At 59.6% G+C, this 60,948-nt stretch overlaps 1 protein-coding gene and 2 long non-coding RNA genes across 5 annotated transcripts; 1 reads left to right on the top strand and 2 right to left on the bottom strand.

The window, feature by feature from the left end:
• Positions 1-21,571: 21,571 nt before the first annotated feature.
• Positions 21,572-34,365, bottom strand: LOC105488414 (uncharacterized). The gene is made up of 4 exons (XR_011606654.1): positions 34,232-34,365; positions 26,554-26,658; positions 22,826-22,970; positions 21,572-22,092 (listed from the first exon to the last, which is right to left on the bottom strand). It is a non-coding gene; the product is annotated as an uncharacterized lncRNA (long non-coding RNA).
• Positions 34,366-34,562: 197 nt separating this feature from the next.
• On the top strand, positions 34,563-42,625 carry LOC105488413 (uncharacterized). Of its 3 annotated transcripts, none has more exons than XR_011606653.1 (4): positions 34,563-35,784; positions 36,735-37,258; positions 38,194-38,333; positions 38,425-41,948. It is a non-coding gene; the product is annotated as an uncharacterized lncRNA (long non-coding RNA). The 3 variants fall into 3 exon arrangements; XR_011606652.1 differs by lacking the exon at positions 34,563-35,784 and adding an exon at positions 42,486-42,625 and having other exon boundaries at positions 35,956-37,258; positions 38,425-38,503; XR_003019562.2 differs by lacking the exon at positions 34,563-35,784 and having other exon boundaries at positions 35,965-37,258; positions 38,425-41,956.
• Positions 42,626-46,091: 3,466 nt separating this feature from the next.
• On the bottom strand, positions 46,092-49,559 carry LOC105488415 (activity regulated cytoskeleton associated protein). The gene is made up of 3 exons (XM_011752425.3): positions 47,524-49,559; positions 47,152-47,296; positions 46,092-46,902 (listed from the first exon to the last, which is right to left on the bottom strand). Exon 1 carries the CDS (start codon positions 49,318-49,320, stop codon positions 48,130-48,132), a length of 1,191 nt encoding a protein of 396 aa, XP_011750727.3. The 5' UTR covers positions 49,321-49,559; the 3' UTR covers positions 46,092-46,902; positions 47,152-47,296; positions 47,524-48,129.
• Positions 49,560-60,948: the final 11,389 nt, after the last annotated feature.

The raw sequence follows: 60,948 nt of genomic DNA, 5'->3' as shown, positions 1-60,948 counted from the left end.
TCCCTCGAAGAGCCCAGGGGCCTCCACAGCCCTGCTGTCCCCGGCTGCACAGTCTGCCAGTGCCCTGGAGGGGCTGGCCTGCCAGAGGAAGGGAGGCCCCGCAGCACTGTGTCCACCCCAGTCCCCTGGGTTTCCTGAGGTAATTCACACCGAGCTCCCAGGGAGGCCAGTGGTCACCCTGGCTGCCCAGGCCTCCTTCTGGACCTGAGGGCCTCTCTCGAGGGCCAGAGGGATGAGGGACAAGGGTGCAAGGGAGGGCCAGAGGGCACCAGCACCACAGCTGCTGGCCCAGGCTCAGGCCTCCCTTAGAAGAGCCCCTGCTGTAGGCTGAGCTGTGGCCGCCAGATCCATGTGCTGAGTCTCTGAACCCTGGTACTGAGCTATCAGGGGCGGCTGTGACTGGGGACAGGATCTTTAAAGAGCTGATTAGGGGCCAGGTGCAGTGACTCACGCCTGCAATCCCAGCACTCTGGGAGGCTGAGGTGGGCGGATCACTCAAGGTCAGGAGTTTGAGACCAGCCTGGCCAACACGGTGAAAATCCGTCTCTACTAAAAACACAAAAAAATTAGCCGGGGGTGGTGGCATGTGCAAATAGTCCCAGCTACTCGGGAGACTGAGGCAGGAGAATCACTTGAACCCAGGAGGCGGAGGTTGCAGTGAGCTGAGATTGCGTCACTGCACTCCAGCCTGGGCGACAGAGCGAGACCCTTTCTCGAAAACAAAAACAAACAAACAAAACAAAAGGAGGTGACTAAGGTAAAATGAGGTCATTAAAGTGGGCCACAATCCAGGATTCCTGGTGTCCTTCTGAGAGGAGGAGAGTAGGATACAGGCACACAGAGGGACAGCCTCGTGAGGACACGGGGAGAGGGCACCCGTCCGCAAGCCAGGGAGAGAGACCCCAGGAGGAGCCAGCCCTTCGATGCCTTATCGCCGAGCTTCCGAACTCAGAGACAATACATGCCTGCTGCTTTGTCCCCCTCCGCCCGCCCACAGGTGGCCCTGGCCATCCTCGCAGTCCCCATCCCAGGCCTGGCTTCCCCGCCCCTTGCTGAGCTGGGAGGACTTGGCCCATCGGGTTTTCATTCTCCAAAACCCTCAGCCTCCTCCCGAGTCCACTCTGCCAGGGCCCCTGCCTGGTGCTCTGGGGCTCACACATCTGTCCCCATAGCACTGTGCTCCTCATGGGGAGGGGCTGCCTCCTCTCCATACCCACGAGGAGGCCCCACTCACAGCAGGTGCTTGACAAATCCATGGATATCAACAGAGCAAGGGGGATTTTCTGCTCCCTGCCAGGCCTCAGCCTCGCCGTCCTGCCTTTGCCCATCTGCTCAGAGAATGCAGTGGACATTGGCCTCCGCGCAACTTTTTAACTGAGGTCTGGATAGGGGTCAGCCTCCCCCAGCAGGGTACCCTGGTGACCTCAGCCATCTCTTCCTTCTGAACGTATGGCTGCATCCCTCAGTTTCCCATTTCGTTATATCCTCGTCACTCTGTATCCGACACCCCCAGACAACTCTGCAAAAGGCAGCAGCTTGACTTCCCCACGTGGGATCCAGCTCTGGAAGGCAGCAACCATCTCCCACCTGCGGACCCCACCTGAGGCCACTCCCCGCTCTCAGACCCCACCTGGGGCCACTCCCGGCTCTCAGACCCCACCTGGGGCCACTCCCCGCTCTCAGACCCCACCTGGGGCCACTCCCGGCTCTCAGATCCCACCTAGGGCCCCTCCTGGCTCTTAAACCCCACCTGGGGCCGCTCCCAGATCTCCACCTCCCTAGGGTCTGGTCAGTCCCTGGCAGCTGTGGGCTCACGACCCCCTTATGCGGCTGCCCGACCCTGGCTCAGCCCTCTGCCCTTCACTCCATACCTCCCCTAAGTGATTCAAAGCCCCCATCCATTCTCACCTGGTCGACCCAAGGGTCTTTCTAAACCCCAGCCCACTCGTCCTCCCAGCTGGAGGACCCACCCCTTGGCCCCCAGCGTTCCTCTAGAGTGGGAGTGCATTAGCTCCGCTGGCGGCAGAAACCCCCTTCCTTCCCAAGGTCCCCGCCCAGCAGCTCCACCAGCCCGTGGGCAGCTCTGGCTTCTTCCAGGGGTGGGCTTGGGTGAGGCCATGTAAGCACCCTGCTGGCAGGGGGTCCCCCTCAGCCGGGACAGCCAGGGGTCAAAGGGCCTGAGGTCCCCTGGGGCCCACCCACCACCCCTGCCCAGGACAGGCCTGCTCACGTCCTTGAACAAGGGCAGCAGGTGCTGGGCCATCGTGACACTGGCAGTGCCAAAGCCCTGGGTGCCCAGATGGTGCAGAATGTCACCCAGGATCTCCATCAGGCCTGTGAGGTCCTCGGACTCAGACTTTAGGAAGCTGTCTGGCAGCCCCATCAGCTGGGCCCGGAGCAGGACCACCTATGGGAGACCCGGCCCTGCACGTGGGACCCCTGCTCAGCTGCTCTGTGCAGGAACCCTCCCCAGGCTTCCCCTAGCGGGGCGGCTCCCTGCCTGCTGGCCACAGGGCTCTTCTGATTCCCAGCGGGCTGGGAGCTTCCTGAACGGGGACTGTATCTGCTCTGCCCCAAGCCCAGCCCACAGTGCACTGCCTCAGAGGTGGCTGAGTGGGCAGAGGGCAGACGATTGAGCCCCCGGCAGAGATTGGCTGCCGGCCACTCCGTGCCTCCTTTCACACCGCTTAGCAGAGGGAAGAAAAGCCTGGGAAGCTCAGCCACAGCTGAGCCCCAGCCCCAGCGCGAGGCTGCTGACAGGGGGTTCCTTCCCACCCACAAAGGAGGCCAGAGGCACTGACCTTAGGGCTCCCCTCAGCTCAGAGATTCTGGGCTCCCCAGCCCTGTGCGGTGCTGTAGGGGTTGCTTCCCCACCCATTTCTTCCAATGCGATGCCTGCAGTGGAGACTGTTCCCGCCGCCACCTCCTCCCCGCTTCCTAGGATAGAAGTGCGTGTCCTCCTGGAGCACCCCGTCTCCTCTCACCTTCTTAGGGTGCACTGAGGCACTGCTGAGGCCCCTCAGGCTCCTGACCTGCACCAGCTGGCTGGGATGATTGAGGCCCACGCTCAGGAAGTTGTCACAGTTCTCCGAGGTGCACACTGGGAGACCTCCGGGCCGCTGAGAAACTGAGGGGAGTCAGCACAGTTAGCTCACTAGTCAATGACGGCAGCCAGGGAGAGTCAGCGTGTACGCCACGGGAGACAGAGGGCGATCAGCGTGTACGCCACGGGAGACAGAGGGCGATCAGCGTGTACGCCACGGGAGACAGAGGGCGATCAGCGTGTACGCCACGGGAGACAGAGGGCGATCAGCGTGTACGCCACGGGAGACAGAGGGCGATCAGCGTGTACGCCACGGGAGACAGAGGGCGAGACACGGGAGGCCCTCGAGACAGCCATCAAGTGTTGCACGTGGAAGGCAGAAGTTAGGGTGCCTTTGTAAAAAAGTGTTTTTTCACACAGGGTCTCACTCTCCCCACGGTGGGGTGCAGTGGTGCAATCACAGCTCAGTGCAGCCTCGACCTCCTGGGCTCAAGACATCCTTCTACCTCAGCCTTCCAAACACCTGGGACTATAGGCGTGCACCACCACACCGTTATGTATGTATGTATGTATGTACGTATGTATGTACGTACGTATGTGTGTATGTACATACGTATGTATGTGTGTACGTAGGTATGTGTGTATGTATGTACGTACGTATGTATGTACGTGTGTATGTATGTATGTACATATGTATGTACGTGTGTGTATGTGTGTACGTATGTATGTACGTGTGTATATGTGTACGTATGTATGTACGTACGTACTGCGTATGTATGTATGTACGTACGTGCGTGTGTATGTATGTATGTACGTATGTATGTGTGTATGTATGTACGTATGCATGTGTGTATGTATGTATGTACGTATGTACGTGTGTGTATGTATGTACATACGTGTGTGTGTATGTATGTATGTATGTGCGTACGTATGTATGCACCTGGCCTCCACCTCCCCTCCCTGCCCCTTACCTGCAGGAGGAAGGAAACCTCGTCCATGCTCTTTTTCTCAGAGACGAAGCTCTGAAGCAGCAGGTCCAGGGTGCACGTGGCCTTCTCGTACAGCACCTAACAGAGGAAGATGGCCACAGCGTGTTGCACAGTCGAGGGTCAGCCTGCCAGCTCCACTGCCCTCGCAGAAAGATGTGCTCATCCATCCCTCACAAGGCACCTGCAAAACTGGGAGGAGGGCCAGACCACTCCTCACTGCAAGGCCTCGGGCCGGTCACCTTGTCTACCATGGGCCAGCTCTAGTGTGTGAGGACAGACAGTGCCCGCAGCAGCTGCTCTCTGCAGGTGATAATCGCTGGGGGTGGTGAGAGCTGCCTGCACACCACGGGGGACCTGTGGGGGCCACCGAGCAATGAGCTGAAGCCAGCCCAGGGGAGCACAGTGGGGTGCACTGCCCTGCCCTCGGCTCTCAGACGGCGCCCCTCACTTTCATCCCACTTCCCGCCCCCCCACCTCTGGGGCTGCCCTTTGTCCTCTGCTGTCCCTTTGACGCTGCTCTCCCTTGGGGTGGCCTGTGCTCTTTCCTTTTCACCCTCTTTATTCTCCCTGGGAACAGTTTTTGGCTGATGTCCTCAGATATTCAGAAGTCAATGGGTCCAAAGCCCCCGCAGACCCCTCAGGCTTGTGCCCAGGGCTTGCCAGCCTGGTGGGTGAGAATCCAGTGTGTTGCTCAGCAGTGGGGGGTGCTTGGAGATTGTGGGATGAATAAACAGGGAGTTAATGTCATTTGGTGCTGCGAAAATCCTTGCAAAATATAGGAAACACCACGGCATCCCCTCAAACTCTGACCAAAGGAATGAACCACAGCTGCTCCCGTGTGTCACAGCACCACAGTCTATGCCCTTGGCCACCTAAGACCAAACATCCTGAAGTTCAGTGGAGACAGCACATGCTGTTGACACGCCAGAGCGAGGAGGACAATGGCCTCTGTCAGTGACAGTCCACTAGCCACGAATCACTCTCTCCCTGGATGGATATTTCCTAGCACATACTGTACTCCCCACCTGCAAGGTTGGTGTGTGGTAGGAACCAGACCTGGGTCCTTATCATAAGAATATTCTAGTCCAGTTGGAGAGGCAAAAACAAGTAATGAACACCCGAGAACAAAAGGAAGCATCTAAACAAGTTTGAGACTGTGCGTTGGCCATGTATTCAAGTGACATGGGAAAGGAGAGTCATCAAAGAGATGGTGGAGAGTCACTTTCCCCAGATCCAAGGGTGACCCAGGGCTCCACCCAGGCACTCAGACCCTGCCCTCTCCTCTCTTGCCCTCCCATTGAGCAGAGGCTGTGTTAGTCAGTTCTCACATTGCTTTAAAGAAATATCTGAGACTGGAAATTTATTAAGATAAGGGAGTTGATTGGCTCATGACTCTGCAGGCTGTACAGGAAGCATGGCAGCTTCTGCTTCTGGGGAAGCCTCAGGAAACTTACAATCATGGCAGAAGGCAAAGGGGGACCAGGCACATCTTACAGGTCCACAGCAGGAGGAAGAGGTGGGGGAGGTGCTACACAACCAGATCTCGTGAGAACTCACTCACTAGAACAGCACTAGGGGGGTGGTGCTAAGCCATAAGAAGCTGCCCCCATGATCCAATCACCTCCCACCAGACCGCACCTCCAGCAGTGTGGATTACATTTCAATGGGAGATTTGGGTGGGGACACAGATCCACTTCCAGCAATGCAGGTTACATTTCAACATGAGATTTGGGTGGGGACAGAGATCTACCTCCAGCAATGCGGATTACATTTCAACATGAGATTTGGGTGGAGACACAGATCCAAACCGTACCACAGGCCTGCGCAGCTGGCTTGTCCCCACCAAAACTCATGTTGATGCTTAGTCCCCAGTGTCACAGTGTTGAGAGGTAGTAGGACCTGTAAGAGGCATTTGGGTTATGAGGGACCCACCTTCATGAAGGGATTCATGCCATCTCCCAGGAAGGTGTGACTTCTCACTCTCACTGGGCTGGATTAGCTACTAGTAGAGCAGGCTACTATAGAGCAAGGTAGCCCCTTGTGTTTTGTCTGCTTTTCACACAGCCGTTTACCAGGCTCACACCCGTTCCCACTGTGGGATGTCCTCAGCCATGTTATGATACGTGCAAGGCCTCTGCCAGATGAGGCTGTCCCATCTTGGACTTCCAGCCTCCAGAGCCATGAGCTACATAGACCCTTTTTCTTTATCAGTTACCCAGTCTCGGGTATTTTGTTATAGCAACAGAAAATGGACTGAGACACTATGGTCCTCAAGACAGTGTGATATTGGCATAAAGATAGACAAGTAGACCAGTGGGAAATAATGAAGAGATTCGAAATAGAACCATGGATACATGCCCAGTTGAATTTTGACAAAAGCGCAGAGGCAGTTGAGCCTAGAAAGGATGACCTTTCCATCAAGTGGTTCTGGAACAACTGAGTATCTGTATGTAGTACTCCATATAATACACCATATAAAATGAATTCAGAATAGACCATGGGCTTGTCATAGACTGACTATTTCTCTCCACCCCCAAGCTCCCATGCTGAAGTCTTACCTGCAGTGTGATGGCATCAGGAAGCGAGGTCTGGGAGGTGGTGAGACCATCAGGAAGCGGGGTCTGGGAGGCGGTGAGACCATCAGGAAGCGGGGTCTGGGAGGCGGTGAGACCATCAGGAAGCGGGGTCTGGGAGGCGGTGAGACCATCAGGAAGCGGGGTCTGGGAGGCGGTGAGACCATCAGGAAGCGGGGTCTGGGAGGCGGTGAGGCCATCAGGAAACGGGGTCTGGGAGGCGGTGAGGCCATGAGGGTGGAGCCCTCATTGGTGGGGTTAGTGCCCTAATGAAAGGGGCCCCAAAGAGCTCTATGGCCCTTTTCCTTCCTTGGGGGCTACAAGAAGTTGGCGGTCAGGCGCGGTGGCTCAAGCCTGTAATCCCAGCACTTTGGGAGGCCGAGACGGGCGGATCACGAGGTCAGGAGATCGAGACCATCCTGGCTAACACGGTGAAACCCCATCTCTACTAAAAAATACAAAAAAAAAAACTAGCCGGGCGAGGTGGCGGGCGCCTGTAGTCCCAGCTACTCGGGAGGCTGAGGCAGGAGAATGGCGTAAACCCGGGAGGCGGAGCTTGCAGTGAGCTGAGATCCGGCCACTGCACTCCAGCCTGGGCGACAGAGCGAGACTCCGTCTCAAAAAAAAAAAAAAAAAAAGAAGTTGGCAACCTGCAGCCTGAGAAGGATCCTCACCAAAACCTGATCACGCTGGTTCCCTGACCTCAGACTTTCAGCCTCCTGTGAGAAATACATGTCTGTTGTTTCTAAGCCACCCAGTCTGTGGGACTTTATTATAGTGGCCTAAATTGACTAAGACATGGACCTAGGTATAAAACTGAAAACTGTGAAACTCTAGAAGAAAACTTGGGAGAAAATCTTCGTGACCCTGGGTAAAACAAAGATTTCCTGCATAAAATACTAAAAACACAACCCATACGAGAAAGACAGATGAGTTTCCTTAAAATAAAGAACTTCTGCTCTTCGGAAGGCATTGTTAAGAGAATAAAAAGACATGCTGCAACCCAGAAGGAAGTATTTTCAAATCCTAGAGCTGACAAAGGGCTCACATCCACAATATAACATGAACTCTGAAATCTACATAATAATCAAACAAACAACTCAGTTTTAAAATTAGGCACGAGGTTTGAGCAGACGCCTCACCAGAGAGGTTCTGGGGTTGACAAACAGGTGCTGGGACAACGCCCAGCACGATTAGCCAGGAGGAAAATGGAAACTGACGCCAATGAGCTGGCGCAATGCGCATGTTCGACAGCCAACATTTGGAAGACTGACCAGACCAAGCCTTCACGAGGACGTGGAGCAGCCAGAACTTCCACGTGCTGTTGGTGGGGACGTCAAACAGAACAGCCTCTTTGGAAACGGTTTGGTGATTTGTTAACACACACCTGCCATAGGACCCAGCTATCCCATTCTTAGGTATGGCCCCCTGCAATTTAAAATACATGTCTAAAGAAAACCTGTACACAGAGGTTCACAACAGCTTTATTTATAAAGGCCCAAAGCTGGAAACAGCCCAAATGCCATCATCGAATGAGCTATGAACAAATGGTGGAATGCCCACAAATGACATTCCACTCAGCGATAAAAGGACGCTGCAAGCTACAACACGCATGATCCCAAAGTCATCATGGTGAGGCAGCAGAATCCAGACAAAGATAAGTGTGTCCCATTTGATCCCATCCACAGGGAGCCCTGAACCACACAGACCAGCCCACAGCTATAGACGCCCAAGGTCAGCGTTCACCATTCAATTCCATCCACCCAGAGCTCTGAAACATACAGACCAGCCCACAGCCACAGAAACCCAGCAGTGTTTTCACCCCACAGGTGATTGGTGGGGGTGAGGAGGAAGGATCCTGCAGGCGTGAGGAGGAGCGATACTGCAGGGGTGAGGAGGAGGGATCCTGCAAGGGTGAGGGGTGAGGAGCAGAGCTCCTGTAACAGTGAGAGGCTAAGAAGGAGGGATCCTGTAGGGGAGAAGGGTGAAGAGGAGGGATCCTGTAGGGGAGAAGGGTGAGGAGGAGGGATCCCGTAAAGGAGGGATGAGGAGCAGAGATCCTGTAGGGGTGAGAGGTTAAGGAGGAGGGATCCTATAGGGGAAAGAGGTGAGGAGGAGGGATCCTGCAGGGGTGAGGGGTGAAGAGGAGGCAGCCCCAGGGCACAGGGAAGCTTTGGGGGTGATAGATTTGACTTCATGATGGTTTCATGCTCACACTTTAAAACATACCGAAGGGCGCATGTTGAACACGGGCAGTGTTTTATATCTTGGCTATGCTTCAATAAATCTGTTGAAACCAAGGGACCCCTGCTGAGGGTCATGCCCTCATGGCCCACCTCTGACGCCCTTGGGATGTCTGCCTCTGGCTCCCAGGGCTCAGGTGATAGTGGGTGCAGTGCCCCACTGGGTCCTCCCCAGGCCTGGCACCAGCCCTCCAGCAGCTGCCAGCTCTCGGAGGGGTCAAGAGGGGGTGTGCAACTGCCAGGGACCAGCCAGTACAGCTGCCGGATGGCCCCAGTTGACGCCCCCAGCACCAGAGCCCTTCGTCTGCCCCTTCACCTGCCACAGGAGGCAAAGCCTTGACAAATGGGCCCAGCCCCGGGCCCCACCACCTGGAGAGAACAGGAGGACAGCCACAGGAACAGGGATCACCGTGAGGTCGCGGTCCGGCTCCTGCAGCGAGGGGCGGTTCCTCAGTGCCTCCATCGGGGAAGCACGTACAAGCTCCTCAGGCGGGTCTGCAGGATCCTGGACTTGACCGTGGGTGTGAGATGGGGCTGCAGGTTGCTAGAAGAAACAGAAGGTTCTGAACTTCTTTGAACAGCCCGTGGTCCTGGGCATGAACGGCCTGGCCGAAATGGGCTCCCAACAGGCACAGGCACAGGTGGATGTGACTTCAAGTGCTGGATATGGGTCTGGACTGCACACAGGGTGAGGCTCCGGCTTGTGGGTAAGAGGTGGCACCGCTGGGGACAATGGAGCTTATATGAACTGCAGAGGCCCACAGGGGACAGGGTCTGAACCACTGTGACACATTCAGTCAGTTCTCTCGGCTTCATTGACATGTTTGTGAGAAAACGCAGGGACTATTCTGGGGTCAGGGTTAGGGCTGCGAATGGTATTAGGGGTTAGCTGGTGATGGAGGCCAGGGTCAGGGCTCAAGGGGGCCAAGCCGAGAGCTTCAGGCATGGCAGAGTCAGGGCTCAGCCTAGGACCAGGTTCAGGGGTTCGTGTCTGACCAAGATCAGGGCTCCGTGTGTGACCAGGTCAGGGCTCCGTGTGTGACTGTCACCAGGGCTCAGCCAGTGCCAACGCTAACAACTTATCTTGGATGTAAACCAAAGCCAATCTCACCAGACGGAACGTGGCCCCTGGCCAGAGCCCACCCGGAGCTCAGTTTTAGTCCCTGCCGCCGGTCCCTCACCGCTCACCACCTCCCACGCGACCCCCAGTCCCCGTGCGGAAGCCTGGACTGCGTTCCTTCCGGGGCCCGAGGGGGAGATACCTGAGTCCCACGATGACTAGTATGATCTGCTGCCACGAGAGAGTGACCGGGACGTTGGAATCCTTCTGAAGGATGTGCTGGGATGGCAGAGAAGGAGCCAGCGTGGCAGGGCTGTCCGCCAGACCCACCCTCCCACAACCCTGGTGGCCGTGCGGGCCCCTGCTGGGCAGGACCCCGGGGGACACTCCCCAGGAGGCACTGGATGAGCTCTGGGATCTGAGTGAACTTGTAGCCCTGCGCACCCCGACCCGGCTGAGAGCCTCTGAGAGCATCATGGCCACCAAAAGGAAGCTGGTTTTGAGAACATGGTCCTACCAGGCGCAGGTGGATGTCAGGGCCAAGTCGGGGTGTCGGCAGAGAGTTCCCCAATATCCTGCAGCAGAACTGCACATCCATGTACCCTGAGTGCAAGTAATACACACACAAACACACACAGCACAACATACACGGAGCACACCCACACACGCAGAACATACACACAGCATGCACGGAGCACTCACACACACACAAAACATACACAGAGGACACATGTATTACATACACAGAGCACACGTGTATACTCATAACACGCAACATAGAGCACACATGCATGCCTACAACACACACAACAAACACAGAGCACATACAACACACAATGTAACATACACAGTGTGCACACACAACATACATAGCACACACAACATCCACATAAGATACACAGAGCACAAACATGCACATCACATACATGCAACACAGGACACACATGCACAACACACATCCCCCTCCTACACAGGTACCCTACCACCCACGCCTCACGCTGCGCACGTCGCACCCCTCCCCAGGCGCCCAGGCAGGTGCAGGCTACTATGCTCTTAGTGTTTCCTATGCAGTGTTTGGATGTGGGAGCACTTGATTTGATGCCTTTTAAAGCAAAGGGCATGCCCACCTCCCTAGGCCCAGGGCTGTGCGGGGAGGGGGCCCCACCACCCTCTGCCTTCTGCCCTGGCCTGGTTAGGCCTCACCCCAGCACCCACAGCCAAGGCGGCCGGACCCAGAGCGGCAGGTGATGCTGGGGTGACCTGGAACTCGGGGAGCAGCACCCTGGGTGGGCTCCACCTGCTCACATCCCCCACCCAGGCCCTGCATCCCTTTGTGAGCGCCGCCTCGGAAGTCAGTGCTGGATTGGGTGAGGTGATGGCAAGGGGCCTGTCTCCTAAGCTGCTCCTTGAGTGTGCGGCCCCCTGGCCCCCACTGCCCTTCTCTGCTTTTCGGTCTCTGCTGTGTGGGGGACTCATGTGGGGGCTGCATGAGAAGTAGTACACCATCCTGGAGGCGACGTTGTCCACCCAGGGCAGGATCTTCTTGGCACGCAGGGCCATCTGTCCCTAGTGCAGCAGGGCGGAGCCACTGGCCCATCTCCAGTGCCGGTCAAGGCCTGGCTGGTGTGGGATGGGCAGTGGGAGCTGGGCCTTCGGGTGACTCTGCTCTTGGCTCACCCCTGGCACCAACCCAGCTCTTACCCCCTTCCACAGGGAAGAAAGCATCAAGCCCTGTGCTCAGGGTCAGGACAAATGCCAGCCATGTCCATATCCTGCGTGAGACCATGTTCCTGGGACTCGTGCCAGCCCCCTCCTCCAGGAAGCCCCTCTATTGTTACGCCCTCCGGGAACCTCATGCATGCCCGGGCAGCACCTCCTCCTTCCAGTGTCTCTGATCCTCTCCCAGCGAGGCCCCAGGGCAGGGATGGCCAGGACAATGAAGTCGTTCCACATGTCCTCCCGGCTCAGGTGCACAGGTGAGGACACTGAGGCCCAGCCACACACACCACCTGGGGTCAGGGCAGGTCCCATGGCCCTGGTCCTCAGCCCAAGTGCAGTTCCAGACCCCACTTTGGGATCCCAGGACTCACCTCTGTGGCCAAGGCAAGTACAGAGACGCTTTTGCTATGGTCCAGCCTGGGTCCCCCACACCAGACCCTCAGGGAGGGCTGTGGGGCCAGAAACCCATTGTGTCATCAATGAGCAGACCGAGGCTCAGAGACACAGGTGATGTTCCCCAGGCCCAGGGACCAAGGCCTGGGCCCTCCCTGCCACATCGCCCTGGCATCAGCCCCGTGCTCAGGGCCTCTCTACCTGGCTGTCTGAGGACGTGAGGGCCGACCTCAGGAACCTGGTGTGGCCCAGGTGCTCCAGCAGGGCCCACACCTCCTCCAGATGCGAGGTGGACGTCCAGCCCACAGCAATCACAATGCCCTGCGGACCGGGACCGGGGGACCCTTTGAGACAGTCCTCAAGAGACAGTGAAGACACTCCCAGCCCTCCCTGGGGGCCGCAGCTGGCACTGGGCAGGGGGTCTCATTCCTCCTAGCAGGGACCCCTCTGCCAGGGTGGGTCCAGGACGCACGCAGCCTGGCAGGTCTCAGTGGTTCCTGACAATCGGTGCCTGACAGGACGCTCCAGGGCCTCGAGGATCACACAGGATTGTGAAGTAAGGGACAGGGGCCTGGAATCAGAAGGGGCCCATCGGAGGCAGGGCCAGGGCTGTGCTGACCAGAGGGTCCCCAGGGTGCTAACCCACCTCCCTTTGGTCGGAGGACTGGTGGGGCATCTCCAGGAGGCAGCCCACGTGCTTCCCCACCAGCTCCACGCCAGCACACTCTCGAAGGACCAGCCTGAACAGGTGGAAGAGGAAGGTCTGGGAGGGACACGAAGGGAAAGGGGACACTGCTGCCTGGGGTCCTGGGCCCACCTCTCTGAGCAGCACTCACAGGTCCGTCTGCAGGGCCACCCCAGGCTGGAGGGACGCAGGTGCTGGGCCTCTGCCGCCGCCCCATGGCTGCCTGTTGCTCCCTGGCTGCTCCGTGGGGGCTGCTCCAGCGACTTCAAGCCTGTGACTCCTGCAGGCAGTGCCCACACTGGCGCCTGAGTCTGGAGCTGGGGGAGCTGCTTTAGAACATGGAGCCCAGGACTGGGCCAGCCTTGCTCCTTGTGGGTCCCACGCACACGTCCCAGCCCACTCTGAGTGCTGCCGTCACCCTGCCTGCTGCTTGGGCCATGCTGTGCACAGAGCCCTGGCCACACTGGACTCCCAGCCTGGGGACCTCAGACGCCCTGGGCAGAGCTCTCACTGCGGGGACACTGCCTGCTCCCCTCCCCTTTGCACCCCCCAGAGCCTGCACCGGTGCAGGAGCCACACAGTGGCAGGTCTCGTGTCCATCCACCACCTTCCGGGTACACGGGGTTTGGGGTTCCTGCAGTCACTTTGGGAGGGGAGGGGACCGACAGCCCCTCCACACCCGGGCACCGACCTTCTCTGAAGCCTGCTGGGGGTCCAGGCTCAAGAGCTGCAGAAGCTCCTGGATGCCACTGTCGTCAGTGTCTGATGCCTTCTCCTTCCTGGCCAGCTGTGGCAGAACAAGGTGCCCAGGGCATGGACTTCCTGTCCCTGGCCCTCCCACCAGGGACAAGACAGGGCCTAGAGTGGACAGAACAGAGATGGTCCTACCAGGACCCGTGGGCAGGTGGAGAACACAGCCGACTCTCAAAGGCTGGAAGGAAAGGGTTGGGGTGAAGCCCTACCAGCAGGTGGGGACTCAGGCTCAAGCGTGATTCTGGCCACACCCTCCTCTGCTTAACACCCCACCACACCAAAGACCTTACCCTTAGGACAGAGGCCGAACCCTTAACAGGGCAGCTGGCAAGCCTGACGCCCCGGCTCTGCCCCCACCTCCTCGGAGTGCCCCCACTCTTCTGCGATGCTTCGTGCTGGCCCCAGGGCCTTTGCACAGCCTGTCCCCACCACCTGGGCAGCTTTCTCTCTCACCTCCTGTGCCTTGGTCAGCGGTCAGCCCCAATGCCCCACTGTGTGTCCCCCTGTGTAAGCACTCGGGCCCTTCTGGGGTGCCTCCACCTGCCTGTTTACAGGGCCTTGGCCCCCAAAGAATCTGTCCCTCAGAGCAGAGGAGGCTGACAGCAGCCCTAGGAGGTGAGGGGCATGAGGAGGCTGCACGTGAATCAGGTCGCAGCAGGAATGCAGAGGCAAGGGGCCAGGACAGCCCCTGCCTGCCTGGGGCCCTCAACAACCTCTGGCAGGGGTCCAGGCCCTTAGCAGGTCTAGAGGACGGCCCCGCAAAGAGGGCTGGGGCACACAGAACAAGGGGGTCCTGCTGCCCCCACTCCCAGGCCTGGTATGAGAACAAGCCCAGGAAGCTGAACTGGGTGCCTGAGGACACCTCAGTGCCCTCTCCATCCTGCAGGAGCAGGCAGACCAGGGCTGGGCCCAGAGGTGGCTGCAACCTGGGCCACCCACTTCCCGTTTCCTCGCAGGGAGCGGCAGTGTTGGTCCTGACTTCCTCACCACTTCTGCAACTTCAAGCAGGAAAATCAGGGGCTCTAGGGATGGCCGGGGCCTATAGGAGCCAGAATGACGACAGAATGATGGCAACTGGGCTTGGGAGGCGTGGGCTCCAGGCTTGACAAGGCCACCAGCTGCCCAGTGAGCCCTGCAGAGACCCCCCAGAGCTCCATGGCTCTGTACATGTCAGGGCCACAGAAGGTGCGGAGTGTGGCTAGGGATCCTACCTGGCTGTGTTCCACCAGCTGGTTTAGGATGGTCTCCAGCACCTGGCTCTGCTCCACGACCTCCATGGCCCTGATCCTGCTGGCCAGCTCTTCCTCCTTGGGGAGGCCTCACCCGAGGACACTCCCACGAGCCCTGGGTCTGGGCGATCTTCGGGGACCAGGAGGCAGAGAGGCACCCCTTGCCCTGCTTGCCAGCCTGTGGCCTCCTGCCCCCTCCAACCCTGGGACCCCTGTGGGTGCTGGGAGCTCACGGGAAAGTCTGAGCTGCCCTGGAGGCTCCAGACAGCCCATAACTGCTGTCTCTAAAACGCACATGCAGGAAAAGGGTGTGAAAGTAGCTGAGAAGCTGGAAGCACCGAATGCAGAGGCCCGATCACCCCTGCGGGGCCGGGACACACCGCAGAGGCCCAGCGGCGGCTCAGGGCCTGGACCAGGTGCAGACCCACACCCAGAGCCTGAAACCAACGCCGGAAGCCTCGGCCGAAACCAACGCCGGAAGCCTCGGCCAAAACCAACACCGGAAGCCTCGGCCGATGGACAGCGCCTAAGCAACCACCGAGCATCTGAAACCAAACTTCACCTGCCTCCTGTCCTATTCCCACCAGACTACATTCCAAACAAAAACTGAACACAGAGGAGACGTGGGTTTCATCACCCCAGTCTCAGGGTAGACAGGGGGTCTAAACATGAAACGGAGGCAGTCCTGAGGGAAGCACCTTCACAGTTAGCAACGTAGACCACAATTCACCCAGAAAGCCCCTCACAGACAGCCTGAGGAGACCATCCCACGCCTGGAACGAGAGGTGAGTGCCGGGGGCACAGGCCTTGCACCACAACCCGCACCAGGCTACGGCCATGGATAGTGGCTTCCAGAAGAAGGCTGACTGGTCAAGAATTAAATCAAAAGATGGTCCACCCCACCAGTAATGAAAGAAATGCAGGTTAAGGCAACAAGGAGATGGGATTTCTCCACTGTCAGCAAGACAAAGACAAGGAGTGTGAGGAAGCCATCCTCATGCCCCAGGACCAGCTGCTCCTCCTCTTTGCAAAATCAGTCAGTGACCAACAGGTCTCCGTGTGGAAATTAAAGAGCCTGCTCGAGCTGCACAGATGATATGACGGGATTCCTGTTTCGTGAACAGAACGAGGCCGGAAGCTTGGCTGTGAAGGCAAGTGTGAATTTCAATCTGACAAACCCTTTTGCAAAGATGACCAATGCTTCTGCAATCAGAAAAGAAACGGTAAAGCTGCCCGCCAGGGTCCTGCTGGAAATAGGGATGACGTCAGAGAGCCTCGGACAGCCAGCGTTGGCCACCGCCTTGCACGGCGCCCACGCTTGGAGCCCCAAGCCCCAGGCCAGGCCCTGCCTGCCCGCTCAGCCCTGCTCACCATGCTCTGGCCTGGGTGGCTGGCAGGGAGCCCACAGAGGCGCAGAAGGAGGCCATTGCCAGGCGCTGCCGCCATGAGAAGTCCCAAGTCCTGGGGAGACAGGTCCTGCGCAGGGAGCAGAGGAATGTGTCACTCATGCCTGCCGGGCCCGGAGCTCAACTCTGAGAGACCCTCAGTCACCCCAGTTCTTACCCGGTCCCCTCACCGCAGGAGGTTGCCCCCACCCATACCAGGGCCCTCAACACCGCTGGTCACTGCAGCACAGGAGGGCTCTCTGTGGGACCCGGGAAGGAGGGAAGAGGAGGCTGCCACACTGGGCCTAGCGTTGGAGCCCCAGTCACTGGGACTCCTCAGAGGCTCCTGGGGATCCCCTGGGTCCCATGCCTGTCACCCCAGCCTCCCGCTCAGCTCAGGGTCTCAGTCCGCACAGCAGGGGCGGTGGTGCATTGGTGGGTAGTCCTGCCTCCTCCCCAGTACTGGGAGCTCAGCTGCAGCTCAGGCAGCCTCGGGGAAGCACAGCCAGGCCAGAGCCTCTCGGGCTGGGTGGATGGCCGCACCTCTCAGAAGCCAGCCAGGCTGCACCTGCCTCTGAGGGCCTCTCTACCACCCCCCAATCTGCCCTCTCCCTTGGGGGTCTGCAGGGCTTGGCACCTTCCTCTCCTCAACCCTGAGCCCCTCCCTGGACTGCCACCCTTAGACCTAGCTTGGAAACATTAGGGGGTCATCTGGGGATCTTGTTAAAATGCACCTTGGGGTTCAGCATATCTGATCTGGGCCAGAACCTGTGTTTCATACAAGCTTCCAGGTGGCCCCTGAACCCAGATGGAGGAGGCCTGGTGCTCACCCTGGCCCCCTAGCCCCAAGCTGACGAGCCAAGGGGCTCCACCCCAGAGGGCCCTCTACCCGAGACCCTCCAAGACCCCTATTCCTTGCTGCCCAGCCACACAGTGGCCCAGAGACTCAGCCCCAGCACCTACCCTGCCCCACTACTGTCAAGGGAAAGGTCCCCCAGACCCTACAGCCCTGTTCACTGCCGACTCCCCTTGCCCCGTGGCCAGCCCAGCCCACTCCCACCCCGGCCAGGCCACAAGGCCATCTTCTCAGTTCTTTAAAAGAAGGCATCTGCCCTGCCCTCCTGACCCGAGGGTTAACGGAAGAAGCACCTGCCAAGAAAGGTCTGTTAGCTACATGTAAGGTTTAAGGGTTGCAGGAAGGAAGGATTGCAGCCAGCTCCCAGGCGCAAGTGCAGGACACGTCACACCTGCCCAGGGAGGACTCCCACAGGTGGCCAGGCGCCCTTAGGACCCCCCGACCACGGCACGTAGGGTTTGGCTGTGAATCCCACCTCCAGGGAGTGAGTCTATAGGAAAAACTAGAAATGCCTAAAAAAATTCACTACTTAAGGCTTCTTTCCAGGTTTAAAATAGCCACGCGTGTTCAAAAATAGAGCAAGAATGGGCACGTTTCTGAAGACTATTTAATGACTGGGACCGCTCAGGATCTAAGTGGAATGAAAAAGCCTCATGATTCTCATTTAAAATTGAGTTATCTCTGGGTGCTGGGATTCCGGGTGATTTTTTTTTTTTTTTTTTTTTTTGAATCCTTTTCAAAATTATCCAACGAGTCTGCAATGAGCATGGGATTTACCCTTATCAGAGAAGAAAATGCTTATTTAAAGCCAAAATTGATGTGTTTCTTAAGGCAAGAAAAAGATAAAGCAGCAAACACTCCCTTTGGGTTGGGGAGGGCCAGCCCGAGAGGACGCGAGGGGCAGCCGGCACAGGCTCTGCCCTGCCCTGGGGGTGCGAGGTCCAAGAACCTGGTGGCCTCGAGCCTGAGGAGAAGATGGGAGGGGTCAGGTCTTCCGGGAGAAGGTGGGAGAGGCTGGGGTGCTGCCGGCCAGGGAGGGGCCTCAGGAGTGTGGGGAGAGGCGGCTGCTCTGCTCCGGGCAGGACACCAGGCCCTTTCCCCTCTCCGCCTGGGGCAAACTTGCTGAGTTTTCTGGGAGGAAGTTCCAGAGTGTGGCTGCCCTGACCGAGGGGAATTTAAACCAGGCTGGGCCCAGCCATGGGATGGAGCTGGAGATGCCAAGAGGCTGTCCCCTGAGCTCACCCTCAGCCTGGGGCTCCCGCTTGTCCCAGGAGAAGCTTTACTGGGGAGACTGATCAACTACGGCCGTGAATGGCTGCCCCGTCTGCCCGTCCACCCCCAAACAGCAGTTGCTTGCTGGGCTCCTAGATGTCATCCGACTAAGGAGAAGGGACCAGGCGGCAGGCAGGGGAGAGCCCCGACTGCGTCACTCTCCCTTGAGGGCGGCGGAAAGGGAGGGAGGCATTCTCAGGAGGCGTGTGTACCACTGGGCCCCCAGAGGCCTCTGCTGCAGGGCGGCTGCTGCGGAGGTGCTGGGAAGGGATTCCTGAGGTGAGGTTTGGTTCTCAGCTGCAGGGGACAGACTTCGAGGCACCCTGAGGGAGCTTAGAACTGGACCAGGTTGTCCCGTACCCCCCACAGGTGGGCCCAGCAACTGCCACCGTGCAGGGCTGGAGGTGATACCTTCCCACAGGTACCCACCCCGGACCCAGCGAGCCACTGTCCGCAGGGTCAGCGAGGATTGCTTCCCGAGAAAGCCTGTCCAGCAGCCAAGAGTTTGCGAGGGACCAGTTCTCAACAGTCTGGAGGTCGGGGGGAACTTCGCCCCAAGGATTCTGGCCTCAACTGACTCTGCAGGCAGCTGAGGGAATTCCTGAGCACACGTAGCCCTGAGGCTGAGACGGAGGCAGCTCTGGAAACTGAGGGAGCCGCTGCACACTGACCCAGGCAGGGGCTCTGAGACAGCGGAGCCCCCAGTCTGTAGGAGGAAGGGTCCTCCAGGAGGGGCCACCGACCAGGGCTCTGTGGAGGGGCTTCCCTTCCTAGAAACCCGCGCCCGGCCCTAACCATCCCCGGGAAGAGGCTGGAGGGTGCCCAGAACACCACGGATGGGGCGGCCGCCTTGGCTCATGCCATGGGTTTGAGCTCATGTCGTTTGGGATCGTGCGTGTCCTCCCTCGAGTCCCCGCGCCAGCCCCACTGCCTGAGGCTGCGGCCCGAGATTGACTGGAAGAATGGAACCAGTCCAGAGGCGGGGGAGGCTGCCGCCCTCGGGCTCATGACCGACAGCCCAGGCATCTTCAGACGGGCTTTCTGGGATTACAAGCCCCCAGCAGGGACAGCTAGGGCGTGGCTAAACCCACTGCCATGTCAGGAAACTCAGCAGTAAAGCCTTCTCCTGCTCCCCACAATGGGACACGCTGGTGACAGCAGCCTCAGGCCTGGGCAGGCTGGAGAAGGATGTGGCCCCTCAGTCCTGCTGGCAGCCTCGGGAATGACCCCAGCCTGGAACACAGCCAGCTCCTCTGCGGGGTCATCCTGATTCTTCTTTAGGAGGATCTTAAGAGATAACGCCCCTGAGGAACCTCTGCCCAGTAATAGAGTTTTTTTCCTTTTTTTTTCTAAAGAGCTGTCCTCTGAGAGGCATTTGTCACCACCACCCGCCCTGGGGAGCTGGGAGAGTCCCTAAGAGAATATCCCAGCTTCATAGCTGCTGCAGAGGGGAGCTCCCTGACCATGACCAGAGCCTCTCTCAGGGGCGCATGTGAGGCTGGGGGACAGAAGGGAGTGGGGACATGGCTCCGGGCTCCGGGTGGCCGTGGAGGGGTGTGTGGAGGGCGTGGTCCCCAGGGTTTCTCCCCCCATGCCAACAGCTGCCCCTGGAGAGATAGGCCCGGCGCTTTGAAGAAAACTGGGGGCCTGGGGCCTGGGCCACTGAGCTGGGACCTTGGTCTGGGACCCCGTCTCCGGCCATGGAAAATGGTCCTGGCACAGAGCTGGAGGGCTGGCGGCCCGGCCTAGAGAGAAGGCCCCTGTGTGTAACTACCTCGGTGGCCAGCGGGGATGACCACAGGTGGCCTCCTTCAGGGGCTTGGGCCCCAAGCGCCCTCCCTGCTGGACAGCCTGGCTTTCAGGACTATACGGAGACCCTGGGGCAGGCCTGCTGCCCCTCTGTTCCCTGACAGGACCCCCAGGCTCACTCCTTCTCCAGACCTCCAGAGGGCATTTGGGGTGAGGGTGGGATGAGGCAGAAGTGGGGGAGGGACAGAAACCCTGACCCAGGCCCCCAAGCTCCGGAGGGACACAGGAGTTTCCCAGTCCCCAAAAACCCTGCAGACAGCAGGGGACCCTCTAGAAGAGGGGCTGGAATTGGCCTGGGAGACCCAGGGACAGAGGTGACAGGGCCAGGCTTGGCTGGGCAGCCATTGGTCTAACCAGGCTTTAGAGGGCCATTCTTAGAGAAGTGGAGCTCAGTGGCACACAGCTTCTCAGGGGCCTGCGGTGCAGCCAGCCAGGCACAGGGACCAAGGGGTCAGAGGCGGGGCAGAGCATGGGTGAGAGTCAGGTTCTCCCGGGAAATACTTGGAGAGGGCCGGGGAGGAGGAGCTGGGGGCGCCATGGGTGTGCAGTGGGGGTGGCGCCATTGGCGGGAGCCACGGCCAAGGCCTAGGGGAGGTTTTGTGGAGAACGGGAGCTGGGAGCAGCAAAGTCAGGACCCTGGGGAGGTGGGTGGGAGGAGCTGCCACCTTGGGGACCCCGAGGCCCTGTGGGGTGAGCACCTCAGGAAAAGCAGGCTGGGGGTTGGGGGCAAGCTCTGCTTTGTCCGGACTGAGGTCAAGGCACCTGTGAGTGAGCCAGAGTGAGGGGAGGAGCGGCAGGGCCCTGGAGTGGAGTCCAGGGGATGCTCTGAGCCCAGGGAGAAGCAGCTGTGTCCTGGAGTGAGGACAGGGCAGAGACAGACTGGGGGTTGGGAGGCCATGAGAAGGGCTGGAGCCAGGCACAGGGGTCTGCCCCACTGGTGTCTGAGAAAGGACTCCCACAACGTTCCCAGAACTTGGTCTGAGTTCCTCAGTGTGCACCAGTCACTACTAGCATGGACTGGAAAGCTGGACGTGGAGTACATGGAGATCCAGACTTCACGGGATGAGGCTGAGCACAGCCACACCTCCCCAACAAAGGGGACACGGAGCCCAGAGAGTGGCTGGCTCTGCAGAGGCCCCCCAGCACCTGCGGTGGCTGGGCTGTGCCTTTCATCTGTGGACGGTGCTCCCCGCCATGCCACCTGAAGTCCACAGAGGGGATGGGGGGACTGTGGGCCTGGGGCACGGGGTGGCAGAGGCAGCGTGGAGCTCATGCGTAGGGAGGGGCCCCATCTCGGTGGGACACAGGGTGGGCGTGCACAGGTTCCTCCCCCGTCTCGGCTGAGCCCTGCTGCAGCCCACGGCTCCCTGAGCAGGGCTGTCACCCGCCGACTCACGCATCCTGCATAGAATAATTGAGTGCCCAAAATGTTCTGTCCTGCATTGGCTTGGGAAAGGGAGAAAAAGATGTAACCAAGGTCATCTTCAGCCCTGAGGGCTCAAAGCCCAGGAGGGGAGACAGGCTTGTCAAGGGAGAGCCATCCAAAAAGGCCAGTGGAGAGAATCTGGGCAGGCCTCCCAGAGGAAGGGGCTTTGGGTTGGAGCTGAAGGCACAGACAGGAGTTTGCTAAGTGGTGAGGAAGGAAAAGTTCTTGCAGCAGAGGGAATGGCATTAGAAGGCACGGAGTGGGACAGGTGCAGCCGTTCCCGGGGCCAGAGCACTGGGCGCGATGGCCGGGCCCGGGAGAGCCACGTGGCTTCCGCCGCAGAGCAGCGAGTCGGTGATGGTTGGTAGAGCTCTTTAGAAACGTGGGGCTGGGGAGCTAAGGTTTTATCTTAGGACTGAAGGGAGGCTTCACAGTAGCACAGCGAGGACAGGAGGCTGACGGGCCGAGGGGCTGCGCAGGTGGGAGCCTCCCTTCCTTCTGCTGGACTCCACAGGATGCCCTTCTACTCAGCAGCCATGGTGGCCTCCGTGTGGCCCCCGCCGGAAGACAGCACGAGGGGGTCGAGGAGACCCCATCAAACTCCAGGTCCTTCCCTTGCATTTCTCAGGCTCTGCAAGGGGCACTCAGCAGCATGTCCTAAAAAATCCACCGTGCCTCCTGTCCCTGCCCACCCAGGCCGCAGCTGCTTCCGTGTCTGTCTCCTCTGCCTCCCTGGAGTTCTCCCCCACCCCACCCCACACACCACCTGCTGTCTCCCTCCCGCCTCCTTTCTTCCTAGTTCTGGGTCCCCAGATGCCCCGGGGCTGGGTGGGGTAGGAGCCTCGCTAGCAGAGGCGGGGGACGGGTGGTGAGGATCCGGGAAGCTGAGCTCTCAGGACTGGAGGCCCCTCCTGCAGCCGTCTCCACAGCAGCACCTTCCTGAGCCCGAGGTGGCCAAGCCTTGGGTGTGACTGTGAACCAGTGCCTGCCGCAGGCCCCGCCCTCAAGACCGTCCTCCACTGTGTGCTGTGAGGCCTGGGGAAATGACTGAACGGCTTAGTGCCTCAGTTTCCCCACCTGTAAAACAGTGGCTGCTGCATGTGCTTGTGATGAAGATGGAGCGTTGATTTGAAAAGCGTTTGGACAGGGCGGGTCACAGGAAAGCTGTGCCATAAACTCGATCTGTCCTTTGCTCAACGGTCTCCTTTCCCCACATCCCTCCTGCCTTCCTTTGACAAATAGAAAATAAGCCCCACCACAGCCAGGCATGGGGGGCAGCCAGAGGACAGTGGGTGTGGGGGTTGGGGCCCAGCAGCCTCGAGGGCTCAGGACCTGGCTGCCCTGATGGGCCTGTTCCCCAGTCCCGAGCTCCTGGATTGTGGCCGCTTACCAAGGCTCCAGACACTTGTCAGGTAGCAGAGTCGGCCACAGGGCTCGAGGCTGACATGTGCTTCCCTTCCCTCAGGCTGCTCGGAGGACGCCCACCCCGAGAATGGAATGCAGGGCCAGCCTGCTGTTGCCCGACCAACTGGAACCTTGAAGAAAAAGCGCACATCCCGGCCGAGGGTGAGGAGGAGCAAAGGCGCTGGGGCCCCAGTAGGGAGGAGGAGTCCCCATAACCACAGGCCCAGCTACTGGGTGCAGGAGGTCCTGGCAGGCCAGCCAGCTCCTACCAACCAAAAGCCTCACCGGGAAGGGCCCCGCTGGGGCTCGGGAGCTGGGTGCCAGGTCACCCGGCAGGCCCCAAGCTCACCAGCCCTCTGAACTCAGGTGTCTTGGTCAGGAGGGGACTGTAGTGGCGGAGATGACTGAGTGAGGTGTCCTGTGGGACACCTGTGTGGTTCCACACAGCAGGCGCTGGGCAGGACTTAGCAGCTCCCCCTAGGGCAGGACTGCTCGAGGGGTCAGCCAAGGAGGGGCAGCGTGTAGGAGGCCTCTGAGACCCCTCTCAGCTCTGGACAGCTTCCCTAAGGGGCAGAAAGGAGCCACAGGAAGGGAAGGAAGGGGATGGAATGCCCCTGGGGGAGGAAAGGCTGGCGGGAAGGGTGGGAAGGTCCGGAAAGTCAGGAGTCTGGGAAGAGAAGCAGAAGCTCCCACCCAGCCCTGCCCTTGGGGCTGCTGGGCCTGTACAACCCCGCCAACTGAGCGGCCTCCTCACCTGCGGGAGGGAGTGAGGAGCTGAGGAGTGGGAGGGAGTGGGGGGCTGAGGAGCGGGAGGGAGTGGGAGGCTGAGGTGTGGGAGGGAGTGGGGGGCTGCGGAGCGGGAGGGAGTGGGGGTCTACAGAGCAGGAGGGAATGCGGGGACTGCGGTGCGGGAGGGAGTGGGGGGCTGCAGAGAGGGAGTGGGGGGCTGTGGGGAGGGAGGGAGTGGGGGCCTGTGGGGAGGGAGGGAGTGGAGGGCTGCGGAGTGGGAGGGAGTGGGGGGCTGCGGTGCGGGAGGGAGTGGGGGGCTGCGGAGTGGGAGGAAGTGGGGGGCTGCGGAGTGGGAGGGAGTGGGAGGCTGCGGATTGGAATGGCGTGGGGGGCTGCAGAGCGGGATGGAGTTGGGGGCTGCAGTGTGGGAGGGAGTGGGGTCTGTGGAGTGGGAGAGAGTGGGGTACTATGGAGTGGGAGGGAGTGGGGTTGCAGAGTGGAACTCCTCACTGCCTCGATGGAGAGACTCACTGGGCAGTGCTGGCCAGGCAGTGCTGGCCAGGCAGCGCTGGTGCAGGAGGGCAGACACGCTGCTCCTAGCGGGGAATGGGGAGGGTGGCCTAGTTCGGCTCCCAGAGGCATCTGTAGAGTGGGCGTGTGTGTGTGTGTCAGGCCCTCTGGAGTGTGTGTGTGTGTGTCAGGCCCTCTGGAGTGTGTGTGTGTGTGTCAGGCCCTCTGGAGTGTGTGTGTGTTTCAGGGTCTCTGGAGTGTGTGTGTGTGTCAGGTCTCTGGAGTGTGTGTGTGTGTGTGTCAGGCCCTCTGGAGTGTGTGTGTGTGTGTGTCAGGGTCTCTGGAGTGTGTGTGTGTGTGTGTGTCAGGGTCTCTGGAGTATGTGTGCGTGTGTCAAGGTCTCTGGAGTGTGTGTGTGTGTCAGGTCTCTGGAGTGTGTGTGTGTGTCAGATCTCTGGAGTGTGTGTGTGTGTCAGGCCCTCTGGAGTGTGTGTGCGTGTGTCAGGGTCTCTGGAGTGTGTGTGCGTGTCAGGGTCTCTGGAGTGTGTGTGCGTGTGTCAGGGTCTCTGGAGTGTGTGTGCGTGTGTCAGGGTCTCTGTGTGTGCGTGTGTCAGGGTCTCTGGAGTGTGTGTGTGTGTGTGTCAGGTCTCTGGAGTGTGTGTGTGTGTCAGATCTCTGGAGTGTTTGTGTGTGTCAGGCCCTCTGGAGTGTGTGTGCGTGTGTCAGGGTCTCTGGAGTGTGTGTGCGTGTGTCAGGGTCTCTGTGTGTGCGTGTGTCAGGGTCTCTGGAGTGTGTGTGTGTGTGTCAGGTCTCTGGAGTGTGTGTGTGTGTCAGGGTCTCTGGAGTGTGTGTGCATGTGTCAGGGTCTCTGGAGTGTGTGTGTGTGTCAGGCCCTCTGGAGTGTGTGTGTGTGTTTCAGGGTCTCTGGAGTGTGTGTGTGCGTGTGTGTCAGGGTCTCTGGAGTGTGTGTGTGTGTTTCAGGGTCTCTGGAGTGTGTGTGCGTGTGTGTGTCAGGGTCTCTGGAGTGTGTGTGTGTTTTTCAGGGTCTCTGGAGTGTGTGTGTGCGTGTGTGTCAGGGTCTCTGGAGTGTGTGTGTGTGTCAGGCCCTCTGGAGTGTGTGTGTGTGTGTCAAGGTCTGAGTGTGTGTGTGCATGTGTCAGGGTCTCTGGAGTCTGTGTGTGTGTGTGTCAAGGTCTCTGGAGCGTGTGTGTGTGTCAAGGTCTCTGGAGTGTGTGTGTGTGTGTCAGGCCCTCTGGAGTGTGTGTGCGTGTGTCAGGGTCCCTGGAGTGTGTGTGCGTGTGTCAGGTCTCTGGAGTGTGTGTGTGTCAGGGTCTCTGGAGTGTGTGTGCGTGTGTCAGGGTCTCTGGAGTGTGTGTGTGTGTGTCAGGGTCTCTGGAGTGTGTGTGTGTGTGTTTTTCAGGGTCTCTGGAGTGTGTGTGTGTGTGTCAGGGTCTCTGGAGTGTGTGTGTGTCAGGCCCTCTGGAGTGTGTGTGTGTGTTTCAGGGTCTCTGGAGTGTGTGTGTGCGTGTGTGTCAGGGTCTCTGGAGTGTGTGTGTGTGTGTGTCAGGCCCTCTGGAGTGTGTGTGTGTGTGTCAAGGTCTGAGTGTGTGTGTGCGTGTGTCAGGGTCTCTGGAGTGTGTGTGTGTTTGTGGCGGGTCTATGCCGTGTGTGGCATGTGACTTGCATGGTTTGTGTACATGCTCCAGGTCACTTCTATCCTGAGGGTCACGGCTCCTTCTGGCGATGCCCCTTGGTTGGTGCCCTCTTCAAGGGGATGTCCTGGCTGTGGGTCTGTGTCACCAGGAGGGGAGCAGGACACAGGCCCTCTGAGCCCCTCTGCAGTGGGCCAGTCCTCCGAGGCTGAGCCCATCCAGGGTGGGTCTGTCCTGTCTCCCAAGTCTGAGCCCCTCAGCGGTGGGCCTGTCCTCTGAGTCTGAGCCCCTCCGTTGTGAGTCTGTCCTGTCCTCCGAGTCTTCTTGTTTCCACACTGGGGCCTCCTCCTGGGCTCAGAAATGCATAGCACGCAGGTTGGCTGCGTCAGAAGGGACCACGGGTGGACTTGCCCTGGGAGCTGCTCTCCCAGCAGCCTGACAGCCCTGCTAGGGCAGACCCACCAAGACTGCTCCCCTACCCCTCAGGGAGTCGCTGCCAGCGCCACAGAGCCCAGGCATGTCCGGTGGCTCTGGCAGTCCTGCCAATGTGGCCCGTTTCCCTCCCTATGCCCATTGCCCCAGTTATGCCATGCCGCTCATGGTTCCTGGTTCCGGGCAGGGGTTGGGGGCTAGGCCTGGGTTTCCACCGCCACCCTTCCGGGATGTCTGCTTGGCTGGAAGACGTGGAATCCTTCAGCCGGTTCCCCATCAGTTAAGGGCAAAGAGCCAGACAGGGTCCCTTGTTGAGCTGGTCACTCCTGGGGACAGCTGGGGCCCTCAGAGGGGTGTGTTGCCCTGGAGACAAGGATGCTGATCTATTTACCTACTCACTTCTGCCCCCCATGAGCTGAGGGACCTCCAGGGACACTCATTCCTCTGCATCGCACACTTGCACCTGCTGGTCCGGCCCCATTCTTTGGAGGTGGCCCTGAAGCAAAGAAGAGAGAAGAGGGAGCTTGAGTGGAAAGTCGTGAGCACGCACAGGAGCTGGCGGCCACGGCTGCGGGAGTCAGAGGGGAGCCCAGAGGGTGTAGCAAGGGGTACCAATGGCGTCTGCTCCCATTAGAATTCCAGTCAGCCAAAGTTGACCTCAACCTGACTGTACTGACTTAAATAAGTGGGCATTTTCTCGTGTAACCAGAAAGAATGGGTATTTTAGGACTGTGTTGGAAGCTCCATGAACCACCAAAGACCCTGCCACTTTCAGTCTTAAGAAGATCTTCTTCTTCTTCTTCTCCTTCTTCTTCTTCTTCTTCTTCTTCTTCTTCTTCTTCTTCTTCTTCTTCTTCTTCTTCTTCTTCTTCTTCTTCTTCTTCTTCTTCCTCTTCTTCTTGCCCCCAAGATGGCTGCTTCACCTCCAACCATCACATCTCCACTCCAGGAAGCAGAGGGTGAAGGGTCTTTGTCAGCTGAAACCAACTGCTTTCCTGTAAGCTCTGTCCCATGGCTTCCCCAACATGGCAAGAGCCTGTGAGGTGCTCTGGGAGAGGTGCGCAGTCACCTCAGACAAAATCTGATCTCTGCGATGAGGGAGAAGGGGCGTGGGTGTTGGGAAGGCAGCTCTTTCAGAGGCGGATGCTATTATTTTAATGACTTTCCTTTTTCTTTGACACACGGAGCCAAGGACCGCCTTGGCACAAGCTGCAAGTTGCCAGCCACAGGAAGGAGCATGACGGGAGCCGTGGTGGGGAGGAAGGAGGTATTTCCTCTCATAGTGGCCTCTGCACGCACTTGGCCTCCCTAGAAGTTGACAGTCACATGACAATTCCTTCATTTCTTCCCTTAGGTGCCTCTCTGTGGCTGGGGTTGTACCCACCTATCAGCCAGGCACCTATGAAAGGACCAGCTCACTTAGAGAGATGCTGCCTGGTCTTATCCAAACCTCAGGCCAGTCCCCTATTCCCAGGATAAAAGTGTCTTCCACAGCATCTGTGGCCCAGGGCCATCTGGCCTCTTGGTTACCACCAAGGCTGGGGAGCTCACTACCTCTATAGCATGTGTATAGGCAGGAGAGGGAGGCACGGTGTGGGTAACATAAAACCCCAGATTCCCCCTCAATGGTTGTGATCATGAAAAACCTCTCCACAAAAGCCACAGAGGTTTTCAGGAAACACCTTTCCAAGCCCTTCCTTGAGTGGAGATGGGATAGGCATGGGCAGCCTCCCGGAGTCCCCAGGGCTAAAGTAACCCTTTTGCACAGAGGAGACAGTAGAAAGGAGACAGCAGAAAGTGTGTTTCAGAGAGGGGCAACCATTGCCCAAGTTCACCAGTGGAGGAATTGGAATGCGGGTCTGAGCACATCCAAGGGAAGAAAGGCAGGAACGGCAAACCACAGTCCCACCCAAGTCAGCAACTGCCAGGACCAGGGCCCATCAAGGCGGTGCTGGTGAAGCTTGCTGGGCTCCTGGCCCACCCTGTTCTCCCAGAGAATCCAGTCAGGTGTGAGGACCCCCAGGAGAGGCTGCCTGCACAGTGCAGTGTAGTGGGATTCATGGGGGCCACGGGGGAGGGGAGGGAGAGGTTTGGTCTGCAGTTGTACTTGGGATTCACCTTTTTTCCGCCTTCCTGGGCAGGCAGGACTGGACTGGGCTGTGCAGTATGAGTCATTTCTGGGTTTTCTACACTACTCTATTTCTGTGTCCTCCTTTCCACCAATACCATACAGTCTTCATGGCTGTAGCTATTTAAGAAGTCTTGAAATTGGGTAGACATGTTCCTTCCACTTTATTCCTCTTTTCCAAAATTGTTTTAGCTACTTTAGTTCCCTTGCCTTTCTGTACAGATTTTAAAATCACCTTGTCTGTATCTACAAAAAAAAAAAAGAGGCCGGGCGCGGTGGCTCAAGCCTGTAATCCCAGCACTTTGGGAGGCCGAGACGGGCGGATCACGAGGTCAGGAGATCGAGACCATCCTGGCTAACACGGTGAAACCCCGTCTCTACTAAAAAATACAAAAAACTAGCCGGGTGAGGTGGCGGGCGCCTGTAGTCCCAGCTACTCGGGAGGCTGAGGCAGGAGAATGGCGTGAACCCGGGAGGCGGAGCTTGCAGTGAGCTGAGATCCGGCCACTGCACTCCAGCCTGGGCTGCAGAGCGAGACTCCGTCAAAAAAAAAAAAAAAAAAAAAGAAAGAAAGAAAGAAAGAAAGAAAGACAGAACGAAAGACAGAAAGAAAGAAAGAAAGAAAGAAAATCTTGCTGGAATTTTGATAGGAATGTCTTTAAACCTGAATATCACTTTGGGGAGGATTGACCTCTACAGTATGTTAAGTCCTCCAATCCATGAATATGGTATTTCCCTCCATTCGCCTCATCTTCTGTGATTTCTTTCACAAGGCTTTTGTCATGGCCATGTTTCACTAGGTTTGCACCCAAGCATTTCATTTTTATTTCAGCAGTTGTAACTGGTATTGTATTTTTGTTTCTGTTTTCCCCTTCTAGCATTTAGCAGTACAATTTATTTGTATATGTTGATTTTGTATCCTGCAACCTTGCTGAACCTGCCTGTTAACTGTAGGAGTTTTATGTAGATTCTTTGTGATTTTCTGCACAGATAATTGTGTCATCTGCAGACGCAGACAGTTTTTTGGGTTTTTTGTTTGTTTGTTTGTTTGTTTTTGGGATGAAGTCTCACTCTGTTGCCCAGGCTGGAGTGCTGTGGCGCAATCTCAGCTCACTGCAACCTCCACTCCCAGGTTCAAGCCATTCTCCTGCCTCAGCCTCCCAAGTAGCTGGGACTACAGGCACATGCCACCATGTCTGCTTAATTTTTTTGTATTTTTTGTAGAGACGGGGTTTCACCATGTTGGCCAGGCTGGCCTTGAACTCCTGACCTCAGGTGATGCGCCTGCCTCAGCCTCCCAAAGTGCTGGGATTACAGGAGTGAACCACCACGCCTGGCCGACACAGACAGTTTTAAATCTTCCTTCTCAATCTGTATGCCTATGATTTATTATTCTTGCTTCATTTTAGTGGCTAGAACTTCCATTACTGTGATCAATAAGAGTTTCTGATCTCAGGAGGAGAATATGCAGTCTTTCATCAACAGCATGATGTTTGCTGTAAGCTTTTTTTGTTTGTGTGTTTTTGTTTTGTTTTTTGTTTGTAGATGCCCTTTTGTCAAGTTGAGAATTTCTCCTCTATTTCTATTTTTTTCTAAGAATTTTTATCAAAAAATGTCGGGGCATCAATTGCTTTAATGTTATTATACAGCCTGTTCATATGGTGGGTTTCGTTGCCTGAGTTTCAGATCGCGCCAACCTTGCATCCTGAGTGAGCCCCACTTGGTCACAGTATTTGATTCCTTTTACCTGACATTGCATTCTATCTGCTAGTATTTTGTTAGGGATTTTTGCTCCTATACTCATAAGGGTTATCAGTCTGTAGTTTTCTTTCTTTTCTTTCTTTTTTTTTTTTTTTGTACTGTCTTTGGCTTTGACATTGGGGTGAGATTAGCATCATAACATGAAATAGGGTGAGTTTCCTTCCTTTTCTTTTTTCTGGAACAGATTGTGTAAAATTGGTGCTAATTCTTTAAACATTGGGTAGAATTATCCAGTGAAACCATATGGGCCTACAGATTTTTTTTTTTTTTTTTTTTTTTTGTGACTTTTAAAATTGTGAGCTGGTTTTAATTCCCTACTGGCTACTTCATGAATTAATGGGTTAAAAAATCTCGTTGAGAAGTGTCCACTTCATATTTAAATGGATCAGGATTTTACTTTTAAAAAAAGTTTTTCCTCTCATATCTCTTCCCTGGGCAGTGGGGCAAGAGGCAAGCTGACTTCTCACGTCCTGAAGGGTGGGCAGAAGGCAGGAGGGCAGGGGTGCCCGGCCAGGCTCTGAGGAGGCAAGTGGGCTGGGAGGGGCTAGAGCAGGGCTTCCCACTGGGCTTTGGGCTGGCAAGTGGCTTCAACCCCCATCGCCTGCATCCCACTTCCTCTGGTCCTCAGCTCCCTGGTCAAAGGCTGCAGCCTGCTCATCTTCCCCTGGCCTCCTGCATCCCCACCCCAGGCTCCCTTGGCCAGCCCCTCGGCCCTCCTCTCAACACATTGCAGGGCAGGTGCCCTTGGCTCTGTGCATCCCCAGCCTCCCATAAGAAGGTAGCACCAATACCTGCGGGTGCTAGGCTCGTGCTCGGGCTGTGGACTCGCTTGGCTGGCCCTCAGTTCTCTGTGGAGCCTGCCTGGGAGCTCCAGGACCCTGGCACCCAGGAGCCGCTGACAGGGGCTTCCATGGGGGCTCCTGGCACCAGGACCGGGTTGCACTCACCAGCTGGGACATGAGGGTGACGGTGGCCTTAAGGGTGGGGGCATTCAATGGGTAATCACCCAGGACCCCTCGGCTTATCCTAAGTAAGCACTGTGGGTTTTTCCTGTTATCATTACTGGCCCTGTTCTTCTGGCTGACCCACAAGCTCCCAAGGGCAGGGACCCCTCCCCTGACCCCTCCTGGGGAATGTAGAGGTGGAAGATACGTGAAGTCATGGCCGAAGGCTGTCCTGGGAGGGGAGCAAGTGACTTTAAGGTGCCTGGAAATGGAATTGCAGACTAGAGTACTAGGATGGAGGAGAAATTCCAGAGTGGGGGCTTCAGGAGGTGGACTGTCTAGGACCAGGAATGGGAGCATGCAGGGTGCTGGGGTGATGACCCCGACCCCAGCACTGAAGGGGAGTGAAGGCAGGGCAAGGAGCAGGGTCGTCTCTGGTACCCAAGGCCCCTCCGTGCCCAAAGGAGCGACACCAGGGCGCTATGGAGGGCAGGGCTAACAGGACAGAGGCAGGCGCTGCAGGGTCTGTGAGAGGAGAGGGCGGGTGGGCTGAGGACCCCACCCTGGCAGCCCCTGCCCTAGGGGAGCTCGAGGCAGCAGGAGGGCCATGAGCCTAGGTGGGGAGAAGGCTGCTAGGGTGGAAGGTGAGCAGGCACTCTGGGGTCTCTGGTCCAACAGGTGCGATCACAGGACGATGGGTTTTCTACCAAGGGGGACGAGGAGAGATCTCTGAGTCAATGGAAGACAGGGGCCCTTTGACAGTGGGTGGCCAGGATGCTAATGCCCTCTCTGGTCTGCCCAAGCTCTTTGGCCCTTCAGCTCTGCCTGGCATGGAGACCGGCCTTGGCCACCGGGATGCCTGGGACATGGCAGGCATGGCAGCCCCCGGCGGGGTGCTGTGAACAGTACATCTGGGGACAGAAGCAGGCTTGTGGACTGTGCACTGTCACTGGGCAGGCCCCAAGGCATCTGAAGCAGGAAGTCCCCTACGGACCCCTGGGCACCAGCATCCAACAGAGCCAGTGTCCACTGTCCAGGACCCAGGCACCACTGGACACCATGAACGAGGGTCCACTAATGAGGCCTGGCCCAGAGAGCCCCCGCGTTGCCCTCCCATGCTGAGGTGCAGGGGGACACTCTCTGAGCTAAAGGGTTATCCTCCAGAGCAGGGGGCTGCAAGCAGCTGGGGCCAAGCCCCTCCTGGTCCTTTGGCCTAACCCTGAGAAAGATTGGGGTTCAGTAGAACAAAAAGGGCCCCAGCCACCATGGGGAGAGGACCCCAGGACCATTTTCCCTGACGGCCAGCTCTGGACTGTCCATCAAGGTGTCCAGGTCAACAGAGGCCCAAAGCGTGGGGCTGTGTGGCCTCCTGTGTGGGGAGAGGGTGCCTGAGGCAGAGGGCAGGCCCCCAGGGTCTGGCGAGAGTTGGGCCTAACTGATCAGCTCCAGCTGGCGTTTGGCTGGATAGATAGGGATGCAGATTCTGCCTTCCTCCTGGAAGGATTCAGGCCGAGCAGGCCTCAGCATCTTTAATGCACACTCCAGGGGGCAGGGCAGCCACCTGCCAGGGCTGCTGGGGAGATGGACCCGGGAGAGAGCCATGGCCAGAGCAGGAGGAGCCACCCACAGTAGGTGGCTCAGGCTGCAGGCAGGAGGACTTGGGAAGGGAAGGACAGGTTGTCTCAGGACAGGCCTGCAGCAGGAGCTGGGAGCTGGGGTGCCCACCCTCTCATACCCAGCCTGCTCTGCCTGCCCCTTAACCGCATTCCTAAGCTCCACACCCATGGCCAGGCAGCGGGCAGTGTGGAGGCTGAGGAGAGAGGAGTGCGGCAGCCGTGGAAGCCCAGCCAGGGGCTCTCCTCACCCACACGGCTCATCCTGGCCTTCCCCAGCGAGATCAAGATCACAAAGGCAGCCCCCGCCCTCCTCTGGGGTTCACCTGGACCCGAACCCAGCCCTGCACCCAGGAAGAAAGCTCAGCCCGGCTGGCTGGCGTCCCTGCCCCTCCCTCCTGCGGGCTCAGACAGCACTGCTGCCAGCCTGAGGTGGCCATGATAAAAAATGAAGAGAAAGAGGTGAAACTAATTTGAATCATATATTTAACCCAAGGCCTGGAGGCCACGGGTACGGGGCAGCCGCAGAGGCAGCTCCTCACTCAGCTCCTTGCCAGCCCTGAGGCTCAGTCACTATTTTTGAAAGGATAAGCATGGAGTTGGCCCTGGGCTCCGGAAGCCCGGCTGCTGGAAGAGGGGGTGGCCGACGCTGCCGCTGGCTCCCCCAAGTGACCTAGATGGAAGGGCACCTCCTTTGCCTTTCTGCCACAGGTTGCCTCGGGCCTCACAGGCCTCCCAGCTGTCCTGGGGCCTGGGCGGCCTAGCAGGACCTACTCCAGAGTGCAGGGCCTCCGGGTCACCAGGCCACCTGCTCAAGAGGGGAGGAAGCTGGCCGGGGATGCCCGGGCTCCTCAGCGCACCAGGGACACCCTGTACTTGGCCCTCCCCAGAGAGATCGAGATCACCAAATGCAGCCCCCACCCTCATCTGGGGTTCACCTGGACCCGAACCCAGCCCTGCACCCAGGAAGAAAGCTCAGCCCGGCTGGCTGGTGTCCCTGCCCCTCCCTCCTGTGGGCTCGGACAGCACCGCTGCCAGCTGAGGTGGCCATGATAAAAAATGAAGAGAAAGAGGTGAAACTAATTTGAATCATATATTTTATTTAACCCAATATATCCACCCAATATATCCCAATATTTAATCCAACATTTCCCCACGCAGGAAGCATTCCAGCCTCTGGCTGAGTGCTATCAGGATGCTGTCAGGGCTGGAGTGGGGTCTGAGGGGGAAGAATGTCCTGGAGCCCACCTGGTGGGGTGAGGCCCCTCTTTAGAGCCCCTCTCTGCAGACCACACCTCCGGCCCTCAGAGCCCTCCCACCCGCAGCCTGCCCTGCCTGCCCCTTAACCGCATTCCTAAGCTCCACACCCACAGCCAGGCAGCGGCGGGCAGTGTGGGGGCTAAGGAGGGAGGAGTGCGGCAGCCTCGGAAGCCCAGCCAGAGGCTCTCCTCGCCACCCACACAGCTCATTAGGACTCCAGGCACGGAGCTCCCGGTGGGGGCAGGAGGCCAGTGGCAGGCGGGGGCTGCTGTCAGCGTGAGGATACGCTGCTCCCGGCTGCGGCTGTGGCCTAGCGCCAACTCCACTCGGTCCCTGCCCCCACCCTCTCTCCCCTTTGCTTACCTGCAGGTGGCTTTGGTGACTTGAGAATGGCCCAAGTGCTGCCATTGCAGAGATGGGGAAACTGAGGTGAGAGGAGAGAAAGCCGAGGGCTCTGCAGGGACCTGCACCCAGCATCTGCGGGGAGCCAGTCCCTGGTGTCACCGTATGAATCTGACCACGCCATGGGCGGTAGCTCTGACCACCCCGTTTCACTGTGGGGAGGCGGAGGCCCGGCATGGGGAGGATGTGTGGCCAGCTCTGTCCCGCAGAGGTCAAAGGGGAGGTCAAAGGGGAGACAGCAGGGACAGAGCCCAGGCCATTGTGATGGAGGCAACCTGGCCAAAGATTACAGGGGTTGGGGCCCACAGCAGTGACAGCAGGGGGTGGTAGTGACAGGGCTGTGCCCTGAGTGGGGACACTGGATGCAGGGCAGGGATGGGTGTCTGACAGCTCTCCCTCCTCTGGACCCCGCGATTCCAACCACAAGACTTCAAGGACCCTTCACAAACACCCCCCTCTCCCTGCCAACAAACCTGCTCCCCTGCCCAGGCCTGAGACCCGTCTATCAAGGATGCTGCAAGGACCTCAGCCCGGTTCCCATAGCAACACCCGGATGGTGGGGGAGGGGAGAAGAATGGAAATGCAGAGACACCAAATAAAGAACAACAACCTCACAAAATGAGCAGTCAGGGAAAGGGCCACGGAGGGATGGCCCCGGCCCAGGCTGAGGAGGCCCCAGCAGGCACAGCCCCCATCAGCAGTCATGTAAACAGCACTGGCAGGTGCCAGCCACTGCACAGGGCCTGAGACACAGAAGCCAAGGAGGCAGCCCCCAAGGCTGGTACACAGGGGCCTGGGCAAGGCTGCCAGACTCCAACAGGGAGTCCTCGGTTAGTCCCCTAGGTCTCAGCTCTAGAGCGGGGAGCAGACAGGCAACCCTGCCCACCTAGCACTGACCTGCCCCTCTCCGTGACCGTCCCACGGGAGGGGCTGATCGCGTGAGACCTTATGTGACCCATGTGTCAGCCCTACATCAGCCCCAGGGGGAGGCACCCTCATCTTCCTGTTTCACCAGTGAGGAGGCTGAGGCTCCGAGAGGCCACACAGTCGGGTGAAGGGGAAGGGCCGCAGCCAGGCGGGCCCGGGAATCTGCACCATGCAGGGATGCTGGACAGGCGAGTCTGGCACGGATCAGGCAGCGTGGAGGCTGTGCTGGTCCCCTACTGCCACCGAGCAAGCAACCACAAATGCAGGGGCTCAGACAGCACGCCTTTCTCGCCTCACGGCTCTGGGGGTCAGGAGCCCAGCCCTGGGGCTCACTGGGCTAAAATCGAGACGTCTGCAACCTACGTTCCCCTGGGAGGTTTGAGGGGAGCGTCCTCTTGCAGCCGCAGCAGGTCCAGTCGTGGTCGCCTAGCAGCACCCGGCCTGCTTCATGCCCACACCCTGTCTGACTCGCCTCCCTCCTCACGGATCCTTCGGTCACCCTGGGCCACACAGATGATCCAGGACAACCTCCACATGTCAAGGTCCGCTGAGGAGTAGCTCGAGTTCCCTGCGCCCGGGAGCCTAACGTGAGAATGCTGACATTTTGGGGGAGCGTTCTGACTGCCACAGGGGGATGAGGAGCTTCGCCAGGTGGAGGAGAGCAAAGGGCTGTGCTACAGAGGAGACAGGCACAGCAGGAGACCGAGTCTGTCCTGGGGCGGCTGGGGGTGGGTGTGGGCATGTCAGGGTGGGGCCTCAGCCTCCTCCTGTGCCTGTAGTCTCGGGAAGACTGAGGATCCATGCCCAGCTGTGAAGCAAGTAATGTGTCCAGGGCTGACCTCCTTGGGACTCACCTGGATGGGAGCAAGCATCAGTGGGGCTTCCTGGAGGAGGCAGCTCAGGCTCCACCTGCAGAGGGTGGAGGATTGGGCTGCAGGGGGAGACACTGGTCAGAGGAAGCTGTGCTGAGAAAAGCCACCGGGGAGCCTGTCAGGGTCCCTTCTTGGGGCCTCAGGTGCTGCAGGAAGAATGATTCCAGCTGCCACGGTGCGGGGAGGAGCCGTTAGTGATGGGCTTTAAGGCCAAGCCAAGGGGACCAAAGGAGGCACGGAAGCAGGGGAGTCCCTGGGTACCGGACAGCTCCCCAGGCAGACTTGAGGGGGGCATAGGGCTTGGCAGCCCCAGAATCTCGAGCAGGTCCCAGCCTCTGCTCTGCCAGCTGCTTCTGCTGGGCAACCTCGGGCAGACCCTTCTTCCCACCTCTGGCTGCGAAGCCTGCCTCACGCCAGGGCCACTTCCCACAGGTGCCTCCCTCCCCACCAGAAAGGACCTAGAACCCCCACCCACGCCCCGTCTGTACTTGATAGGGAGGCCCCGGACAGCAACGGATTCGCCTGCAGGCGCGGAAAGGAGCAAAGCCCAGTCGGGCTCCTCGCAGGCTGCAGAGGTTGGGGTGCCCCGGCCTCCTTCTTCCCGTGGAGAGGGCTCCAGGAGACGGAGGGGTCTGAGTGGACCACAAGACTTTTGTTTCATCCAGGAATGAGGAGGCGGCTGGGCCCCATGTCCGGGGAGAACATGTGAATGGAGGAGGCTCCTGGACCAACACCCTCATCCACCACGCCCACTCCCAGGGCGTAGGTCCCATCGTCCCCAGGTCCCCTGAGTGTGGAGAGACATACTGACATTTTCCAGCAGGATTGCACCAGGCACCATGGCAAAACAGACAAGATAATTACGGGGGATAAGAGAAGCTAAAAATAGCCTCCTTCCCAGCCCAGACTCTTGGCAGGGAAGATGCCAGATGAACTTGCAGGAGCCTAGGACCTGGGCCCCCGGGCAGGGGCAGCCTGCAGCAGCACCCCTCACCAGGGAGCGTCCGGCAGCGCCAAGGCAGAAGGGAAGAGTCAGGGATGCCCAAGACACAGCAGCGACACCAGGGGTGGGGTGCAGGGAGGAGAGACAAGGGCACGGCTTCGGAGGATGAGTGGAAGCTCACAGGCACTGACCGTTCCCAGAAGAAGGGGTGGAGCAGCTTCGTGGGTTCCAGGGGGCCATCCAGAGGTAGGCAAAGGTGGTGCCAGAGATCACCTTGAGGGCCTCAGGCCTGGCCCTCCCTCCAAGCTGGAGGAATAGTTGGGAACCGTCTGCAGGGCTCCCCCACCCCTGGTAGGCACCCTGGGCTGAGTAGCTGCTGCCTCTGGGGGCAGCCGTGGAGCATCCTGCAGCACCTGTAACTGGCCCCACGTCAAGGCTGTGTACTGGGTGGTGGCTCAGAGAAAGGACAGCGGCCGGACAGACCCTGCTCTTTCTGGCTGAGCCCCAGCTCCCAATGTGGCTCCTCCCAGCCTGACACTTCCCCTCAGGGTCAGAGCCAGGTGTCAGTGGGACCCAACCATGGACATGGGAAAGGACTCAGGACCAGACAGTGGGGGAGGAGACAGGGCCAGGCACTGGGGGAGGGGATACCCACCAGCCCTGGTTCTGTCCAGGGCTGAGCTGAGAAGGAGGCTGAGCTCAGAGGTCACTGAGGCAGGGCCTGTGCCTGAACCCCAGGGCTCGGGGAAGAAGGTGGTCAGAGGGAGGACAGAGGTGGCAGCGGGAAACAGCAGTTGAGGCCAGGCCAGGGTGGGCACCAGGCTGGCTAGGCTGGGGGCAAGGGATGAGGGTGGGGGACCCGGGGAACCCGCCCAATCCCCCCCGGGAGCTTTGCTTTTAAGGGATTCTGGAGGGACCAGAGGGGGCAGGGGAGAGTGGGAAGGGGGCAGGGGAGAGTGGGAAGTGGGCAGAGGGAGAGGCAGGGCTGGGGGAAAGCGGGGACAGCAGCAGCCTGGGAGGGAGCTCCTCGCCCCAGCAGTGAGGCAGGGGAGGGCAGAGCCGGGCGGCCTGACGGTTGGAAATGTGGGCTTTACCCAGAGGTGGTGGCCGGCCCCAGAGGGGCGTGGGCCTAGGAGTTCCTCAGTCATCAATTTTAGCTTTTAAAGATGTTTTTATTCCAGGAGGGAGGTTTCCAGGAAACAAGCAAACAGAAAACAGACACAAAGGTGCCCCTGTGGAATGTTGCGTAGGATGGAGCCCTGCACCGAGGACGGTGAGGAGGATGAGAGGAAGGGACGACCTGAAATTCCGGAGAATAGAGGTATCTGTCAGAAAGGAGCATGATCACAGTCCCCTGCCATGGAAAGAATTTCACCCTGGTGTAATTTTCTTTTTTTTTTTTTTGTTTTTAGACAGTCTCATTCCTGTTGCTCAGGCTGGAGTGCAATGGCGAGAACAGGGCTTACTGCAGGCTCAACTTCCCAGGCTCAGGTGATTCTCCTGCCTCAGCCTCCCAAGTAGTGTAGCTGGGACTACAGGCGCATGCCACTGTACCTGCTAATTTTATTTTGTATTTTTGTAGAGATGGGGTGTCGCCATGTTGCCCAGGCTGGTCTCAAACTCCTGGGCTCAAGTGATCCTCCGGCATCAGCCTCAGTCTCAAACAGTGCTGGGATTGCAGGCGTGAGCCACCACACCTGACCTTTTTATATATATTTATGTTTTGTAGAGACAGGGTCTCGCCATGTTGCCCAGGGTGGTCTCAAACTCCTGGCTTCAAGCCATCTCCCACCTCAGCCTCCCTAAGTGCTGGGATTGCAGGTGTAAGCCACTGTGCCCAGCTGGTGGCAATAAGTGAACACTGAATATTAACTTAGCCCCATGGTGACTTGGGAAGAGGCAGGGAGGAGAGGAAGTGCAGTCAGGGTAGGGGTCAGTGCAAGGCTGGCACACGCTAGCTGCTCCCATGGCAATTATAGAAATAGAGGAGCTTGGCCCAGCGGTCTTGTGGAGTGGGCAGACCCTTAGGAGATGGGGATGGGCAGGACCAGTACCCCCAGGAGGGCTGCTTTGGACTTTCTCAGTTGAAGTGCCCAGGATGTCAGTGTCTGCATCCAATGGAGGGTGGGCTGTGACCCGGAGAGAAGACCAAGGCTGGAGGGTGAGGGCACAAGGTCCTGGGGAGAGCCAACCCTGGTGTTCCAACACAAGTTCCCAGCACAGCTTCTGGGGCGAGCACTCTGCAGCACCCGCGGTCTGGCTTCTGCCCCATCCTTGGACCAAGTTGCTCTCAGTAGGGTCCCCATGAGGTGGCCAGGATCAGTACTGGGTCATTTGTGGTCATTTGGGCCAGTATTGTAGTGGGTAAAAGAGAGACTGCCAACCTGGGTGGGCATAGCGATGCCCACTTAGGGCCACACAGAATGGAGACACAAGGACCCTCAAGGATGGGTCTGAGAAAGGACAGCTCACTGCCCGCTGCCCACCAAGGCCCCACAGCTCAGCCCAGGCACACACAGACAGACCGAGGAGGCTATCTTGTTCATGCTGGTAATTTTATGCCTCTCCTGGGCCTCAGTTTCCCCACCCATACCAGGGATGCCACTGCAGCCCCGAGGCCAATCCCAGAGAGTGGTGGTGGTTGAGGGAGGGCCAGGGAACCTGTCCTGTGGCTGCTGCATCTAGGCACCCCCAGAGCCAGGGCTGGGTGGGATGCTGGCCTCATTCCTGGAAGAAATGGGCTATTGTGTGTCACCTGCTACCTACAAAAGCAGGGTGCCAGCTGGGATCCCCACAGACGTGTGAGCCACCCTCAGCCACCCCTCCACCGAGAGATGGCCACCCCAAGACTCAGGTGCCCTTGTGGGAGGGACCTGGACTGCGAGCAGGGCCGCTGGGGCAGGCCCTGGACTGTGTCTGGGAGGAGTGCTGGGAGGAAGCTTTTCCATCCTGTCTGTGTCTGTAATTAGGGGTCAGGGTCACTGGGTTGCCAGGGCCAGGAAACAGTGACTGACTGGAAGCAGGGGCCATGTATGGCCAGTGGGAGGCTCCATGGGTAGCCAGGGCTAGGCATCCGTGAGACTGGGAAGCAGATTGTTTCTGGATAGGATAGGAGGCAGGTTGCTTCTGGATAGGAGCCCTACCTTCACCCTAGGGCAGGCAAAGGAACAAAGGCACCAACTGCTCTCTGACCCTCAGCAGAACAGAGGGTGGCAAATTCAGTGGCCCCCTTCCCATCGCCCAAAACCAGGAAGAAACCTTTAGACAAGGAACCTTGTCTAAAAGGAGGTGGCCCAGAAGGTAGAGCAAGTGGAGGGCTTGGAGTCGGACACAGGAGGGTTCAACAATATCCTGTCAAAGTCGTCATTTCAAGCCTCTCCTGGGCACCAGGCATGGGGAGAGGGAGTCTGGCTGGTTCCATGGCAGTCATGGGAAGATTCCTTGCACCTCTCAAGCCTCAGTTTTCATATCTGAAACATGGGGCTGTGAATGGGGGCCCCAGCATAAGGGAGCCTTGTTGTAAGGGGTGCCCTGTCATGGGGGAGCCTGTTCATATGGGGAACCTCAGCTGGTTCATATACGTGTGTCTTAGTCTGTTCTCTGCTGCTATAACAATACCACACACAAGATAATTTATAAAGAAAAGTTTCTTTGGCTCATGGTTCTGGAGGCTGAGAAGTCCAGCAGCATAGTGCCAGCATCTGGTGTGGCCCTGCTTGCTGTGATCTTCCACGGCAGAAAGCAGGAGGGCAAGAGAGTGCACACGAGACAGCTCACTTTTATAACAAAGCCACTCCCACGATAACTCACCACTCCTGAGATAGCAACATTAATCCATCCATGAGAGCAGAGCCCTCATGACCTAGTCTCACAGGTCCCACCTCTCAACACTGCCACAAGGCAATTATTAAATTCCAAAATGAGTTTTGGTGGTAGCTTTAAACTACAGCATTCCACCTAGGACCCCCAAAACTCCTGTTCTTCTCACATACAAAATGCACTCATTCCTTCCCAATAACCCCAAAGTCCTAATACATCCCCGCATCAACTCAAAAGTCCAAAGTCCCATCTTTGGACAGGATTCTTCTGGGAAGGGAGTGTGTGGACACAGGTGCTCAGCACTCCAACAGCACTGAAATAGCAGAGTCAGCACCTGCCCTCCCTGTCACCTCCCCCTCCCAACCCCACCACCTGGGGGTGGCTCTACGGGGAGGGTCTGCAAACACCCAGCCTGCATCCCCACAAAGAGCCACCCTCAGCCACCCCTCCACCAAGAGATGCTACCCCAAGACTCAGGTGCCCTTGTGGGAGGGACCTGGACTGCGAGCAGGGCCCCTGGGGCAGGCCCTGGAGTGTGTCTGTCCTCTGGAGGAGAGCATGGCCCTCTGGACCTCACAGACTTTATGGAGAAGGGCTGGGTGGGAGCAGAGCTGGGGTGGGGAGCCCAGGACCAGGCTGCATTGAGCCCCAGCATGCCCTCTAATGTCACCTGGCATGAGCCTCCTGATTCCGCCCTCGACCCTGGGACCTCAGCCCCACCGGAGCCAAGGCAGAAAGGGAAGGGCTCCTTGGCCTCTGGATGCCTGGCACTTCTCTCCATTGAACTTCCTCTTCCTCCTTATGAAGGGCCTTTCACCCCTTGTCCACCCTCTTCACTCCGTCCTCACCCAACAGCCACAAGAGTCATGCAGCTCTGACCTGTCTCACCTGCCCCCGCCTGTTCCTCCCCCAGCTCCACCGAGAGAGATAGAGACAGAGGGTCAAAGAACGGGAGAGCAGCTGGACACTTGCCGTTGGCATTTTGAGGGGTGCTCCATGGCTTCTAATTGGCCAAATTCTCTTCAGTGTTAAAATGATGTAAAATATAAAACATGTTATTTCTTGACAAAAATAATAATATTTCAGGTTTGATCCTTTTTTAAGTTTCTTTTTTTTTTTTTTTTTTTTTTTGAGACGGAGTCTCGCTCTGTCGCCCAGGCTGGAGTGCAGTGGCCGGATCTCTGCTCACTGCAAGCTCCACCTCCCGGGTTCACGCCATTCTCCTGCCTCAGCCTCCCGAGTAGCTGGGACTACAGGGGCCTGCCACCTCGCCCGGCTAGTTTTTTGTATTTTTTAGTAGAGACGGGGTTTCACCGTGTTAGTCAGGATGGTCTCAATCTCCTGACCTAGTGATCCGCCTGCCTCGGCCTCCCAAAGTGCTGGGATTACATGCTTGAGCCACCGCGCCCGGCCGATTCTTTTTTAAGTTTCTATACTAACTTGAATTCTTCCTGGAGTTAAAAGACCCTTGCCAACTAGAAAAGAGTCCTGCCACCTGGGAGGTTGGGAACAGTCCACACGACTGTGCCACCCTCACTTCCGACACCAACTATAGAAACCCAGGCTCCTGACAGCCGCCTCAGATGTGATGATTCTCTAGGAGGGCCCCAGCACCCCTGAAAGCCATTATACCCGTGACTATGGATTCCTACAGGGAAAAGATGTAAATTAAAATCAGCCTGGAGGGAGGATCACTGGAGCCCAGGAGTTCAAGACTACATTGGGAAACATAGCAAGACACCATCTCAGAAAGAGAAGAGAAGAGAAGAGAAGAGAAGAGAAGAGAAGAGAAGAGAAGAGAAGAGAAGAGAAGAGAAGGGGAGGGGAGGGGAGGGGAGGGGAGGGGAGGGGAGGGGAGGGGAGGGGAGGGGAGGGGAGGGGAGGGGAGGGGAGGGGAGGGGAGGGGAGGGGAAGGGAGGGGAGGGGAGGGGAGGGGAGGGGAGGGGAGGGGAGGAAAGGGAGAGGAGGGTGGGGAAGGGAAGGGAGAGGAGGGTGAGGAAGGGAAGGAGGGGAGGGTGGGGAAGGGAGGGGAGGGGAGGAGAGGGGAGGGGAGGGAAGAAGTTAGCCAGTTGTGGTGGTGCACACCTGTGTTCCCAGCTACTTGCAAGGCTGATGTGGGTGGATGGCATGAACTGGGAGGTCGAGGCTGCAGTGAGCTGTGACTGTGGCCCTGTACTGCAGCCTGAGTGACAGAGAGACACCCTGTCTCAAAAACTATAAAAAATAAAACCAGAACGGAAAGAGGTGCCTGGGACAGAGCCCAGGAGGGTCCAGACACACAGCTCTCGGTTGTCCTCCCCTGGGGTCGTGGACAATGTTAGGCCCCACCCCTCCCTTAGTGATGTGGGTCAGGGCACACGGAGCATCGACATTCAGGGTAGCTCCTGCCCTGGGGTCTGTCACATGGTCCTTGTTGGCGCCCACATGGCTGAGCCGTCTCCATCCCTTCTGGAGGCAGAGCTGATGCCACATAGCCCAAAGCCTCCACTGAAGTCACATGAGACCATAGGTGTGGCCCAAGGCCCCAGGTGGACAAGGACATTCTTACCAGGTCGGACGTTCGGGGCCTAGTGATGACCTCCCAGGAGCCCAGGGCAGAGGCCACGCCATCTTTGGCCGAGGTCACACTCTTCACACACACCACCCTAAACAATTTTCAGTGTGGCTTCTCTCCACTGGTTGTCCACCTAGATCCTTCCTCCCTCCTTCCCATACGCATCCAGGCTTTAGGCACTGGGCAGGGGCAAAGGTACCATGGGTGGCCATGGCGTTCCTGGGCTCAGCTTTACAATCGTGGCATGCCCCTCGCTGTCTCTTGTCCCTTCTGGGTAGCAGTCCGGAGTGTCAAGAAACACAGAAGGTCTGGAATGAACAGGTGCCGCCCAGCCGCCAGCTGCATGCTTCCCTGAGCGGAGACTGTGGGAGGCCCCCACATTTGCAGGGCCTCTGTTACAGCACCCTTGCCTTACACTGACTCACACGCTCTCCCAAGCCCGTCGCTTTCCCTGCAACCCCCAGTGGCACCACCAGCCCTCAGCAGTGACCCTGCTGGTACTGGGAAACTTAATCTCAGTTGAGCCTTGAAGGGCAACAGAGGGGCCCGGGTGCCTGCCCTCTCCCCCTTGCACCAGCTCCTTGAGGCTGGCTGGATTTTATGGAAAGGCACCTGCCCCTATGGGGACCTGACATGGGCTCCCTGGCTCAGAGGTCTCCCACCAAACTGGGTCTGTGGGAAGAACATCTAGGGGCTTCCTGGGTGCTCCTACCCCCAGACTCAATTCTTCTCCCCAAACTGAGGCAAGCACAGAACTTCTCTGTGCCTCAGTTTCCCCATGCTACAGTGAGGGGGTGAGACTGAGTGGTCTATGATACCTGGATGGGCAGGAGCAGTGAGGGGTAGAGAGGGGCTGATGGCAGGGAACACCCTGTTCCGGGACCTGGTCTTCAGGCTGACAGACATCTGCACAGGGTCTGGGCCCCTCCGCTCCCAACCACCCACCTGCTCCAGCCTCCGGCCTCTTTTGTTGGGAACAGAGTGACACAGCTGAACCTCCAATTAACTGAAGGGTTCTGATAGCCTGTTCCACAATTACAGGGAGTAACTTTTTACTAAAAGGGAAAAGCATCAACAGCTTCCAGCTTTTCATGTGAGAAGTAGTACTTCCAAGACAAATGACTGCTTTCAGGCAGCACGGTGGTGCCCAGCTTCCTGTTCCTGCCAATTTCCTCTCCCGTTCTTCCAGCAGCTTTGTTATTTAAAAGAAATGCAAGGGAAGAATGGGGCGGAGGCGGCCCTTTCACCGTCGAGAGCCCTGCTCAGCGCCCTGCGCCACGGGTGACGCCATTTCCTGGCAGCAGGTGGCTCTCTCTGCTTAGTCTCCTCTTGTTTCCTGCTCTCCCCGGGCCCCTCACTGCTGCAGGAGCCAGCCGTGAGCTCAGTGCCAGGACCCCGCAGGTGCAATGCATCCCGCCCCCCAGTGGGGCTGAGCGGGCACCACCCACCAGCTGCCCCTACAGCTTGGCCCAGGATCCCCAGGAGCAGAGCAACCCCACCAGAGGGGAGGGAAGCTTCCAGCAGCAGATGACCATGAAGGTTGTGAGGGTCAACCTGGCCGGGGTACTGTTCTCAGTCACTCGATCAAATCTTAGCAGAGGTGTTGCCCCGAAGGTCTGTCATAGGTGCTTTCAGGAAGAGCATCCTTGGGAACCTGGGTGGCCTGGTTCAGTCCCTTGAAAGGCCGTAAGAGCAGAGCTGAGGCTTCCCTGATGGAGAAGACATTCAACTGGCAGGTGCCTGCCTCAGTCTGTTCCTCAAGGTTCTGGCCTGCCCTGTAGATTTTGGACTGGCTCAGCAGCCCCTACGTTGAGTAAAACAATTCCTTACAATGAATTCGCTGTCTCCTGTTAGTCCTGCTTCTCATTGAACACTGATGGGCAGGGGCTGATCCCTACCCCAGGCCATCTCTTCCTTCCCCTCAGAATCCAGTGTCCCCACAAACGCAGCAGAGGCTGACCTCCCACAGCCCCTTGGAATCCAGTGTCCCCCCAAAGGCAGGGGAGGCTGATGTCCTGCAGCCCCTCAGAATCCAGTGTTGTCCCCACAGAGGCGGGGGAAGCTGACCTCCCACAGCCCCTCGGAATCCAGTGTCCCCCCCAAAGGCAGCAGAGGCTGACGTCCTGCAGGGCATCAAGTTACCCTTGTTTCCAAGTTCTTCAGCACATGTGCTGTGAGGATAGCATGCCCTATTTTGCAGATGAGGAAACTGAGGCTCAGAGAGACCAAGTTCATGATCTGGCAACCAGGAATGGCCGGGGTCCCCTCCCAGCTGGGGTCTGCACTGACTAGGTCCCCAGGGCTCCAGAGCCTGAGACAGCCGTGTGGGCCGAGCCCTAGTTGTAGTCCCCCCCATGCACCCAGCTGTACACCCCACATGCCAGTAGGACTTACAGAGGGGCAGGCCTCAGCTCAGCATGAATAGGGCTCCCCCAGTCAGCAGTCACCCTCACTGATGGTCACCCCAGGCCTGGAGGCAGGGCTGAGCTAGGCCTAGTGGGCTGCAGTGTGGAGCCTGAAGGTGCTTCCCCCTGAGGATCCAGGACCCTGATGGAGGCTGCCCTGTTGGTGCTCCCCCGAACCCCTGGAGACCTCACACTACACCCATGGGGCCTTCAGGGTCACCCACTGGGCCGGAGGACCTGTGTCTGCAGCTCCACTCCTGCCCAGCCCAAGCACACAGAAGAAGCAACATGAACACTCCAAGAAGTTTCAGTGTTTTATTAACAAAATCTTACAAAAAGAGTCTGTCTTTGGGGTAAGGTACACAGGGCCTGGACGGACACTTAAGGCCTGGTCTGTGCGGGGGTAAGGGGCAGGGGTCGGCCACAGCCTCATGAGGTTTCCAGGGTCTTCACAGGCTCCAGGGCTTCCCCAAAGCCTGTGCCAGCCTGTGAGGATCGGTTATGGCTTATGTGCAAAAATAAAATCTGTGGGGCTGGCAGGGTGTGGGCTAAAGATTTGTCAGAGTGGTCTGTAGGGCTGGTCCCCCAGTGGACAAGGCAGAAAGATGAACCCTGAGCCAGCGCCTGCTCAGGCTGCAGACGCTAGTAGCCCACCAGCACCAGGGTTCTGGTGTCGGGGCAGGGCAGAGTGCCTGGAGGAGCCCCAGGAGCAAAGGCTTCTGGGATCTCCTTCCTGCAGCTGGGCTCAGGGCTGCTGGGCAGGAGTAGGAGCTGTGGCCCCAGCCTTGGGGCTCATGAAAGCCTCTGGCAGAGAGGATGGCCTGGCAGCGGGCGGGGTTTCCCTGCTGGGAGGGAGGCAGGGCCCGACTCCTGCTGCAGTGGCTCTGGGGGCAGGCAGCTGGTGGCCAGCGGGGCGGGCTTCGTGGCAGGCCCTGGCCCTCACGCTGGCGCTTAGGGCTAAGCTGGGGCTCCTGCCCTCTGCTGCAGCTGACTCCTCTCTGTAGCACCCCTCTGGGCTGTCCCGGGACTTCGCCTCCCACGCAGGCAGCCTGCAAGGTGAGGGGTGTGTGATGCCCAGCACAGCAGCAAAGACTTTGTGGGAACGTTGAGACCTGAAAGAGAAGGAGAGAGGGCAGTGAGGGACCGCGCACGACAGTAGCCAGGGCTCCACAGGGAGGATCTGGGGCTGGTGGATGGCGCTGGTCTTCCAGGGCAGAGGACCCCCGACCCTGTCAGGGCCTCCCAGCTTGCCTGAGCACTGGGGAGTGGCCTGGGCCCCAGGGTGTCTGGGGTCCGGGGAGGAGTTCATTTGCCGGGACAGCTGATGGTGGGGTCTGGGTGGGAGGGTGGCGCCCTGTTACCTGTTGTCACTCTCCTGGCTCCGATGGTGCCAGCTGCTGCCTCAGCCGGATTTGAGGACTCAGCCCCTCTGGGACCCTCCGCCTGCCATGGGTGAGTCACGAGCTGAGCTCTGATTCTTCTCCAGGCGGGCGTGAATCACTGGAGCTGGGGGAGAGAAAGCGCGGGTCCATGTGGAGCTGGCTCAGCAAACTGCCCCTGCCTCCCACTTGGCCCACTCTCCCTGATGCCCCCTTCCATGATGCCACCCCCACCCCATCCCTTCTAACTTGCTGGGGGCCCGAGCCTCAGTGGGCTCTCCTCAAAAACAGCCTCCGGGTCCCACTAGCTCTCAGATGCCCCACAGTGGGTGTTGCCTTGGGGCAGGGGCTCACCTGAGGGGCCAGGAAGCACCGGGACATCAGGTCTGCTGCTGCTGCCTCTGCAACTTCTGCTCTCCCCTGGGAGGAGGGGGAGGGGGCCGTGCTGCCTGAGGCTGGCCAGCTGCCCTGGGAGGCAGGGAGGGCGTCAGCTGGCTCTGCAGATGCTGGGAGAGGGCGGCGGTGCCGGAAGTCGAGGCTCCCTCAGCATTGGCTCTGCCCTAGCTTCTGCTCTGGGGTGTCCCATGAGCTTGGTGGCCGCTGGCCCCTGCTATCCGGACACTTGGTTTTCTGGATGCCCGGAGAGCCTGGGCATTGTAGCAGAATGAGGAAGCTGGGGTGTCCTGTGATGGCCTGAGAGTGTGGAGGGTGGGGTCCAGGCCGGGAAGACAGACAGAGGGAGGGTGATGGGCAGAGCCCTGCAGGGGGGAGGGCTCTTTGATGCTGGGGTGCGGTGCCCACATCTGGATGACACGAGTGTGTGAGAGTCCTCCCAGAGCCCGAGGGGGCACCCAGCTGGACCAGGGCTTCCCCTGCAGGAGTCAGCCCCGGCTCAAAAGTCCTGGTGGGCAAAGCCACAGGCTGGATGTGGTGGGCAGGCTGGGGGCTCTGGGATGCCCTCTACTCGGGCTGGGTCCGGTCACTGGCCACGGACTCGCTGTTGGGGGCGGGCGTGAGGGTCTCCGCCTCATCCTCCGCCGGGACGTGGGGGACGGCAGGCTCCGCCGCCTGCTCCAGGTCATCCTGCACCTCCATGCCCCTCTGGATGAGCTGCTCCAGGGTCTTGGGCAGCGGGTGGCGCAGGAAACGCTTGAGCTTGGGCTGCAGGGTGCCCACCACGTACTGGATGATCTCCTCCTCGTCCGCGTCCACGTAGAGCGTCTGGTACAGGTCCCGCTTGCGCCACAGGAACTGGTCCAGCGGCTCGCCCTGCTTCTGCGGCAGGTCTAGCTCACGCTGGATGGCCTCTCGGGACAGCGTGCCCTCGCTGTACTGCAGGAACTCCTTCTTGAACTCCACCCAGTTCTTCACGGAGCCCTGCTTGAACTCCCACCACTTCTTGGCCGGCCCATTCATGTGGTTCTGGATCTGGGACAGCCAGTACTCCTCAGAGCCGCCCACCTGCCGCAAGTACTCCTCCAGGTGGCTCAGGAATTCTCGAGGGTCCTCGAAGATCTGTGTGTCCACGCCAGGGCTGGGCTGCCCGTCCTCGCCGGGGACCCATGGCTGGTACTGCTGGGCCTCGGCGGGCTCCTGTCCGGGCAGCTCGCCAGCGGCTGGGGGCGGGGTGATGGCGTAGGGGCTGACGGTGTAGTCGTAGCCGTCCGCCTCGTGGCAGTAGCTCTCAGGACCCCCCACGCCCACGGAGACGGTGTGGCGGGCCGGCTCGCTGCCCACCGGGTACTTGCCACCGGTAGACTCCAGGCGGTCGGCCCAGCGCTCCAGGCGGTAGAACACCTCGCGCCACACGTGCATCTCACGCTTGACCCAGCGCTCCAGGTTGGCGATGGTCTCCTGGCAGCGGCACAGGCAGGCCTTGATGGACTTCTTCCAGCGCTGCGAGTCGCTCGTGGGCACGTAGCCGTCCAGGTTGCTCTCCAGCTTCCCCACCGACCGGTGCAGCCCCTTCAGCTCGCGCTCCACCTGCTTGGACACCTCGGTCAGCAGGTGCCGGTGCGTCCGCCGCACGTGCTCTAGCATCTCCGCCCGGCACTTCCCGATCTGCAGGATCACGTTGGGCTTGGCCGCGGGCCCGCCCCGCGGCCCAGGGTAGGCGTGGAGCCCGCCGCTTGTCCGGTGGTCCAGCTCCATCTGTGCGCAGGTGCTCGGGCAGGCGACAAACTCCTCGGGGCGGACGGAGGGAGGGCGCTGGAGTCCGGCGGCGGTGCCCGGCGGCCTGGGTCCCGTGTGGAGCTGCGGGGAGCGCCTGTCTGTCGCTGCGGGCCGGCGGCGGGGCTGGTGGAGCGCGCCGGGAGAGGCAGGTCCAGCTCTGCTGCTGCGGAGGGAGGACGCGGCGCCCGAGCTCTGCGCTGAGTCCCGGCCGCCGGCTCTTTATGCCGCCAGCGCGGCCCGTGGGCGGCCGGCTCGCCGAGCCCCGTTTCTCATTGGCCCAGCCTCAGGCTCCCCGCCAGCGCCCCGCCCGCGCCCCTGCAGGCCCCGCCCCGCGCCCACTCGGCTCCTGGGCGGCGAAGGTACTGGAGGTCCCACCCCTTGCACACATGGAGGGGCCGGGATGACTAATCCCTCCGCTCCGCACCTCCCACCCCGGGCGGCGGAGCTCATTCAGCCTGCGGGGACCGGAGGGACTGAAGCCGGGCACTGGGAGCCCCTCCCACGCCCCCTCCCGGGCGCTGGGCGGGCTGTCATCTCCTGCCTCCCAGGGTCCCAAGGTGGGCTTCCTCCTCTCCACTCGCCTGTCTCTTTGGGGGGCTGAAGGGGGCTGGCGCTGGCCACTGCTCTCCTGGGTCCTCACTGCCCCTGACCCCGTCCGCCCAGCTGTGCAGGATGTGCAGCTCAGCCCGGGAAGGACCCTCCCGATCAGCCTCCTGTGCCCAGGGACTCAGCAACTCTACACGCACACATGTGAGCTCCTAGATGCGGCTTTGAACTCCCACCACCCCTGCCCAGGCGGTCCCGAGTCCAGGTCTTGGGCTCTGTGTGAGGGACACACAGCCAGGCCTAGGCGCTCTCTGTCTGACCCTTGCGTTGGTGTGCATGGTGACACCTACCCGTGTGGCTGTGACTGGACAGGGTTGCCCTGTGCCCCCACACCCAGGTCTCTGGTGAGGCCCAATACTTTTCTGTGTTCCCAGGGAAATCTGGAAGCTGCTACCTGGGGGGCTGGGGTTTGGAGGATATGGAGGGGACATTAGCCCCCAGTGAAGAGAACTGGGCCCTGAAGCCCCTGGCTATATCAAGAACCTGGCCAGAGGCTCCAAGACTTCTAAGAAGATGGAAGAGGGGAGGAGAGAGGGAGACAGGGAGGGAGGAGGAAGGAGGAAAAGGAGAGGGGGAGGGGGGAGACAAGAGCAGGGAGGAGGGAGGAGGGCCGGTGCTGGCAGCACAGTGCATCAGGAGAGGCAGAGGGAAGCCAAGCTCCATATAAGGAGCGGGGCTCCGGAAGCCGAGACTCCCTCCGGAGGGAGGCCCCTTCTGCCTCCCTGGCAACCTGGCGGGGGTAGGGACGCCCTTCCTGAGTTACTCCAGTGCTGGCTGGATAGGCATGGGTCTCAGGTCCTCTGATGCTACCCGGGCATGGGTGACACACACCATTCCCCACAGCCAGAGGGCCATGAGCACATCATAGCTGACAATCAGGACACCTTGTCCCCGCTGCCAGCTGCCCTTTCCCTCTCTCAGCCACATACATGCTGCACACTCATATCACCACTCACACCCCCACATACACACTCATAGCCCCCACTCTAACCCCACCCCACACACTCATGCCCTCACTCACAGCCCCCCACACACACACTCATGCCCCCCACTCACAGCTCCCACACACACACTCATGCCCCCCACTCACAGCTCCCACACACACACTCATACCCCCCACTCACAGCCCTCAGTTCCCCCCTGTCTTATTAATACTCCCTGTGTTATTCAGGCACTAAAGGGCACACAGGTACCCACTTGCTGGAATCCCCACTCCCTTCCCACCCTCTGAGGCCCCCCCCACCGGCTCTCCCAGGGAGACCTCTCCCTGCCTCAGAGCCAGTCTGTCTCCTCCTTCCTTCCGCCCCTGGGGGGAATGTCTTTCTGTCAAAAACTCCCCAAAAATGGCTCTCCTGGCATTTCTAATTAAAGGTAAGTGGGCGGACAGAGAAGGGAGGGCGGAGGGGCACCACGGAGCTGGGAGCGGGGAGCCAGGCAGAGAAGCCTCCAGCACAGGGACCTTCCCACTGCTCCACTGCGGAATCCCGGGGAGAGGAGCTGGGTGGGCACATGCGGGACGGGCAGATGCCAGCAGCCTCGGGTGAGTGCAGCCGGCGGTCACCGAGGGCCACATGTCTGGGTTGGGGCCAGTCTGAGCCTGTAGGTGTTGTCTGGGTGCTCGGCACTGGCCATGTATGTGTCCCTGTGAGAGCCAGCACTTCAGTGATCGGGGGCCAGCCCCACCAGGGTTTATAAGCCCGTGTGGCTCCTGACGTCCCCGCCAGGGCACAGCTCTTAGGCCTCTGGCCAGCAGTGGCCTCCAGCTGCCACCCCCACCTGAGGCATCAGCAAGCTGACAAGGAGGCAGGACTGGGGACACGTGAGCCAAGGTCGCAGGAGGTGCCACTGCCTCAGTTCCCTCACCCGTGTGGAGGGAGGCAGGTCTGGAGAAGGGTGAGTGCCCAAGGTGGCCTGGTGAGCAAGGCAGAGCTGGGCAGGAGCCAGCCCCTTGGTGAGGAATCCTGGTGTCCTCTGCTCAATGCCCCATGGCCTGTCACCACCCCGGTCACCTGCTGAACAACAAGGCCAGAAGTGGCCAAGCGGAGACCGGTGGGAGAGCACAGAGCCTGCCCTGGATGGCACGAGGGCAGGCAGTGTCGGGGGTGCCATGCAGAGCCCCATCCTCCCCTCCCCAACCCCCTCCAGCAGGGTCTGCAGAGGCTGTGAATGCTGGCCTGAGCTGACAGGTGACAGGCAACAGACGCAGCTGCCGGGAACACTTAATCGCTGCCCAATTATCGCCCCAGAAGCCCTCAGCAAACCCCCGCACTGCAGCCTGAGGAAAGGAGGCCAGGCTGGCTCCCATCTACCTGGAGCGGGGGCCTCTCCCAACAGGCGCCCGCCCTGCCCTCTCTCCAGCCCACCCACACCCCCGCCCATCCCTGACAGCCACTGGAGCTGCATGGCTCAGGGGTGCAGGTGGGGGAAGCAACAGGGGAAGGGGATGGAGGCTAAGCCTGCACAAGGAGGTCAGGAGCACCTGGGGGACCCCCACTCTCAAAGCCAACCCGGTCTGCTGCTAGGTGGGTCTGACAGCTCTGAGGCCCCACCTACCTGAGAGAAAGGGTCCTGCAGGGCAGTGTGAGGTAGCCCATGACCCCCAGGTTCTGTTCACGGTTGAGATCTCCACCAGGCTCACAACAGCCTCAAAGGACCTCTTAGTGCTGGTTCCTGAGCCCCTGCCACCTAGGTCCCCAGAGGTGTGGGGGTACCTGCTCTGAAAGGCAGGGACCACCCTGTGCCCTGGACTCCCTTCTCCTTCTGGGGTGCCCAGCCGCCTCTGCTCCTGCCTGATCAGAGCGAAGGGAGTCGGCTCTCTCCCTGCAGCCCCAGACCGTCTCAGGCCTGGCTGACCCACTCCGGCAGGGCCTTTCTGGATTGCCAGGCTCGTTCACAGGACAGATGCTGACCTTGGGCATCCTGCTGCTCCCCCAGGCTGGCCCTGCTGATCTCGGGTGCCGGAAGTTAGCGCGGCTCAGCAGGGAGAGGCAAACACAGGCCCCTTCAGGCCAGAGCTCACGTCCACCCCCACTCACACACATGGGCACACATATGGGCACACGCAGAGGCACACACCTCCCCCATCTCCCCTGCCTCCAGGCTTTGTCCTCTTTGGAAAGAACCCAGACCGCCCCCAACTCTCCCTTAGCCCCCAACACCACCGTCTTCATAAAGGCCCTTCCTCACCTACCCACTGCTGGCCGCACACACCTGCCCACCCCACCCTTTGCACAGATTCCAGGGCTCCTGCTGTCCTTCTGTGTGGGCTGTGTGGAGTGAGGAACTGGCAGCAGAGAAGGAATGCGGCAGTCCTAGGGGTTGGTTCAGGCACCCGCCCCCCACATGTGACCACGCCCCAGCCTTGTGGCCTCATCTGTCACCACCCACTGCACGGTGGGGCTGGAAGAGAGGAACCAGGCTGCCCTATGCCCTCCGGGTGCCCACTGCTGGGCCAGGCTGCATGGCCAGACCTGGGGGCCAGTCTCTCAGCCACGTGCTCGCACTGGGTGTCCCTTGCTGTCCAGCCCAGAGCTCCACAGGCTACAGGAGCTGCTGACCGCCAACCTCGCTGGGCTCCTGGGCCCAGGTATCCTCTTTTCATGTTGCCTCTTCCTCACTGGCACAGGGCAAGGCTGTCCCAGCTGCCTGGCCTGGCTGAGTCCCTGCGCTACCCCTACAGGTGGTGCCCACAGGTGAACACCTGAGTGTAAGCAGGGCCTGGCCCAGAGCAGGCACTGGCGAGGGTCTGAGGCTAGAAAGGTTCCTGTTCCATTCCTTTCTAGTCAGGAAACACTGGAGCCTCAGCTTTCCATCCGTAAAGTGCGTGGCAATGCCAAGGCCTTAAGGGCTGGCGGGAGCTCCGGGGCTCCAGGAGCCTTGTCCCTGGCCTCGTGTCACCTGGTCTGGCGAGGTTTCTCCCAGCTGTTCCTGCTGGAGCGTCTCATCAGCGCCACTCTGGAGCCTCAGAAGTGGTCAGGGGGGTCCCGCCCTCAGCTCCTCGGGAAAGGTTCTGGGGACTTCCTCACCCTGCCCACCTCCTCTGTCCTCCGAGACCTGGCCAGCGCCCACCCCTGGTGTCACTCCTGAGGTGGCAGCACAGACCTGGTGACGAATTGCGGGAGATCTGGGTCCAGCTGGGAGATCTGGGTCCAGGCAGCTGGGAGGACACCTGTGTCCTGCTGTCTTCATCCTGAGGGCCCCCTGCAGTGGGGACGGGCCAGGGTAGGCAGACAGCAGAGCTGGGGGTAAGGGTCCCAGTCCACCTCCAAAGCATGGGCGGGGGGTGGTGCACAGCAGGTTAGGGTAGAGCCTGGGGAAAAGACCAAGGAGGCGGAGAGGACTGAGGTGGAAAGTAGAGGGGCAGAGGAGAGGCTGGGGCGCAGCTGCTCCTGCTTGGCCACCCAGGTAGATGCTCTCGCCTCAGCTTCCACAGGGGTCCTTAGGGGTGGGAGGACCCACCCCAGGCTGCTGAGTGGGCAAGTGACAGAGGTGAGGTCCTCATCCATCAACCCACCTGCCTAACCCCAGCTGCTGCAGCCAGACAGCCTCTGCAAGAGCCCTGGAGGGGACCAGGGTGGAATGGGGCAGGGGTCTTGAGAGACCCCTATCAGTGACAGGAACAGTGCTTGGTGTTCCCAAGGTGGCACCAAGGGCCGGGAAAGACCCTGAGGGATGAGAGGACACCCAAGGAGTGGGCTGGCTCTGGCACTGGTGCAGAAGATGGAAGCTGATGGCCTGGGGGCCAGTTGGAGATGGGTGCAGGATAGGTGGGCCCAGGGGCCTCCTAGCCCCCCTCCCTCTGCAACCTCCCCAGCCCCCTGGGGCTGCGGGAACATTTTCTTTCTGATCCCCCCCAACCCCACCCCCACCCCGCTCCTTCCTTCCTCTTCTCCTGTTGGCAGACTCTGTGCTGCTGCGTCCTTGTCCCTGGAACAGGCAGCCTGTTCGTTCCGGGCCCCCACACACCAGACCCTCCTCCCTCCTCCTTCCTCCTTCCTGCCTCCTGCCTCAGCGCCTCCCAGTCCAGCCTCCTAGGAAAGTTCTGTATTTTTCCAGTCAGCCTGGCCCAGCTGCACAGGCGTCCCCTTGGGGCCGGTGGGGTCACGAGAGCCCAGGCCTCCACTGTCCATTGGCAGACAAGGGATGTGCGCTCCTCACCAGCGCCACCCCAGCCATGCACGGAAGGGGAAATCGAGGTCCAGAGAGGGCCAGGGATTAGCCTGAGCCACACAGCAAGGAAGGCCAGAGCCAGGACAGGAAGTGTGTCTGGGGTCTCTGGGATCTTGGGGAGACCTCCAACCTCCCAGAGGTGTCCCATGAACACTTTCATTCCCTGTGTGACTGTAGGTGAGTCCCCTAAGCCCCCACACCCTCTCTGGCCTCAGTTTCCTCGCCGAGGAAGTGCTCCGAGGAAGCTCCAGCTCTGCCCTTCCCAGTCGGTGGGTGATTCCGTCAACAAAAGTTCCCGAGACAGGCTTGGCAGGTACTAAGCCAGACAGAGGCATGACTCTGGGAAGGGGTGGAGTACAAGGAGGTGCAGAGCACCCCATAAAATAAGGAGTGGGCATCACCTTGCCCCCCACAGGCTTTGCCATCCATCAGCACCAGCAAGTCGCCCCGCTCAGAGCTCTGCAAAGAACACCCACAGCTCTTTTCTTCCGGGCGCTCTTGCTGGGGGGGTGAGGCTGGCCCCTCTGACTGGCACTGCCCACACTGGCACACGGGAGGAGGGCCGTCTGGGCACTGCGGGAGCAGATCCTGGGTGCACACGGGGAGACAGGTGTGCTGGTGGGAGCAGCAGGCGGGGCTGAGCCCAGGAGGTGCTTCACAGCGGGTTCCTCCAGCCTGGACTGAGCACGGGACGAAGAACCACGCACCGCTCATTGTGCATCTCCACGAGGCACTGTGTGACCTCATCTAAGTCACTCAGCCTCTTTGGCCCCATGTCCTTGTCCACAGGCGACAGACTGGACCGAATGGAGGCTGAGGTCCTTCTCAGCTTGGGCGGTGTGGCAGAGGTGAGGAGGAGCCCATGGGTCCTGGATCATCAGCCTTCCTCCACCCAGAATGCCCCATCCACGCCACTGCCCGCCACCCCCTGTTCAACTGACAAATGTCCCAGTGTTAACACCTAAGCATGAAGAGTCAGCTTTGCTGTAAGTGTTGTCTGAACCTGAGCCCAACACCGCCTCCTCCAGGAAGCCTCCCTGACCTCGTTCCATGTTGATTGAGTCTTCTGTGTGCCTTGGCCTCCTGTGTGTGTGCTACCATTGGAGCCCCGGAGCACAAATGGAGTCTTCCTGCATGTCTCTGTGTGTGTGTGTGTGCATGTGTGTAAGTGTATGAGTGTGTGTGTGTGTATGTGTGTGTGAGTGGATGGGCCAGGGTATCCTTCTCTTGCACACCTACTGGCATGTGCCCTGAGCTTGCCCTGGGCACATGGAACATGGTTCTGTCTCCATTGAAGGTGCTCTGACCCCCGAGGTATGTGAGGCCAGCAGTGGGTAGGTGAGGAAGGGCCTTTGTGAAGAGGGTGGTGTGGGGAGTCAAGGAGGAGCTGGGGGGCCATCTGAGTTCTTTCCAAAGAGGGCATAGCCTGCAGGCAGGGGAGATGAGGGAAGGATAAGTCCGGGGCCTGTCTCACCTTGGCCAGGATGCCCACCTGGAGCTGGTGGGGAGGAGGGAGAAGGGAGGACAGTGGGCGCAGAGAGGGGCAGGCAGGTGGGCAGTGGCTTTTCTGGGTTTCAGGGCTGTTTAGGGGGCCAGGGCCGAGTGGGAGCTGGCGGCCCCTTGTGTCGGGTTGCCAGCATGGAGCCGGGGGGGAACATGAGGAGGACTTGCCAGGAGCCACTGGAGTCCGGCCTGGGGGGATTGGAGCCTGGCGCTCCCCCACACTGGGTCCCCAGCCAGGCTGTGTGCCCACCCCACACCTCCCTGGACGCCCACCTGGCCCAGATTGTGCTGCAGGAACCCCGAGGGTGGCTGCCCCAAAATCAGGACGAAGGATTCACTGCCAGCTGGCCAGGCCGGACACCCCCAGAGCTGGGGGTTCAGGATGCCCGTGCCAGGGAGGGGGTGGCGTCCAAGACGGCACGCTGCCCCCACCCTGATGGCTGCGCTTTCCTGCTGTTCTCTGCATCTCCATTTACATCTCTCCCCGGTGCCAGCCAGGCTGCCAGCATCCCCAGCTCACTTCCGGAGCCATAAAAGGAGAGAGACTGAGAATAGCGCGGCTGTGACGCCGCCAGGAGCTCCTCACGCATGCAGGCTCTGCGCCACCTGCCCGCCCGCCCGCTCTCTGAGGTGCTGGCCTGAAGGGACCCCTGCCCAGCCCCAGCCCTACCAGGAGTGGATGACCTGGGCCCCCGGCTGGGAGGTCAGGGGCCAAGAGTCACGCAGCCCTGCCTTGGCTCCGGTATGACACCGCAGGCTGCTAGGCTCCCGGAATTTGGCATCACCATCCCCTGCTCCCGGGCACTGGGCCCCACGAGGACATGGCCGCATAGGAGGGGTGCAGGCAACAGAGGGTTGGGGGAGACACCCCTCTCCCAAGAGGTCCCGGCCCTGCCCAGTGGCCCTTCAGGCTCCCACAAATTCCCAGGGACCTGTCACAAGGCGGAGTGAGCCGGCTCTGCGGTGGACATGGCTTGGGGCTCACAGATGGGGACAGTCGTTGCCTACTGAGCACCAGCAGGTTCTGGGAGTGGGGTCGGCTTCTCTGCATGGTCTTGCCTACCCTGGGAGATGAGGGAGATGCTGAGACCCAGAGGGCAGAGCCTCCTTCTCGGCAGGTCCCAGCACCACGTCCCCAGACACCATGGGTGCCCACATCTGCCCTGGGCACCCCCAGCTCACTCGTGAGGCTCAGCAGTGAGGAGTGTGTTGGGACACAGGGCTGGCGGCTTGGGTGGTCACGCTGGTCCCTGAGCTCAGAAGGACTGTGCTGGGTTTAGCACTGTGTAATTTTGATTCATTTTTGGACAAAGGGCCTCTGTTTTCATTTTGTGCTGGACCCCAGCCATTATGCCACTGGTCCCTCCTACCAGGGTCTCCTTCCTGGTCCCAGGGTGGGGGTGGGGAGCCCACTGTGCTGTGTGTTTCTGGAAAAGCAGGTGGCAGCAGAGGTCCTGTGGTGAGAAAAGGAGGGCCCTGCTGTGCACCGGCCATCTTGCTGAGTCTCAGAACAGCTGGGAGGGCGATCGGTGTCACCCCACTTTACAGATGAGGAAACTGAGGCACAGAGATGGCAAGGGGTGTGCCAGGTAACCCGGGTCATAGTGAATGACCGAGGTGTGATTTGTACCCAGGCTCTCCTGGCCCTGAGGCCGCCAGTCCTCAGCCTGCTGCCATCTGCTGCTCCCAAGAGCCAGGCCGGGGTCCTCAGGAGCCCCTCTGAGCTGACCATGGGTCAGCCAGCTGGGGAGGCTCAGCTGGTGAGAAGCCTGGGCGGTCTGCGAGGGCAGGACCAGGGCCGGTGCGTCTTGCTCCCACGTGAGCCCATGTCCCTCTGTTGCATCTTGGTCCTAAGGTGCATCCGGTGGCAGACCTGGATCCTGGGAGGGCATGGCAGGCTGAGGGGGCTGCAGAGCCCTGGGCGGGCCGGGGGAGCCCAGTGGTGGAGAGGCGGCTGGCAGAAGCGCATCCATCTCTCTGACACCACCTGATCGCTGCACGCTGGCGCTGAGCCTCTGAGCAGCCTGTTGGTGGGTGGGTCAGGGAAGGTCAGGCTGGGGTCAGCACCTGCCCTGGCCACTGGGCTTCTCTCATTGTCCCCAGAAAGGGGATGGGGAGGGGCCTTCTCCTCTCCTTTTTTCCCTCTCCCAGGCCAGTGAACTCTGAGGCCCCGAAGGGTCAGGAATTGCTGAGATCACAGAGGAGGGGGTGCACCAAGCCTGCCCTCTGCTCCCCACTCCAGGGGCTATGAAACTCCAATGTCGCAGAGTCCTCTAAAAATGCATTTATTGCTTCCTGGGCCAAGTCAGATCCCCAGTGGAGGGGCAGCACCTGAGGGTGTGGCCTGCCCAAGAGAAGAGCAAGGTGCCCCAGGGGCAGCAGAGGAAGGTGGGTTGTGAGTTCAGGCTGGGTCAGGGCACTGAGCCGGGCAGGGGCTGCTCTGCTCACAGCTGGCAAGCCTGGACCCATGTGCAGGTGTCTGCAGGAAGGGCTCTGGGACCCCAGGCCGTCCTCAGGCTCCCCGGACTCTGGTAGCTCAGGCTGTTCTCCTGGGCCGGGTCCTGCCAGCCCTCCCTCTGTCCCGGGTCCGGGGCTGAGCGGACGCCTTTGAGGCCTGCACGCCACCTGCTGGCTGTGCCCCGCCTCACGCGGTCTCCAGCCATCCCTGACTCCCTTTCAGTGGTCCCTGTCTCTCCATCTCTCTACCTACCCACCCCCCCACCCGCCCCCGTCTCTCCCTGCCCCTGCCTCGTCTTTGTCATGCCTCTCTGTCCCACTCTGTCCCCCTCTGTCGGTCTCTAACCCTTTCTGTCCCCCTCTGGCTCCAGCCCTTGGCCCTCCCTAAGGACAGTGGCCGTGCTCCTCACCCCAGAAAGAGGAGTGGAGAGGGGAGGCCAGGCCCTTTCAGGGCGTCCAGATGGAGGCTGTGTCCATAGACTATGGACCCCAAGAGGAGAGGGGGAGCAGGTGAGGGCCAATATGGGGGCAGTTGTCTCACTGCCACAGACACCCTGTCCCCAGAGCTGGCGGTCAGGGAGAAGGCACAGGGCCAGAGGGGTGCATACTCCTCCAGCTTCACCCTTGGATCTGCACCCCACCCCACAAGCATGCCCCACTGAGCTCCAGAAATGTGGGCCTCTCCACACCCCCCAGCAGCCTCTGCAGGCCCCAGACCCACTCCTGGAGACTGAACCCCACCTGAATGTGCCCCTTTCCTTTCCAAAACCTCCAGGACTAAAGCCTCAGCCCTCCTCCTGTCCTCCCTGCCTGGGGGAGCTGAGAACAAGCACCTGAGTGTCTTCGTTTCCACCCAGGCCTCCCCTACCCTGACAGCCCCGCCCCTCATCCCAGGGAGCTCCTTCTTCCTAGATCCCTGAGGCGTTCCTCAGGGCCTGCCTGCCACCCACGGTCTCCCTCAGATCTGAGATGCCCCGTTCCAGGGTCTGTGCAGGCCTGGGAGATCTGGAGACCCTCAGGGTGGAGGTCAGGCTCCCCTAGACACTAAGCTCGGCCCTGGGAAGTCAGGTTTTCCATATGCGGGACAGAGACCCACAGACTGACAGAGAGAAGGAAGTGAGATGGGCAACTGGGGCAGACAAGCGGCTTCTCAGCGCCCAGGCATTGCCTGTCCCCCAGAGCACAGGATGGGGACACGGAGAGCCCAGGGCCCCCAGTCCAACCGCAGGAGCCCTAGGAGCCCACCCTTGCCAGAGGCAGAAGGCTAAGGTGTGCGCGTAGCCACTGGAGAGTGCACTGTCGCCCAATTTTCATAAGCAGGAGCTGCTCCAGGAGCCGTGAATCTCCCAGGAGCCCTGCGACTGGCCATGGGAGGGGCGGGCCAGACCCTAGATGCCTTTCTCACCCAGAGGCATGCTCACCAGGGTCTACTGCTCTCCCCCGAGTGGCTCAGACTCGGACCTGAATGTCCCATTTATGAGTTGCCATAATTATTGTCACAACCACTTCATCCCACCCCACTGCCAGTCATCACCTGCATCATCACCATCCAAACCACCAACTCTCCCACCACCACAACTATCACTGCTACCACCACCATCATCCCCTCAACTGCCATCAACAACGTGGCCTCCTGGCACTATCACCACCATTATCATCTTAATTGCCATCAGCACCATCACCACCATCCCAACTACCATCATCACCATGGCCTCCCATCACCACCACCCCACCACAGCCCCTTCCACCACAGCCATCATAACCATACTCTCCACACTACCCCAAACCATGAGCACCACCCTACCTTCATTCTTGTCCCCAACATTTCCACCCAGGAACTCCATTACAGCCCCACCACACCCACCATCTTAC

Source organism: Macaca nemestrina, chromosome 8, assembly GCF_043159975.1.
Source record: "Macaca nemestrina isolate mMacNem1 chromosome 8, mMacNem.hap1, whole genome shotgun sequence".
In the NCBI taxonomy this organism is placed as follows: domain Eukaryota; kingdom Metazoa; phylum Chordata; class Mammalia; order Primates; family Cercopithecidae; genus Macaca; species Macaca nemestrina.
The sequence above is the reverse complement of the archived record's forward strand: the minus strand, read 5'-3'. Positions and strand labels throughout refer to the sequence as shown.

Excerpts from the sequence above, each read along its gene's own strand:
- LOC105488415 (XM_011752425.3), bottom strand. The coding sequence starts at position 49,320 with ATGGAGCTGGACCACCGGACAAGCGGCGGGCTCCACGCCTACCCTGGG.